The 68815-nt window shown below is 36.9% G+C and overlaps 11 protein-coding genes and 1 non-coding gene across 13 annotated transcripts in view; 5 read left to right on the top strand and 7 right to left on the bottom strand.

Moving 5' to 3' along the window:
- The first annotated feature begins 8116 nt into the window (after nucleotides 1-8116).
- On the top strand, nucleotides 8117-12550 carry LOC130712990 (probable polygalacturonase). The gene is made up of 5 exons (XM_057562799.1): nucleotides 8117-8816; nucleotides 9572-9692; nucleotides 10243-10417; nucleotides 11175-11245; nucleotides 11397-12550. The coding sequence occupies exons 1-5, from the start codon at nucleotides 8373-8375 to the stop codon at nucleotides 12029-12031; spliced, it is 1446 nt and encodes a 481-aa protein (XP_057418782.1). The 5' UTR covers nucleotides 8117-8372; the 3' UTR covers nucleotides 12032-12550.
- A 6532-nt stretch (nucleotides 12551-19082) lies between these two features.
- On the top strand, nucleotides 19083-24501 carry LOC130712983 (protein FAR-RED IMPAIRED RESPONSE 1-like). Its single transcript, XM_057562793.1, has 6 exons — nucleotides 19083-19402; nucleotides 19716-19786; nucleotides 20253-22471; nucleotides 22804-22874; nucleotides 23011-23134; nucleotides 24364-24501. The coding sequence occupies exon 3, from the start codon at nucleotides 20280-20282 to the stop codon at nucleotides 22320-22322; it is 2043 nt and encodes a 680-aa protein (XP_057418776.1). The 5' UTR covers nucleotides 19083-19402; nucleotides 19716-19786; nucleotides 20253-20279; the 3' UTR covers nucleotides 22323-22471; nucleotides 22804-22874; nucleotides 23011-23134; nucleotides 24364-24501.
- LOC130712998 (germin-like protein subfamily 3 member 4) lies at nucleotides 23157-25071 on the top strand. The gene has a single exon (XM_057562808.1). It carries the CDS (start codon nucleotides 24268-24270, stop codon nucleotides 24952-24954), a length of 687 nt encoding a protein of 228 aa, XP_057418791.1. The 5' UTR covers nucleotides 23157-24267; the 3' UTR covers nucleotides 24955-25071.
- A 2715-nt stretch (nucleotides 25072-27786) lies between these two features.
- Nucleotides 27787-27858, top strand: TRNAD-GUC (transfer RNA aspartic acid (anticodon GUC)). Its single transcript has one exon. It is a non-coding gene; the product is annotated as a tRNA-Asp (tRNA).
- Nucleotides 27859-32419: 4561 nt separating this feature from the next.
- On the bottom strand, nucleotides 32420-33410 carry LOC130746885 (transcription factor MYB52-like). The gene is made up of 2 exons (XM_057599664.1): nucleotides 33299-33410; nucleotides 32420-33153 (listed from the first exon to the last, which is right to left on the bottom strand). The coding sequence occupies exons 1-2, from the start codon at nucleotides 33408-33410 to the stop codon at nucleotides 32420-32422; spliced, it is 846 nt and encodes a 281-aa protein (XP_057455647.1).
- Nucleotides 33411-34707: 1297 nt separating this feature from the next.
- On the bottom strand, nucleotides 34708-36724 carry LOC130712954 (probable gamma-secretase subunit PEN-2). Its single transcript, XM_057562768.1, has 2 exons — nucleotides 36380-36724; nucleotides 34708-35124 (listed from the first exon to the last, which is right to left on the bottom strand). The coding sequence occupies exons 1-2, from the start codon at nucleotides 36627-36629 to the stop codon at nucleotides 34964-34966; spliced, it is 411 nt and encodes a 136-aa protein (XP_057418751.1). The 5' UTR covers nucleotides 36630-36724; the 3' UTR covers nucleotides 34708-34963.
- Nucleotides 36725-37762: 1038 nt separating this feature from the next.
- Nucleotides 37763-42436, bottom strand: LOC130712943 (GDP-mannose transporter GONST1). 2 transcript variants are annotated; one of them, XM_057562756.1, is made up of 8 exons: nucleotides 41781-42428; nucleotides 41552-41691; nucleotides 41022-41151; nucleotides 40318-40416; nucleotides 39393-39547; nucleotides 39023-39139; nucleotides 38514-38611; nucleotides 37763-38245 (listed from the first exon to the last, which is right to left on the bottom strand). In XM_057562756.1, exons 1-8 carry the CDS (start codon nucleotides 41973-41975, stop codon nucleotides 38187-38189), a joined length of 993 nt encoding a protein of 330 aa, XP_057418739.1. In that variant the 5' UTR covers nucleotides 41976-42428; the 3' UTR covers nucleotides 37763-38186. The 2 variants fall into 2 exon arrangements, with proteins under 2 accessions (XP_057418739.1, XP_057418745.1); XM_057562762.1 differs by lacking the exon at nucleotides 38514-38611 and having other exon boundaries at nucleotides 41781-42436.
- Nucleotides 42437-43548: 1112 nt separating this feature from the next.
- LOC130712928 (ABC transporter I family member 10) lies at nucleotides 43549-47106 on the bottom strand. The gene is made up of 6 exons (XM_057562742.1): nucleotides 46950-47106; nucleotides 46648-46819; nucleotides 46467-46553; nucleotides 44646-44771; nucleotides 44443-44565; nucleotides 43549-44047 (listed from the first exon to the last, which is right to left on the bottom strand). The coding sequence occupies exons 1-6, from the start codon at nucleotides 47027-47029 to the stop codon at nucleotides 43838-43840; spliced, it is 798 nt and encodes a 265-aa protein (XP_057418725.1). The 5' UTR covers nucleotides 47030-47106; the 3' UTR covers nucleotides 43549-43837.
- Nucleotides 47107-47411: 305 nt separating this feature from the next.
- Nucleotides 47412-49090, top strand: LOC130712934 (NAD(P)H-quinone oxidoreductase subunit O, chloroplastic). Its single transcript, XM_057562748.1, has 6 exons — nucleotides 47412-47715; nucleotides 47811-47866; nucleotides 47960-48025; nucleotides 48120-48161; nucleotides 48294-48353; nucleotides 48834-49090. The coding sequence occupies exons 1-6, from the start codon at nucleotides 47490-47492 to the stop codon at nucleotides 48861-48863; spliced, it is 480 nt and encodes a 159-aa protein (XP_057418731.1). The 5' UTR covers nucleotides 47412-47489; the 3' UTR covers nucleotides 48864-49090.
- A 156-nt stretch (nucleotides 49091-49246) lies between these two features.
- On the bottom strand, nucleotides 49247-52458 carry LOC130712920 (uncharacterized). Its single transcript, XM_057562735.1, has 3 exons — nucleotides 51951-52458; nucleotides 51620-51831; nucleotides 49247-50902 (listed from the first exon to the last, which is right to left on the bottom strand). Exons 1-3 carry the CDS (start codon nucleotides 52255-52257, stop codon nucleotides 49718-49720), a joined length of 1704 nt encoding a protein of 567 aa, XP_057418718.1. The 5' UTR covers nucleotides 52258-52458; the 3' UTR covers nucleotides 49247-49717.
- A 927-nt stretch (nucleotides 52459-53385) lies between these two features.
- LOC130712915 (mitogen-activated protein kinase kinase kinase 3-like) lies at nucleotides 53386-58509 on the bottom strand. Its single transcript, XM_057562730.1, has 11 exons — nucleotides 57924-58509; nucleotides 57070-57396; nucleotides 56736-56823; nucleotides 56480-56542; nucleotides 56189-56349; nucleotides 56036-56111; nucleotides 55501-55560; nucleotides 55239-55346; nucleotides 54893-55129; nucleotides 54236-54330; nucleotides 53386-54102 (listed from the first exon to the last, which is right to left on the bottom strand). The coding sequence occupies exons 1-11, from the start codon at nucleotides 58331-58333 to the stop codon at nucleotides 53856-53858; spliced, it is 1872 nt and encodes a 623-aa protein (XP_057418713.1). The 5' UTR covers nucleotides 58334-58509; the 3' UTR covers nucleotides 53386-53855.
- Nucleotides 58510-65973: 7464 nt separating this feature from the next.
- LOC130746875 (uncharacterized) overlaps nucleotides 65974-68815 on the bottom strand; it is a 4996-nt gene continuing 2154 nt past the window's right edge. The window contains exon 2 of the mRNA XM_057599653.1: nucleotides 65974-66305. Within this exon, the coding sequence (XP_057455636.1) occupies nucleotides 65974-66305 (332 nt within the window). The remainder of the gene's footprint in view (nucleotides 66306-68815) is intronic.

Raw genomic sequence — 68815 nt, 5'->3', positions numbered from 1 at the left:
TGACTTAAAACAATTGCTCATGGCGACAGCGCTTGATAACTAGAGCCTTGGACTAATTTTTTGATTTTCCTAACAGGTTCCTTCGATCCCACGAGTCCACAAGGTGGCTCGTGGCGACAACACTTGGATCCCTCGCCCCGCTCCAGCAGTGATCGTCGTGAACCATGATGGGTTGACGCGTGTAAGCCACATGTAATGCACTAAAATAACACAAAGTCCAACGAATCTATAAAATCTTAACTGCTATCTCCGATGTGTCCCTTCAAATCATAATAAAGCCTGTCAATTTGAATTTAAACCAATGAACTCCAACAGTTGCAACTTTTCACTTATTGTGTCATTCCCATTCCCCAAAAACCGCGCCACGTTCTCCCAGTGTAATCATTTCATCTTACCATGATGGGACACGATTTCCCAACCGCTACTCACCTTAACTTTAAAAATCCCCTTGCTCTATCATTCACCACTTCTGAAATCCTCATAACCTGCTAAAATTGACACCCTAGCACCCTATCCCATCTTCACTCCACCTTTTTCCCTTGGCAAGAATGACTTCCCCACGCCGTACTAAAAAATCTTCTCGATCCCGAAGCATGGCTCCTGTGCCTCCGCCTCCAGTTGACCTTCCTCCCTCCGGAGGACTTCTCCTTGGCGAGGGGGAAATCACCGCCTTCTGGCGCCGGGTGTTTGCCACCCATCCAGAGTCCGCGGATAAAACCTCCGTTCAAAAGGCCATTTGTCAAACCTCTGAATTGTCCTCCGATGAGTCTGTCACTGAGATGGCCCGCCAGGCTGGTGGGCTTTGTTACGGGAAATCTCTCGAAGACGTTCTTGTCACCGGGAGGTGCCCATCGATTCGCCGGCCCTGGCAGCACCGTGGGGTTGACCATGGTGTGGAGAGGCCCCACTTCCGTTATGTCTACGAATATTTATTCCTCGACTTGGGAATCAAACTGCCCTTCTCCCCCTTCCTTCGCCAAGTTATGAGGGAAATCAATGTGGCCCCCTGCCAACTCCATCAGAACGCCTGGGCCTTCATTCGTTGTTTTGAGATTCTCTGCGATGTCGTTGGCCTTGAACCAAAAACCGCCTACTTCTTTTACTTCTTCGCCGTGGAGCCGAAGTTTTTAAAAACCAAAACCCCAGGGTGGGTTTCCCTGAAATCACGCACAGGCCGCCAACGTCTTCACCCCTACAAGAGCAACGTCAAGATGGGGCCTGGGCGCCGGTACTTCCGCATAACCGTGCATCCCACTTACCCTGAAGCTTTCACCCTTCGGGACGGGACTGCCCTGTTTCCCTTCTACTGGACCAAGAGCCCCCGCGTTGTTCCGCTGCCATCAGACACGTTGCTGAGTGATGAAGATAAAATCGTCCTTAGCTTTCTTGTTGGGCTTCCGGTCCTTGAGTGCTCCCAATTGCTCGAGGCCGCTCGCAAGAACACCCTCGGTTCATTCCTGGGAGGAATGAATTTCACTAAAGTCGAACTGGAGCGTGCCATGGCTGCCAAAACTTTCGAGTTTCCTCCCGTCTTCAATACTAGCGGAAGTAAGAGAAAACGCACTGCTGTGAATGCTGACACCGAGACCACCGTCTATTCCCCAAAGAAACGGGTACGAGGGTCCACATCGAATGAGCCTGCGCCAGGATCCACAGTCAACACTGCCTCTCCTGAGGCCGGCAGGGCAACGCCACACATTGCAGCTCCTGGCTTACTCCCTCTTCAGATCGCACCATCTTCCTCTCTTCTTTCTTTAATACTGAACCTCTTGTTAATACTAGTTGTGCTTACCACTTTTTCATTTTTCAGAAGGAATGGAGTTCACCGAGGCTGAGGTGAAGAGCGCCCTTGCCGCCAACGTGATTAAATTCCCCCCATTTTCAATACTGACGAGGGTAAGAGAAGACGTGTCGCTGCTTCGGATGCAGCTGTTGAGACTGTCGCCCCTCCTCCAACAAAGCAAATCAAGAGGTCCAGAGTGTCAAGCACCACCAGCGAGGTCGTCCTTCCCGGGTATGGTGAGCCAGCGGCGAGTGCGGCCGATGAGGTTGTCCCTCCCCCCCCCCCCCGAAAGAAGAAACTCTGAAAGTCCAAAGGAATTGGCGAATCAACATTGGCTGGAGAGGACAGGCCCGTCGCCCCTTCGCCGAAAAAGAAAAGCACAAAACACAAAAAACCCAGATCTGGCGAGGCTACCGCTCCACCGTCCAATCTCGAGGAGTCCAATGCTCGCCAACCTTCGCCTGAGGGCATCACTACTGTCGCCCCCCCAGCCAGCCCCCATATCCGTCCCTTTGACCCAGCGAGTTGGGGTGAGCCCTCCTCGGACCTCCCCCGTCCGTTTGTCGACCTTCCATGATGAGGGTCAGGCTCCTACCACTCCACCGTCTCCCCTGTCCTCTCCTCGCCGCTCCTTCCCCGACTCCAAACACTTGGTCGATAGAGAAAAAGAAAATCCCTCAGTGGGCTGCAACTTTACCCCTGTCGACTTTATGTTGACCGATTCTTTCTTTGGGAATTTGAAGGAGGTCGAGGACCCTGATCTTGACAGCGTGGCCCAGGAAGCTGTTGTGAACCTCCTTCGCGCCGTTTGCTTGTTCACTAAGCTCTCCAAGGATACGACCAGCGCTGCTGAGGTCTAAGAGCTTTATCGGCAAGCGAAGGGGTATCTTACCGCCACGCTCCAAGCGTATGCGAGCGCGACAGGTTGTTAGCCCAGGTGGTGGACAAGAGGACCAGACTGAACAGATTAGGCATTGAAATGTACGAACGCGAATCTGACTTGTCCATCTGTGAAGGGAGGGTCGAGGAGTTGGAGGATGAGCTTGACGACGTGCAAAAAGAGTTGGATGCTCGGGCCCAAGCAATTGCTGCGGGCAGGGAAGCTTGCGCCGCCAAAGATAGGGAACTTGCGCTCTTGCGCGGCAAACTGGTATCGACGAGCGAGGCCCTCGCCACAGCAAGAGCCCAAATAGAGGCTAAGAACAAAGTCATTGCAGAGGTGGAGGCCCGGGCATCCTCTGATGCCAAAACCCTTGAAATGAAGCTGAAAATCGAAGCGACTATTGAGGCTGTGGAAGAGCGTGGTCGTGGCTTCTTTCTTGCGAAGGCCCAAATCTTGCACCTATACAAAGAGCTGGACCTTAGCGAGATGGGGGTCTTCAAGAAAGTCACCCCTGGTGGTTTGGTCGGCCCGAATGACCCCCCAGGCTTTGACGCGGAGTATTTCCTGGCTGCTGACAATGAAAAAGAAAAAAGAAGATATTAATTCAGGCTGACTACTTGTATTTACTTTCCCTTACCACTTTTGTAATTATGTTCGCCCGGTGAGGCTAGCTGTTAATAAAAATTTGTTGCAACTCTTTCTGTCTTCTTCTGCTTATCGCTTTGCCACGTCTTGCTTTTGTGTTTGTTTTACGATTTAAGTTTGAATTACGTTTGACAACTTTGAGTGTGTGCCAAGTTTTAACTAGGACTTTTGCTCAGTTTTGAACTGAGGCTTTGTTCACACGCTTTTCCCGTAAGATCAGGTGTGGCCTTGCCAGTTTTTTTCCTGGCGAGGACTTACGGTGGCTGGGGTCCCAATGACCATGTGGGTTGCTCGAGGCTTAGCCTAGTTAGGAGTGCTCTCCCATATTTCGGGGAGGCTTTTGGGATAAGAAGCTTATCCGCACACGTTGCCAACGGATAGCAGCGGTCGCGTCGGACTTTCCGGAGCGATCCCCAGACATCAAGGTCGTGTTGGGATCGCCACTTCAGGGAATTTTTCCCACCAGGCGACCATCATAATTCAGTTGTGAGTTAGGAGTATTGCTGAGAATATCCTTTTGTATTTGATTGTAAAAGAGATTTTTACATTTATTGAGGGATGCCTCATTAAAAAACTCCTGTGATGAAGAAAACGAGTACATCTTTATTTTTGTCTTTTACTTCATTCCTTCCCGTCATGCCATTGCTCTTGTTCCGCATCTGCTCCGCCCTCCCAGTAGTGATCCCTTCCGACTAGAGCACCATGCCAAGCACCTCATCTTTCAAACCTGATGTGCTCGCCTCCCACTCTTTACCTCTGTGAGGACGGTCTTCCCGCCTGGCCGTCCTATGGTAGAAAGGACTCTTGCCTAACTTGTTTCCTTGCTTGACGTGCCGAGCCGCCCTTGAAGGTTTAAAAATTGTAGTCTCTACTGGTTTCCAACACTCCACCTTCCCTTTTTCTTTGCTCCTGCGGTGACGCGCTTGGCTCCGCTTCCCTACCTTCTTCGGCTCGCCCCGGGGTTGCTCAACTTTTTCCCATTCACTTTGCTCGCCGCCGCCTTGCTGTGGATTTAGCTGAACCGCACCTTGTATCACTACCCCATTTTCTCCACTTCCCTCTTGTCGCATGCCCAAAAGAGTTGGCTTCCTGAACCTAGATAATCCCCAGAGTGCTGCGTCCTTTTGGCTCCAATTAAAGAGGTCAAAAATTTCCTCCACCAACTTCTCCAGGCGCCTTTCCTGACTAATTGTAAGTCTGGGCTCAATCGCCAGTACTCCCCTACTGAATTTGTACATTTCCAAGTCCGCAATTACGTTTGCCCAGCGCTCCTCCGCATGAGCATCAATAAATTGCCAATCTCTCCCTGTCATACCATCTGGCCTTTCCTGATTCCGGCTGCTCCTCGACCCCCCATACCTTTCACTAATTTGTCGTCCCTGTCTTCTCGCGCCGCTTTGACCCTGGCCCTGTATGCTCTGCTGACCTTGATCGTCTTCCAAGATCTCAATCTCGTGACATCTGTGCCCATCGCTAGCTCCATTCTTCCCATACAAACTAAGGCAGTTGTTGTAGCATTCTCTCACCCGTTGTTGATCTACCGCGATCTTTCCTACCTTACCGCAGATCAGCGGGTACTTCACCGCCAGGTGAGCTGTTGATATCACTGCGCAGAGGTGATTCAGCGTGTTCCGACCAATGATGACATTGCACGATGCCACTACCTGCAAAACCAAATACCTTACGTGCAAGAGCTTTGCGTTCTCATCAACACAAAAAACTGTGTCCAAATCTAAGTAGCCGCGCACCCATACCTGTTCCCCCGAAAAGCCTACCAAAGTCCCAGAGTATGGCATCAGGTCTTTATTTGTTAACCCCAACTGGTCAAATGCGTCGTCATAGATGATATCCACAGAACTACCCTGATCTAAGAGCACTCTTCGCACATTGAAACTATTGATCATCACCATTACTCTCCTGAATCATCTAGCTGCTTAAATCAAACCAGATTAATTGTTTGGTGCTCACATTATAATATTATATTGTATTAGCTTATTTATCAATCATCTCTTATACATTAAAATGATGGATTATTTAATCCACCCTCGACATGATGGATAAAACATGATAAGAGTGTGATGTATAAACTACTTGAATATATTTAATCAATCGCCACCACCACCACCACTGCTGCTACTACTACCACACCATAACCGCCGCCGCTGTCACCGCCACCACCACCACGCTCCACCACTGCCGCCATTGTTGATATTGTCATCATTATCACCACTACTACCACCACCATCGTCACCACCACCCTCTACCACCACCACCACCACCACCACCACCGTCACCGCCACCACCACCACTGTCACCATCGTTGATATCGTCATCATTATCGTCAATACCACTACCATTGTCGCCGCCACCACCATCCACCACCACTGCCACCATCATATCATCTTCCACTACCACCACCACCACCACTGTCGTCATCAAATTATATAGTGTATGACTAAACGTTGTATAGTATTAAAATTTTATCAGGCCTTATCCTATCAAAGCTAATATAATCATGTCTTATATTATCTAGTCTTATACTATACGGCATACCAAACGGGCCCTTAGTGTAAGAAAGCTCTGGTTTAGCCATTTCCTTTTGTGGTTATCTTCTTTCTTATTGTTAAAAAAAATGTCAAGAAACCAAAAAAATAAATATAACGGGCCGCACATGATTATGAGAAGTTTGACACACGGGACGGGACAGAACGTCAGACAAAAAGTATTTTTGTTTTCTGGGAGCGGACCCTTCATTTATTGCTGATATAATATACATTTGGTCCGTGTATCCATTTATTCGCGCATCTCCTCTTATAAAGTTTATTTCATGTATGTATTGAAAAAAAAAAGTTTATTTCATATCAATTTATTTTATTAATTTTATCTAATTAGTTTATAAATTTATCTATTGAATGATTTTATCTTTACAATTCTTAATGTATTTTAATATACGAGAATTTTAATACCACCAAATGTGTAATTCAACTTGCACGTGGTTATTTTAATTAAAGTAGATGTTTGTAGTTCAAACCACCCTAAATGCAACTTTTGTTAGTATTCATAAATTTTTAAAAACTTTTCAACATACTCATAAAAATTACTTATTGCACTAAATTGTGTAATTTAATTTTTAAATAATATTTCACTTGAATTTAATTTCTCAATATTTAAAGCATTATAAGTTTCTTTATCACTTTTATTTTAATTAAAATGTTATTTCTAATCATAAGACTTTTTTCACACAATTACTCTCATTAAGAAAACATATGAAGATGTTTAGTTAATATATTCGTTTTAAGATATTTTATGCAATCTTCTCCATTTATATTTAATAAAATATTAAGTAAAGTAGTGTGAAAAAATATTAACAATAATTTTGAAATTATAAAAATAAAATAATGCAAATGCAACTTCTAAACTAGACTGTTGTGCACGCTTGGGAGTGGTTATCAGGGCGAGCACAGTGAGTTGTTGGTTGCGACATCCTTCTCTGTTGGCTACCAACTAGACATTGAGACAATAGAGGCTTAATGTATGTGTTGGGCTCTTCATGTTGTGCCATGAGTTGGGTCACACAAAGGTAACTCCAAAGATTGATTTCCTACCGGTTTTTCATGCATAGCGCTCCTCATTTGCTGCAAATTCATACATTGTTGAGCTGATCAAGGACCGCAAGGTTCTTGGTACCTTGTTTAACTCTTTTCACCTTTCTCATATTGGTAGGAGTGGTAACAAGACGGTTAATTTTATGTTAAAACTAGCCTACATTCATAAGGATTGTGTGTTGGATTGAGGATGAACGGTTGACCTTGAGCCTTTATTGACCAATGACTTATGTAATGTTTCCTTTTCGAATCAATGAATGAAAGCGTGATTTTACCATAAAAAATTACAAAGAGTATATATGAATAAAATAATAAATATTTTTAAATCTACTAAAGGGTCTTATATAAAAAAAACAATAAATGTGTTTTTGAAGAGTTTTATAATTAAGGGCGAATGGAGTAAAAAGAAAGCTCTCAATTTTTTTTTTGTCATATTCAATTTTTTTCAAAAAGGTACATTATCTTAGATGTTCTCCCACTCAAAACTTTCCAACCAAACGTTCCAAATCTTCAAATTCCACCAACTTAAAATTATCTCAAGTTTTCTATTGAAACTTCAATAATTTTCTAATATTTTTTCTCTAAACTTTTAAAATCATTTCATATTTCAAATGGAAACATAAAGAGTGTGTTTGACCATGTATGATGTATTCCAATTAGCTTAAAAGTTTATTTTGCTTGCGGATAAGCTTGTTTGACTAAAATAGTAGTGTTTGATAAATAGCTTACTCAACTAGTGTTTGATAAATAGCTTACTCAACTAGCTTGTTGTTGTGTTTCAAAAGAAAGAAATTCAATTTGATAAAATAACATGTATGACTAATATCAAACATATAATCCAAACAAGAGAACTAGAACCACATTCCAACCCAATAATGTTACCTCAACAATCTATTTTCACTTTCACCTTAACTAAAGAAAGAAAAAAAAAAAAAAAGAGTAATATTATTCGTGATGGGACAGAAAATGCAGAAAAGAATATGAAAAAAAATGTGTCGAAATAAGATGAAATAGTAAATGAGGTATGTACGTATCATTACTCCATTAAAAAAACAAAGGTAAATATAATTTTTTGTAAGTATTATTTGAGTCCGATAGTTTTTCCTATTGAACGGGTCCCATACCCTCTTATATAATATTTTTATTTTTGTTTAAAAAAAACATATATTTCCTTTCCCCCAACACACTCGTATTTTCCTTTTTTAATTCCTCAAAATTTCTGTCATCGCAAACGGCCAAACGCGCTCTCATATGCAACAGTAGTGCGATCCGCACTTCGACTTTCACGTCTTTCTGCCTATCACAACACGCCAACACTAACACCGCAACCGCATCTTCCTCCACCACCACCACCACCCTTCTCCGTCACCACCACCACCACACACCTCAAAAACCCTTCATCTCCGTCGTTCATTCGTTTTATGCTGCATCATTCCATTTCTCCCTTCATGTTCCGATGGAATCTGACAAAGTAACCCTCGCTCCTCTCATCCTAGGAACCTGTACCAGACCCTCATGGGCGGTGCTCTTCCTCCTCTTCACCGTCGTCACCATCCTCTCCCTCCAGCTTTCCACGTGGTCCGTTTTACCGGTCTGGACGCTCTCCGGTTCGGTCGGACCGGAGCCATCCCCGCCGGATCAGACCACCTGCTCCGGTTTCTTCCACGACGTTCCACGGCGGAAGGTGGTCGCGTCGATCGAGGATTTCGGCGGCGTTGGCGACGGGAAGACCTCGAACACGGAGGCGTTTCGGAGGGCGATTCGGTTCATGCAGCGCTTCCGTGATCGAGGTGGGTCCCAGCTGAATATCCCCAACGGAAAGTGGCTCACCGGTAGTTTTAACCTCACCAGTGATTTCACGCTTTTTCTACAACAGGGTGCTGTTATTTTGGCTTCTCAGGTGCCTAATATCATTGTCCTTACATTCTTTTTGTTCTTATTTCTGTTTCACATTTTTTCTTATATGTTTGTTTTGAAAGAAGTTACTGCCAGTAACTTTTATAGAAGTGATTTTTTTTATTACAATAGAAGTGATTCTGACAAGTTAGAAGTAGATTGAAATATGCTACATGACTATTCTGAACCTGCAATTTTATCTGACAATAGGAGTATTTTTTTACTCTCGTAATATTTCGATCCGAGTGTAGTGAATGTTAAAAGTTTTCCTAAAAGTGTGTGCAACTTCTAAGAATCGAACACTCACCTAGGGTTCAAACAGTCACCATTTACATTATGTTATTTAGTTTGAGTAAAATTTACATTTACTGGCAAAATTAATAAAAACCTGTTTGGTTGAACAGCAACTTGGGTTTTCTTCTGCAGATGATTTTGGTTTTGACTTTTTTATGGAAAAAATTGTAATAAACAAGTCAATTGGAAAGTCTTTTTCATTTTTCAATAAAATTGCAGTGTTTTTGTTTTCCTCTCTTTGGAAAAGTAGTGAGATGTTGCTTTTTGACTTCTTTGGCGATATGTGGTACATAGTCCAGAAACAAAATGGAACCCACCAAATAATGATGTCTGTTTTATACCTTGCAAGTTTTATTTTCCTATTTATTTTTATTCTGTAAACACTTTTATGTTGATTAATTATACTTATGGCAATTTGATTTAAGTGTAATATTTTTTTTGCTAATTAGAAGTTTCAATTAACAGGACCCAGAAGAATGGCCTATAATTGAACCATTGCCATCTTATGGAAGAGGCAGAGAAAGGTTAGGTGGAAGACATATTAGCCTTATACATGGAAATGGAGTCCGCAATGTTATCATCACAGGTAAAATTTATGGACTTTTTCCTTCAATTCTCACTTATTAATTTGGGAAAGAGAAAGGGAGAGAGAGAAAAGTAAAAAAATATTCCTCCTTTTTGGCACAATGCTAGCAAAATAGGCCCCGTTTGGATAAACAGCTTAATTAAGCGCTTATGGTCATAAGCGCTTATGACATAAGCGCTTATTCATAAGCTATTTTTAAAAATTTATTGAAATAAATTAAAAATAAGTTGTGTATAAGCATAAGCTGTTTTTCATAAGCTATCCTGAGTAGCTTATGAAAATAAGCTGAAAATAGCTTATGGCAGACCATAAGCTGTTTGCATAAGCTCTCCCAAACACTGGCATAAGAGCTTATGCTGTCAGATAAGCTCAAATAAGCTCTTCCAAACTGGGCCATAGTCTCTGAAGACTGAAGGCGAAATTGGGTTACCTAGTCCATGAGGGCTCCAATGACTACTACTATGTTCAAAAGTTTCAACTTTCAACGCAGTGATTGATGCTAATTTAAGGGGAAAAAGCCAAAAAATAATTTAGTTATCTGGTTTTGTAGGACAAAATGGGACAGTTGATGGTCAAGGGAAGATGTGGTGGGAACTTTGGTGGAACAGAACATTGGAGCACACAAGGGGCCACCTCCTTGAACTAATGTACTCTGACAATGTTCTTGTCTCCAACCTCACCTTTCGAAATTCTCCATTTTGGACCATCCATCCTGTTTACTGCAGGTTTGATCTTCTTGGCTCTTTGTCTCTTGTGTTAGTCCTAAGGGGCGTTTGTTTCAAGGTTTGAGATCGCATTCCCGGGAATGCGGGAATGTTATTCTCAGGAATATGATTACCGGGTATGTTATTCCTGGGTAAATTTTATAAATGTGTTTGGTAAGTATTTTGTATTTCCGGGAACATTTTAAAATTTTCTTAATTTAAAAATTAAAAAAACTTAAAAATAAAGGTAAAAATGATAAATTGTGGGAGAAGTGGGAAGTTACATTCATCTTTTCCATGGGAATGTAAGATTCCCAACCTTTTTCATGGGAATCAATATGAAGGAAATCATGAGAATTGTGAAAGTTATTTTATTCCCGGGAATGATTGATACCCAGGAATCATAGTTTCCAATCTTGTAACAAACGCAGAAATGTTCATTCCCAACCTTCATATTCCCGGGAATCTCTTTCCAAATCTTGAAACAAACGCCTCCTAATTGGTACTATAATACCATAAAATGCAGCTAACAAATTTCTCAAATTATCAGGAGCATTTTCAAAACACACTCCTAATAGCTCTGAGTGATTTTTTGGGAAACTATTAAATCGTAATTTAGTTCAATTAAATGGATATCTTTTTACATTGTGCACATTGCAAAATCATACCCTGTCTGATCATACATGCTGAAAGAAATTCAGTTTAATTATGCTGATAGCTTTTGTAACTACAGAAACACTTGAAATTCAATAACAGCTTTTTCATATTGTTGTTTCAGTAATGTTGTGATCAAAGGAATGACAATCTTGGCTCCTCTCAATGCTCCAAACACTGATGGCATAGACCCAGGTTTGTCCTTTTTTACTATTTACCCTCTTTCCTGCATTCTTTTATCCTTGGCTTAGAGCTTCCTGTGCACAAATTCAAGTGGACAAGTGATAGACATAAATAACTTTACAGTCTCTTATCTTACCTGTTAATTTCCTTTATGATGATTCAGACTCAAGCACCAACGTATGCATTGAAGATAACTACATAGAAAGTGGAGATGATCTAGTAGCCATCAAGAGTGGTTGGGATCACTATGGAATCACCATGGCCCGTCCAAGCACCAACATCATAGTGCGGAGAGTTTCGGGCACCACCCCAACTTGTTCTGGAGTAGGAATAGGCAGCGAGATGTCTGGTGGAATTGCAAACATTACAATTGAGAATTTGCACGTGTGGGATTCTGCAGCTGGTGTTCGCATAAAATCTGATAAAGGCAGAGGGGGCTATATAACAAATGTTAGTATAAGTGATATAAGAATGGAGAGAGTGAAGATACCTATTAGGTTCAGTAGAGGTTCAAACGACCACCCTGATGATGGGTGGGATCCAAAAGCTGTTCCAAGATTCAAGGACATTTTAATCAGTAATATAATTTGTGTGAATTCAACAAAAGCCCCAGTTTTGGAAGGCGTAGAGGGCTCATCATTTGAAGGCTTGTGTTTCAGAAATATTTCTCTTATTGGTGTTGCCTCATCTTCAACATGGCATTGTGAACATGTCTCTGGTTTTGCCACTGATGTGTTACCTGTGCCATGTTCTGAGTTGAAGAACAATGCCAACTCATCTTGGTGTTCACCTTCCTGATTTATACCGTTCTAAAATCTGGAATGTTCCAAGTTCCAAAAATCAGGGTGTGCTGACCTTACTGCTTGATTAAGCAGCTCTTGGTCTTGCTTGGGCAGATTGATTTGATGCAAAAACAATGATGGAATGAATTAGGTTCATGTAACCTGAATTAACGTTACATATTCCATGTTTATGATTGGAACTGGCAGAATACCAATCTGGTTGATGTCATGCTCCCTCTTCTGCCATGATTTGTGGCTATAGAACAAGAAGTTGGAATTGGGGTTTAGGATTTGTAGCTGTATCAAATTTGGGTTTAGCTTGCTTAGCACCAGCAGTGAACCAATTATTCTTGTGCTTTACTTTACGAGATTTTTTCCTGTAAAATTATTTTTTGGTGTTGTATAGACAGTTTGAGAGCCTGACTTCAGAGAATTTTTTTTTTGAACTAGATTGTTGTGTAAGGTGGATGATGAATCAGGGGTGTTTATGATAAATTATTAATTATTTTTAGTTGGAGAAAACTATTGTAGATTATCATGGCTGTAAAATATTTATTGTAGACACTATTTTAAAATCTAAGGCAGTGGGATTAAACTTCAGAATAGCCACATACGTTACAGCTCGTCGGAATAGATTCACGTATTCTAAAATCTCATGGTTGATAATGATGGTCCAAAACTAGGTGGAATTAGTATTAAGAATTACAGAGTAAAAAAGTGTTCAGAAAAACATGTTCATACAAAAAAATACTACAGTATAACACCGCCATAAGAACATATTCATTGATAATTAGCAGGGAATGCAATTTTAAAAATAAAAAAGAAAATGGCACAATTTAAGTATTTCTTAGTGTAATTTACCCTATTTTTTATTCCATGCAATACAATAAATAACAATGAGTGTTTCATACTCAATATTTTCACTGCACAAATTTATGCTAATAATGTATGATGATTGTAAGTTTTCTATTTTTTCTTTTCAGCGTTTTATTTCTCATTGAGATGCAATTGGTGTTGACCTTTGTCTTTCCATGACTAGGATTATACCCGCGCGATGCACGGAGGTTTTATTTGTTTCACAATCTTCAGGGGGAAATGGGCTCGACGTGACTAATCTGGCTCGGGATACGGTAGTGATGTCCCTAGCCACAAATGTATTATTTTTTACCTCAGAGGGAATCGAACCTGGGCCAGAAGCCTAGGCGAAATCCCTTAAGGAAATGCACATTCACCACTTGTGCCACCTCTTGTGGTTTTTCTATTTCTATTCTAATACATAGTTAAAGTAATTTTTTAAATTAATTAAATTTTATATAGGATTTAGATACATAGTAATATTTAAAGTACATCTAAAATTATATTGGAGCTTTTCTAAGAATTATCATTACTTTTATATGATAACAAAATTAATTTTGTTAGATACTGCATAATGTTTTCTACAGCTGAAATCTTAAAGGTTTCATAAGAATTTATTATATAATTAATTTAATTTATATATGAAAATAGTTCCATTATTATTGATAATGTGACTTCAAAAGAACTTGCACTTATCTAAAACAAACATAATTATTAATTAATTGAATATAATAAAATATCATTTGTGGTCACAAGGATAATAGTATGTGTTCGTGCGACGCACGGAAGAGCGATTCTATGTTTTATGATTTTTTATTCTATAATTTTCTAAAATGAACAATTAATTTACATACCTTTAGTATTTTGTAATCTACACAATTATCTAAAATGAACAAACTTAATTGTTAACTTTGCTAAGATGACAAAAAACCGATAATTAACTTTAAGGTATATGGAACACATACGTGTGGAGTTTTTACAATTTTATCATAATTACTATACAATATTTGTTGATAATTCACAAATGATAAAATGATAAGTTAAGAGACATTTTAATGTACAACAAACACAATTAAACTGTTTATAGTTAATAACACAAATAACATTTTATCAATTATCCTACATATTGACACACCTTCAACCATATTATCCTTCAATACTAACTAAATAACGGTATAATATAACTATTTTGGAGAAGAAAAAGGTCACATCCATTTATCAATTGCGTAGAACGATTATAGAAAAAAATAGTCACAAAGTAGACTAATCGAATTCTCTTATAAAAAAAAATAGACATGGAGCAATCATGTAATTGCTCTCCACATTACACAACTTTCATAGTCACAACAAATTTAAGTTCCACATGTATCGACAATATTTGAAACATTTTTATCTCATCCATTCGAGATTTGGATTCACTGCAATCACTTGATTCAGCCTCTCTCCACCCTTTGGTTTATCTAAAAGCTCGAATAGTGCCAAGTCATATATTCCCCACTGAAGCACTATCGTTTACAAAACACATAATCGGTAAACTCACTTACCCAAATGTACAACATGGATCATATATTAGGACTTTAGCAATGAATTATGCAATGGAATGGAAACAGAAACGAAAGCCATGAGGAGAGCAAGTGAATATGTCCAAAAGATCAATTATTTCTTACTCATGGATTTGAATTATGTGCTTTATCATTTCTATCAATGTTTATTTCGATGGTTTCTTTCAATGTTTATGAGAACAAAAAAGAATCAGGTTCAGCTCCCACAACAATGAAAATTGCAAGTTCTGACATGTTTAGTCATTCGAAAGACACCGAAGAAACAATTCATGCACACCCTCAAATTAAAGTAAAATTAATTGTCCTTTTCTATGGAAAAGATCTGAAATACTTGACATCTAGCTCCGAAAGCCAGATAAGCGACACAATGGAGCAATCACATTAGAGAAATAACGTAAAATGAATGACGAAATCCCGTTGAAGTCCATCCCACTTCCATGAGACCCCAATTCTTCCCTAAAATTAAAGTAAAACTGATTTTAAAGCTAAAATGGAATGAAGTCTTACATATCAAAGAAGGATGACACCCTTGAATCAAGCAGCCCAAAATTCAAACAGGTAGTTGTAAAATAGAAATAAACTTTCATCGTTTCATTTTTATGATCATCGTTTGTTTCTCGAGTGAAAGGAGGTGTATAGTAAAACCTATAATAAAATCTGATTGGGGAAAAAAATAAGGTCAAAGCAGAAAATTAATTTCAGGTTAATTTGAACTTACCTTTTGATCACCTTGATAAAAAAAAAAACTGGGTAGAAACAATAGACTTGGAAGGCACAAATGGATTTGACCAACCCACTTAGCAGAGGAAGTCTTTCACCGATCTGAAAGAGACAAATGAGTGGACCAAAGTTGGAAGCAACAAAAAAAAAAGTGGACTTGAGAGCAAATGGAAGAGACCGAAAACTTGAAGCAACGAATTAAAAACTGGAGAAGGCCATGAAAACACGTTAGAGAACATATTAGTAGAGCATATGTAGCATTGAATCAGGTATATTTGACATTCCATTAAACAGGCATCACCTTACACTGCATAATTGAGATGCCAATTATCATTATAAAGCACATAATGATCGAGAGTTCCAGAAAGAAATTTATATTCAATTGAAAATATTTAATTCCATAGGACAATTAAGTATCAAACATCCATCAGATCAATTACAATTTGGCTTCAAATTTTCTCAACAAAGATGGAAATCAAACTTAAATAAAGGCTGATAAAAGAGTATATTATTTTTCCTTATTATTTTCCTTAAGCAGCTTTGGCATGCCAGTGCCTTGAACCTTTCCAATTGCTACGTGAGTCATCAACTTTGCCGGCGCTATATCATATTCTTGAAGATCTTCTCCAAGAGAAGCTGCTGTTCAAACTTTGTCCTCACTCCAAATAGGAAAGCATTTAAATGAAAAGTGTCTCAACCTAGTCCAAGTTCATGGATGCCACTCTCAACAGAAAAATGATTCAGCAGATCCTAAAATACAAATAGACCAAAGTAAGACTCATTAATAAATTTGGTTAATAAAGCACTCGCATATAGAAAACTGAGGATGATCGCTAGAAGCATTGAACAATGATATTTGCATTCAATTAAAAACATCCATAGTTCAACCAAATATGGCTGCATAATTTTTAAACGAAACTGGGAACAACAGTTAAATGAAAGTCTGATAAATGAGCCAACCAATGCTCCAGATTCAATTTAGTCTTCAAACTTGGCCCCTAGGGCTTGGGGTTGTTTTCTTTTGCTACTGAACATTCCTTTTTTAAAAGTACAAAAAAATTACTCATTTAACTCCATTCAAATTATACATAAATGCTAAATGTAACGACATCATAGTAATACCCAGGCCTATTTTAGAATCCCACATAAACTTATATTTTCTTGCAAACTATGCTGAAAAAGTTAATGTAAATAGCATTTCTTCAATTTTTAGTCTGCTGAGCTGGCTCATAAACTGCACAGGAACATTGGCCGTACAAGTGATGTGCAATTGTGAAACCTGTTGGCGTCTCATTAAAAAAGTGGTTGGAATTGTCTTTAATTGAAAGCAGTGGGATGCCCTGCTCATGCCTGAAAAAAATTTCAGGATTTATTCTGGTCTTTATCTTCACCAACCTATTGAAGTTATCCTTAAATGTGTTATGAGAGTATTTAAAAATTAAAATCAAAGGGTAAAAAATTAGGCAGCAATAACTGAATCCTAGAGGGGTCCTTATATAAATGTCTAAAGATATAGTACTAAATACCATCAATTGTTTATACCAAAGCAATAAAGTGTAATCTTAAATTTTAGTCTTACAATTTCCCATGTCATATTGTCATTAGAGCAAAATCGTACAGGCAAAGGAGAGACAATCACCCAACAGAGGCTATCCAAAAAAAAACCTTGTACCAACAGAGGAATAATTAAAAGATGAAAGCAAAATCAAGAAAAACCTAAATGATTGAAGAACATCAATAACAAACAGACATGAAAGAAGTCATGCTGCTTTGCCTTTTAAATTACAGTTTGCTGCTCTTAGTCAAGAGCATAACAAATGAAATTAATTTACAGAGTCTACAATTTCCATATTTCTTAGTAAATAGTCTATGCAGAATCACTATGACACAATAAATTACCTTATGATATCCCAGAAGATTGAAACTGCTTAATGTTAGGTGGCTGCAACTAGATTAGGAAAAAGAGAAGTACCGCATTTCACCGGACATGGGCTCAGTTAAGTCATCGATCAAAATCTCTTATAAAACAAAGGCTCAAATCTCAATCAAAGCATCAACCAAAATCCCCTCACTCAATAGAATTTCATATTCCTATGTAGAGAATCATGTAGCTGAAAAAATTTCATCGACCAAGATAGCCCGCCAACTCTACTAAACACAACACACAATTTATTCTTCTCTTGGCTTTTACGCTCACAATTTTTTTCCAGTTTTGTAACCTGCAATCTTAGCCTAAAGTGTATGGCAAAAGTATAACCAAAATCTCCTCTTGAAATCTTAGATAAAGAGGATGACAAAAGTATAAGGTCCGCATCAAGAATCAATTATTGAAGAAGGGAAAGTCCATCAAAGAAACTATGGGAAGAAAAAATCACTAACTCATCAAACTAATAGTCTAAATTTCATTGACTTGTATGGTCTGCCAATGATGATAAGGAAAAGTAAATTAGATATAAGAATAATGATATAACTTCCTATCCAAAATGAAATTTAAAGAGGCAAAATCATACCAGAATGATGAAACTACTTAATACATATCCATTCATCAAAAAAAATTCCAACTGCCAAGAAACACCATCAGCAAAAGTCAAATGTTAAGCAAGCAGTTGAAGAAGAATTTAAAAAACTTTGAAAAACTGTAGAGTGATCTAAAGCAAGGAGAATGGCTTACCTCAGTGTGGAAAATGATCCACCTTCCATGAATGAGCTAACACTCCTGAATCTGTGTATCCTAAAACGTCCGAGAAAAAAGAAACCAAAAGCACTGACACGAGAACTCATATCTCCCATTCAGAACAGGACAGTAGACTGAAATACACACAATACACACATTAGAGACAATAGACACAAATCAACAAAAATGAACTGATGAAAGTATGAACTGATCAAAGTATGAGCAGTTATATTTATAGACAGGAACTGCAAGCTGTGGCCAGCCAAATTACAACTGTAAATGACTACGAAAATGGATTATAGCTAATAGATGATAGCATATGGGGTAGAGAAGGACCAAACAGACTGTAAAGCAGCAAAGAAATCGAGAAGAAGATGATTGAAGGTGGAAAGTACCTTTGATTGTAGGAAAAACTGCCGGAGGATAGGCAGTAGATCACCTCCTTAGGGATCGGCCTTCGATGCAACAGTTGGCCGGTGGGACGTCGAAATAGGTACAGCGGAGTCTCGGTGAAGTAGGGTGACGAATGAGGATGGTAATCACGGGAAGATGCAAGGTTGGAGAGACTAGAGAGCTGCTAGCGACCCTCCTTGGTAACAAAAAAATAATGGCACTTTTGAACAGTAACAAACCTTGAAATTTAAGTTGGAAGATTTGTGTTGTGTGGGAGGACCGCGGCAACTTTGTCTTCAACGATGTTTCCTCCTATTGTGAGAGCATTCAAGCTCGACTCTCCATGTTGTCCTCAATGCAGCTCCATACTAGCCAGCACCAACAACTTTGATTGTTTGTAGTTCTTTGAGGAGTGGCGTCGATCTCGGGCGAACATTGTGTATTTCATTTCAATTTTAATGATTATGGAGACTTAGTCTCAACTTTTGATTACTTTGAGTTTTCTGATGTTCAACATTCTTAAAATTTTGTTACGGATTGTCTGACTAAGTTTATTTGGGTTGAAGAGGTTAGCCTCCTTTCGTTTGATTGTTAATGGTTTCTATGGCTCTCTAGGTGTCCTCTCGTTTTTACTAAGTATGATCTTTTCCAAAAAAAAATTGTAACTATGTAAGTGTGAATCTCTTTTGGCTATCTTTTTTATTTTGAAATGGTTTTAGTTTCACACTCACCAGTAGCTCCACCCCAATTGCACTCGGCCACGTAAGCAGTTTCCCGTCATTTGCTGACTCAGCGGTACACTTGGAGACCCTAATTTTCATTTCGCGGGCGATATTTCATGGAGAGTCAGGGTTACGAGGGAACACTCGTTTGAACCAAAATCCCCAAATCTCCAGAAACAAACAAACTAGGGCTCTCAACGATTTCGCCGGAAGAAACACAAATCACCGATCGTTGGCCGTCACACCCACCGTCTCCCCCCTCCGCCGCCGCGAACATCAGCCCCACCGTCGCAGCGAGCATTACCCTCACGCTAGTCCACTCAGCGGGGGAGGGTAGTGTCGAGAAGAAAGAAGAATCAGCCAGCATCACCGTCTTCCCCCCTCCGTCGTAGCAATCTTCACCCTCTGTCTGAGATTGAAGAGAAGCGGAAGACATTACGAACCCACCGTCTTCTGTAACTGTAAGTTCTCTCTTCCTTCCTCCTACTCTAATCAATGTATCTGTTCGGTTCGGGTTCGGGTGGGTCGAGGGATTGATTTCATACTTGATTGTATGTACAATTGTAGCTGAGAAATCAAATCTCATAGGGAATTATAGAATCTGCATTTTGATAACACTATGAGATTTTATAGGAAGGAATTCATGTGCACTCAATTTTGTAGTTTTCGTCGTCACATTTGTCCGATTTGGTTCTGCTTCTGTGCAATGTTATGTTCCTTCTATAATAATAATTTATTTATTTTTGACATTTTCCTTCCTTGCATAATTTTCAGCACTAGCAATTTCAGTTCAGAAGCATCTCAAGTTTGAATATCATCCCTCTACCAGCTGCGCCTATTGGATTGTGAGTTTCAACTTCAAATCCTCCCACTACTCATTGCTTTTTTCCAGTTTAATTCTTGCAAGCATTTCTTATAAAATCATATTTCATGCTTGCAGATGACATTTTGGCCCCATATCTCTATTTCGCATTCGTAGTTTATTTTTTGATATAACCTGTCCTGTCAATTCAATTGCTATAGGCAGCATTCTAACTTATGGCGATATTTCTTGATGCATTTTCACTTTGCTTAAAATTTTGATGAAGTATGACAAAATGAGATAATTGGGTTGATATTTGGAAACTTTGGTCGCTATGTGTTGTTATTTTCAATTTGAATAAGATATCAGCCATGGTCATCACGAAATGTTGGGCCCTGTTTCCTTTTTAAATTCTTGCATAATTTTGACCTATAGTAATATATTTACTATGTTTGTCGTTAATTAAATGCATACTTTTGACTTCATGTCTCTATTTTCTCCATGACCAGGATCATTACCTTGCCCTTTACTACATCATGGATCCATGTAGTGATTATCCTCATGCTGGTCCTTTGGTTGAGTTTGATGCAGTAGTTCATCGTAGTCAAACTGAGGAGGATACATTATCATTGCCGAAAGAGTCATTGTGTTCTCAAACACAAGAGCAGGAGATTAGTAAAGGCATGTCTTTTGAATCATTAGATGCTGTGAAATCATTCTATCGTGATTATGGTGTTAGAAAGGGGTTTGGATTCATGGTAAGAAACTCCAGAAAAGGACCTGATGGTAAAATAAACTACATCATACTTGCATGTTCAAGAGAAGGTAGTTATGTCTCACCAATCCCCACCGAGTTGAAGACCAATTCAACAATAAAGAACAATTGTCCTGCTAAGATATCAGCAAAGTTGAGTAAAGATGATGGAAGATGGTACATATACACAGTTGATCTTGACCATTGTCATGAGCTTAGCCCTGGGAAAGCAAGATTGTTTCATGCAAGGAGAAACATAAGTCCACCTATGAAAAGAACACTTGAGACAACTGATGAAGCTGGTGTAAGGGTGAACAAGAGTTTTCGTTCTCTTGTTCAAGGTTCAGGAGGATATGAAAACTTGGCTTTTGGTGAACAAGATGTCCACGACTTTGTGGGACAACAAAGGCGTGCTCTTGGGAAGGAAGGAGATGGAAAGGCATTGATAGCTTATTTTGCTCAAATGCAGCAAAAGAATAGTGACTTCTATTATGAAATTGACTTGGATGACAACTTTCATGTCAAAAATATATTCTGGGCTGATGCAAGGAGCAGGGCAATGTGTGAGTACTTCGGAGATGTGGTCTCCTTTGACACAACATACCTGGTCAATAAATATGACATGCCTCTTGCCCTGTTTGTGGGTGTCAATCATCATGGCCAATCAATTCTGTTGGGGTGTGGATTGCTATCTGTCGAAGACACCGACTCGTTTGTATGGTTGTTTGAGACATGGATGCGTTGTATGTATGGAAAGGCTCCTCAAGGCATTGTCACAGATCAGTGTATGGCCATGGAAAATGCAATACATTTGGTCTTCCCAAATGCTCGGCATAGGTGGTGCTTATGGCATATAATGAAAAAAATTCCTGAGAAATTCAAAGGTTATGGTCAATACAAGGAAATGAAGAATGACATGGAAGTTGTTGTGTATGATTCATTGGATGAGATTGAATTTGATAGCACATGGAACACATTCATCGACAAATATGGGTTGAGGGATAATGAATGGCTAACGAACCTATACTTGGAGCGATCAAGATGGGTCCCATGTTTGGTAAGGAAGTATTTTTGGGCAGGAATATCAACCACGCAAAGAAGTGAAAGTATGAATGTTTTTTTTGATGGATATGTAAACTCCAAAACATCAATACAACAGTTTGTCTTGCAATACGGTAATGCCATTCGGGACATGGCTGAAAAGGAGTGTAAGGCTGATTTTCAGTCATTTAACACAAAAGTCCCTTGCGCAACAAATTCTGACATTGAGAGGCAATTCCAACAGCAATACACTCATAAAAAGTTTAATGAGGTTCAAGCTGAATTTCGAGGAAAAATGAACTGTTGTGTGATTGGCATGTGTGAGGATGGTTCAATATGCCGCTATGAAGTCATGGAAGAGATGTGTATTGCGGGGCATACAAAGGAAGTCAATTTCCACGTTATCTTCAATCGTGACACTCATGATCTTAGTTGCACTTGTTTATTGTTTGAATTTAAAGGGATAATGTGCAGACATTCATTTATTATATTTGCAAAGGAAAGGGTGAAACAAATTCCCTCCAAGTATATTTTAGATAGATGGAGTAAAAATTTACGAAGGAACCACACTAGTGTCAAGTGTAGTTATGACTTGAAACATATGCAGCCACAAGTGGAAAGGTTTGATCAATTGTGCAAGGTTTTCCACAAGGTTGCTGAGATTGCATCTGTGTCTCCTCAAGCCACTGAGTTGCTAGCTGAAATTGTGCATGGTGCTGAAGAGAAGGTGAAGACAGCAGCTACTTCTAGCCAAAATCCGGGTCCACATACTAATGATATGTAAATTTTCGGGCATTTCCATTAACCATTTGAATGGTGTTGTCTGGATTCGAGACCTTTGGACAACTGTGAGATGCTTATTCACCTCAACAAGCTACTTCAGTTCACATTTGGAAATTCTCCTTTTTGGACCATACATCCTGTTTACTGCAGGTTTGACCTTTTTGGTGCTGTCTCTTCCATTAGTTCTAAGTAGCAGGCATTATAATACCATAAAATACTGCTAACAGTTTTCTCAAATTATCCGGAGCATTTTCAAAACAAACTCTTAATAGCTGTGAGTGATTGTTGGGAAACAACTAAACAGTAATTCAGTTCAATTTAGTGGATATCTTTTTACATTTTGGACAATCATATCCTGTCTAATTACAGGTGTTGGACTTGGAGACATGCTAAAAGAAATTCAGTTTAATTATAGATGTTAACTTTTGTAACTACAGAAACACTTGAAATTTAATAAAAGCTATTTCTTTTCACTGTTTCAGTAATGTTGTGATTAAAGTGATGACAATCTTGGCTCCTCTTTATGCCCTAAATACTGATGCCATAGACACAGGTTTGTCTTTTGTTACTATTTGCCCTCTTTCTTGCATTCTGTTATCCTGCTTCGCTCAGAGATTCTTGTGCACAAATTCAAGTGGTACACAAATAGCTTTATCTCTTACCAGTGAATTTCCTTTGTGATGATTCAGACTCAAAGCTCCAACGTATGTATTGAAGATAACTACATATAAAGTGGAGATGATCTTGTAGCCATCAAGAGTGGTTGGGAATGGGATCAGTATGGGATCACCAACTTCATAGTGCTACTATAAGGTGAAATTAAGTTTTCAGCACCCTTTTTATTTTTTGGTTAACAGTTTTCGACACCCTTATTATATAGACTTTGGAATCCCAAAATCGTAGTTTTATATTCCAAAATCTCATGGTTGATAATACTGGTTCAAAACTAGATGGAGATGGGGTTAAGAATTACAGAGAGAAACATGTTCTTAAAAAACTTGTATATACATAGTACAGTATAAGAACATGTTTTCTTATGATTAGAAGAGAATGTCATTTTTTAAATTAAAAAAGTGACATGATTTAAGTATTTCTTAGTGTAGCTTACCTATTTCTTTTATTCCAGTTCCAGACAATACAATATATAACCATCAGTGTTTCGCTTAGCTTTTTCATCACATACGTTCATGTGTTAGCTTGTTTTGGCGTTGATGAAAATGCAAAAGCTGATTTCACATATCACAAATAAAGAAGCCAGAATTTGACATATTGAGTTCAAAGTGAATTGGAGAAGTAAAATTATGTTACGTTAAGTTCAATGTGAATACATGTTGGATTGATGGAAACCAAATAGAGATGTTTAGAACATTTTTTTTTTGGTTATTGATGTTGAGAACATTTGATCAAAAAGGAAGAGAAATATAAAATAAAATAAAAAGAAATGGTGTGAAAAAGTGGCCGCTTTGAAATTAAAAGAAATGTAACCATATCACGATAAAACTGATAATTATCAGTCGTGGTTATTATCAATGGTGTAGTAGTGGCTGCGATGGGTTTGCACACCTTCTAAGTTTAAACATGACAATCTTATTGGCCACATGACAACTACGTACTCCATAATTAGAAATCTTCGATAGAAACATGGCCTAAAAATTGGCAGGTTCCTTTTTTTCAACGTTACCATTTAAAACAACAGAGCTAGATGAATCAATATTGGACAATGTTTCTTTAAAGCAATGCACTTGATACATCACCCTATTGCAAAGCCAGTAGTGAACTCCAAGAATGTAATAACTTGCATTTTTAGCAACCCCAAAATACTATTTACCTCAGGACCTTACTTATATAACCACACATGTTCACATATTACAATATGTCAGAGAGGAGTAATATGAATCCGGAACACAAGTAGCAAGCTAAGCACATTGACTAATCACAAAATCAAGATGAAGATGAAATCTCACTCTTCCAATTTCTTCACGTTCTTCCTTGTAGCCTTTACCATCATACATGTTTGCTTAGCAGATTGTGACAATCTACAGGACAGTTGCATTGCAGATTCACCCGGAAACCAATTCATCAATGGCCTCCCCTGCAAGAATCCAACTAACACAAGTGCTCATAATTTCAAATCCACAGAATTAAGCAAATCTGGTTCCAGAGACAAATTTGGCGCATCAATCAACATTGTAACTGCTTCCAATTTCCCTGGCCTTAACACTCTTGGCCTCTCAATTGGCAGAATTGACATTCAAGTGGATGGGATTGTGAACCTCCACAACCATCCAAGAGCTACTGAGATGATCTTTGTGAAGGAAGGTGTGGTTGCCGCGGCGTTTCTCGATACTCAGAACAAGCTCTTCCAGAAGCTTCTTAAGGCAGGGGATGTGTTTGTGGTCCCCAAGGGGTTGTTCCATTTTCTCCTGAACCGTGGTGTGGAGGTTGCTACTGTCGTGTCTGTGTTCAATGGCCAGAATCCTGGGTTTGAAACTCTCATGGGAACAACACCTTCTGATGATACCACGTTGGAATCAGTTGAGAAGGTGAAGAGGAAGCTCATTGCAGTTTCTGATTTAGAACTTCATGGTGTTAATGATTCAACTTTGGCAATGTTGGAGATCATTTATAGTTAGCCAGGACTGTGTCATAAATCATGGGGTTTCAAAGTAGAGTGCTACTCGTTACACTGTATTATTATTCATACAAAGGGTTCATAACTTCCTATATTAGTTGTGTGATCTTGTGGGTAATATACAATTGTATTACATGTTATGTTTTGATCAGTTTATTATTATTATTTTTAAATTATCAGAATGATTTCTCACATTCAGAAATTAATTATGGAAATGTTTTGTTCTCACACCAATTACACTTCCATCTTTTGAGATAGATATGAGTAGAAGAAAGGGAAATGATAAGTTATGTGATGAGAAGCGAAGAAATGTAAGAAAAGAAAGTGTTTGGAAATAGTACTCCTACTAATACTACAAATCATCCAAAAGAGATGTAATCTTAAATAAAAATTTAATTCATTTGATACTTTGGAAGTTGAAAAACCATTTAATTCTTGCTCCATTTAGTAAGTAGAAGGATTTATAGGTTGATGAAGTAGGAGGATATAACATTACTCGTGTGGAAATGAAGAGAAAGAGAGATGTGAATATAAAGGTCACTACTCCTGTTTAGAATGGAGAAAGTCAGTGTTTTCAAGCTAATACTACCATTTTTTATTTTTTTCAAATTCAAATGTAGTGGATTGGAGAATAGAGAAATGTTGTCCAGTCCTTTATTGTGACATATCCTATTTTCAAATTCGGAAATGTTTGGTCAACATCTAAAAATTGTAGGCACCTAGAGTGAAATAAGGTGTGAGAAATAAGTGATAGATGTGAATCATGTGATATATGATTAGATGTGATGATAAAAGAGAAATGGAGAAAAAATTGAGATATATGAAAGGTGTGTGTTGGTTGGTTTATGAATTACAATTGTTTCAAATTCCTGTATAACCTGAATCTCAGAGTGGAATTGGGTAGATTGACATCAAAAACAGGGTGCGTTTAATGGGCACCACTTGAGTAGGTGGTGTATCCATACACCACAAAAGTTAACCACAGGATATAATATTAAAAAAATTAACGGTAGAGATCAAAACTAGATAGGTGATTTAAATTACATTCATATCCTTTAATAATAATAAAATGGAAAAGATATGTCCAAACTCCTAGTGGCGGCCAGAAGCAGAGGGTTGCCATTGTTGGTGCTCTAGCAAAAGCTTGCAAAGTTCTATTTTTGGATGAGCTAACCACATTCTTAGACGAAACTGATCAGGTTGGGGTTATCAAAGTTGTTAGGAACACTTTGGACACCTCTGCATATGTCATAGCATTATGGGTCACCCATCGTTTGGAAGAACTAGAATATGCATAAGGAGTTTCATTGAAGCCAGACAATCCGCTTACATTACCCAAAATAATTCCTAAACAAGTCTCCAGAAATTGCTTCCCATTAGTTTTCAAATTTGTCCTCAATCAGTCTAAGAAAATGACTCAGAGGGAAGAACCCAGATTAGATTTCATAGTGGTGCTATCCATGCTGAGTTCTTCGAAAGTGATAGATTAAATTTCATGTGCGACACCAACCAGACAATGGTTTCAAACACAGTGAAGAGAAAGAAGAAAGAAAAGGCATGAGGAGAGAAAAGAAAAGAAAATGCATACATAAGAAGTAAACCCAAAGTAGTAAAACATAGCACCAGTGGATCAGGAAACAGCTCATCAGTAAACCCAAAGTTCTCATCTTTGTTTCCACTTCTCTTCTGTGTTCGGGTGAACCAATCTTTAACTTGCTAACCCCAAAGAAAAGTATTTGATAATTTTTCAATAGTTATCCTAACGTGACCGGTGTTGTAGATATTCAATTGCAACAAAGGATAAACATAAATTAACGGAAGGTACATGTTGGAGGAAGGGGAAGGCGGTGAGGTAGGATGACTGCTGTGTTACTCCAGGGCCAGCTGCTCCAGCTATAACTGCTGTGTTACTCTTGGAAGACTATGCCCTGCAAGGATCCAAGGGAGCACCACAGAGGCCTGAATTATTTGCATAACTGTCCGCTGAAGCTACACCGCTTCTAAATGTCGGAATTTGCCCTGTCAAAAAATTATTGGAAACAGAAAATGACTTAAGCCGCGAAAGCTGAGTTAATTCTTTAGGAATTTGACAAGTGAGTTGGTTTTTGTCAAGTCTGATGGTATTCAGATAGGTGCAGTTTGCAAGATACACAGGGATTGGCCCAGTGAAGCCATTTGAAGATAGATCAAGGGATGTCACAAAGGTGAGAAGGATAGATATATCTTTTGGAATGGTTTTAGAGAGCTTGTTATTTGACAAATCCAATCCTGTTAAGCTTGAGCAATTTCGAATGCCACGAGGGAACTGGCCCTTGAGTGCCATGTTGGACAGTTTGAGATTCAAGACCCTGTTCTCATGAGGATGCCAACATTCAACCCCAGTAAACTTGCAGATAAACCCTTCTGTCTTGTGGTCGAAATTCCAGGATTGCAAATAATTGTAAGGGTCTTCAAGTGAAGCCTTCACACTTTTCAAGCAGGAGATATCACTTTCAGTCCCATATGTCACACCACATGCAATCAGCAGAAAGAATGCAACAATAACACAAGGCCACACTGGCTGGCGGCGCTCATTATTGGCCACAAGTTTGAAGGTGAGAAGCGGTGAGAGCAATGGAGGCTGATTGGGTGGGGGCGAAGATGAGATTTGGTGCGACAGCGGGTGGGAGCGGTGGTGCAAAACTAGGGTTGGAAGGTAGAAGACAGGGACAACCTAGTAATTTCGCTCATAAATTTGATGGAGGACAGGTACACCACCTAATTAGGTGGTGTCCATTAAACGCACCCTCAAAAACATTGGAGTAATAATTGATGTAAAAAGTTGGACATCTGAGTCGTTGTAGTATAGTGGTAAGTATTTCCGCCTGTCACGCGGACGACCCGGGTTCGATCCCCGGCAACGGCGTCTTTTTTTAATTTTCATTTCTCTTTTTTTTTTGTTAAATCACGATTCCTTAACATTGTTCCAATAACTCGGTAATATCACGGCCTATTAACGAGAGCCCATTCTTTTGCGTGGGCTTATATCACGGCCCATTTTAAAACGAGTGATGAGATTGGAAATACTTACATATTTGCTGTGTTTTATTTAATCCATTTATTTGCTATCTTATATTTATCGACCAAAAAAAATAATGCTATTTTTTTATTTACTAAAACAGTAAATATTAAATATTTTCAAAATATAATATGGTGTTTTTTTTTTAATGGAACATGGTGTTAGATATATATTTGAAAAATAACTTTTTAATGGCACTGAATGTTCAAGTGGCAATGACGTTATTATTTTTTGGAAAAAAAAAATTATTTTTACAAACAAAACATTTAAGAGTTCGATTAAAGTATTTTACAGACCACATACCAAACGAGCCCATAATTCATGCTCCCTTCTTGTATTATCTTTGTTTATTTTTCTACAGTGACCGAAAGTTACGTCATGTATTAAGATTTTTATTAGTTTAATATAATTTTTAATGATAATATTATCATTAATATAATTAAATACAAAAAAATATTATAAAAAAATGATATATTATAATATAATAATTTAAACAATTATTTATAATAATAAAATTATAAAATATAATATTTTTCATGTTAATGGTCAACTTAACTATTAACTAACATGCGTTACAAAATTAATACTTTTGCACACCTCCAAAAGTCTTCTCTATAAATAAGAATATCAAAAGAATAGAACATCGAAATAAGGGTAAAAATGGTGAAACCACAGCTTATGGCAGGTGTGGATTTCATCAGTAATCTTCATGATTCTCTTCTGATTGCTATCATTTCTCTCCTTCCGAGCACCGAAGCTGCGAGAACAAGTGTTCTTTCCAAGCGATGGAAAACGATGTGGAAGGACTGTCCCCACATCAGCTTGGATCAAAGACAAATGTTGAAGCATTTGATCGAAAATTATCTGCAATATACAAACCCGCGCAAATGTCTTTGCAGAGCCCTAAGTCGTAAGGTACAATGATAAAGATATATTATAAATTAATTTTATTGACTTAATACATGTTCTTATGATAATCAGGGTATTGTATTCTAGTCTTGATTTTAACTGCGCAAACTCTAGTGAAAGAATTGGAATTTTAGATTAGGATAATTTTTTGGTGTTTATGTGGCTGGGATGAATCCTATTTTGGTTGATCTCGCTGTCATAGACCCCAATGTAGGCGTCTCTTGTGATTGTTTGATGTTTGTTTAGGGTATTTGGTTCTTGGGGTGTTTATTAGGGTTGTATTATCCATGCTAGTGGTTTTGTGAGTTTGAAGGATTTTATTTGGGTTTGGGTTGTTGGGTTTGAGTTTGTTTGCGGGAGTTTCTTGTAACCTATTTTTTTTAGATGGTTCTTTGTTTGGTCTTGTAACCTGATTTTTTTTGGATGAATTATCCTGATGCTTTAAGAAAAGTTAATCTGCAAACATAAAAATATTTCTATATTAAAGGAGGTGCTAGATATATAATATATATACATATATAATTGATGCGCCTTTTCTTTATAACAATTTTTTTTCTTCAAATGGGTCATGACAGAATCCTCGTCTGACAAAGGAAGAAGATATGGATGCAATTGCTGAAGCAGCCATGTTAATTAACTTGGCTGTGGATGCTTACTTTGGCTTGAAAAGTTGTAGGATTCGACATTTGCCAGAGAGCTGCATTTGTGGCGAAGTTGAGGGATGGATGAGGAAGCTTTTGGAGAAAGGGGTGAGAAAGATTTCAATGGAGCGAGAACCTGATTTTGTGATTTCTCAGCAACAACTAAGTGAATTTGAAATTTATATTAGGGGAACAATTGATTTACCATTTGATATTTTCTCAGGTTTTGAGGTTCTTGAGTTAAAGAACTATTATCTTAAAACTTCACCCTCGAGAAATCCTCCCCAAATTCTAAAAGCCCTAACCCTTAGTGACGTGAATGTGTCACCAGATTATTTTCAAAAGATTATTTCTCATTGTTTATCTCTTGAAAACTTAACCCTGGAGAAGTGTCATGTCGAGAATGTTATGATCAAGAGTCCAAGTCTCAAATTTCTTAAAATTTGTGACATGTTTCTATCAGAGCTTGTGGTTTTTGCAGTTAACATTGAGGTCATAGAGATTGATACGATTTTTTGCAATGCTAAGAAACTGGTTTTTAAGACTCCAAAACTTCAAGTTCTCTGTTCTTCCTATTATATGAAGAAGGAAGAAATTCATTTTTCTCCAATTCGAGACCATCTTTTGACTGCAAAGGAGATTCTAGAAATTTCAAGTGGCAATCTGGTGAGTGTATTACTCTTTATTTACTCCACATGATATTTTAGTAATGAAAATGTGTTGTATGTATATAGTTACATTAGTATTAATAGGGTTCTAGTCCAATAATTTAAATTACAATATCCTCAAGATTAATCTGATCCAATTACACCTTATATGAGTTAATCCCTATTTAGTTAAAATGTTGCTGATGCAATTCCTAATTTCAAACCTTAAGTTACACTAATTAATTTTAGAATTCTTGTGTAAACCTTAAACCTTTATTTCATCGAGAAAAAAAAATGTTCGATAAAAAAATTTCATAACTTTTAACACAATGAATTTAAATGTTTAGTGCTTGTTGATTATATTAATGAGTAGCACTGCTGAAACGTCTAAGAACAACCATTTTGAATGTATTTAAATTGTATAAAAGCTTTGACTATGATTTTTAGATTGGGTAGAATTACTATGTTTATTAATATTTTTTTTCCATTTATTTCATATATCGTTTTTTATCTCAGATCCCTCAAGGTTCAAAAATCCATAGTGTATTTGGGAATCTGGCAACTCTCAAGATCGATTTAGATTTGAAAAATATAAAAAATGCCACAGTTCTCTTATCGGCCCTTAAAACATGTTATAAGTTGAAGAATCTTGAAATTAATAGTCAGGTGAGATCATGATTACTTCATCCATATTCTTATTAAATTTCCATTTATAGTTAAATGCATTTCATTACACAGTTTCCCCTTTATATAGGTTGATGATGATTATGGTGAGGTGTATAATCAGAATGAAGATGATCGTCTACCTTTCCACAAACATTTCTTTTGGCAAAGGGAGTTCTCTCAAGGTATCTGTCACAATCTTAAGACCCTTAGCATAAAGGGATTTATGGGTAGAGATTTTGAAGTGGAATTCGTAAAATACATAATAACAAATGTAGAAACGATGGAGAAGATTACAATTTGGTGCGTTGATGGTAGCACATGGGCTGAAGCAACAACAACATTGTGTTTGCTAACATTTCCGAAAGCCTCTGCCAAATTATCCATTACTCTGAAACCTGGTGTGGAGTACATGACCAAATTTGGCAAGAGCTTTGAAAAGTGGGTCTCAACTCTAAAAGACTAGAAATTGTCGCTAACTGAGATAAATGTATTTGTTTTGAACTCTACAAACAAGTTTGTTTCTGATTTTTTATGCTGTAATCTTCATGAATTTTTTTTATATGTTTATGCATATTAATTATGCAAGTAATGAACTATTGCATAAAATTTTATACTGTAAGATAAACTCTTGCATGAATGTTTAGGTAACTAAAGACTATTTACAAAGTCCTCATAAACTCTTGCATAGACTTTTATACTATAAGATAAACTCAAATAAGATCTTCCACACGGGGCCTTAATATCTTTTCTAATTAGATACAATAGGTCGGCTCATAAATGGGAGAAGAATTAGTTGAATTGTACGTTTATTCGACAAAGTGAGAAATACATATTGGTACACTACCATATTTTATTTTCGGAAATCCTAATATATTAGTAAAGATGGAACAAACTAAGCGCAAGAATAGAACAAATGGGATAACAAAAACAAGAATCTCCAACCATACATAAGAATACACAACTCGTCCTATAAAGAAAAATCAACAATAGCTATTAGCTACCCTAACCCAAAAAGAAAAAGAAAAAACTCAAGGAAGCAAAGTTTGGATCTACCAAATCATGAATAGACTTGTACCATTTTTTTTTCATAAATGATATGACTAAAACATCAATCTAGTTTGATTTTTTGGACACCTTTAAAACAAGTAACTTGTAGTTTGATGCTGTTAATAATTCAAGGCTTGATGCTGGTAAATTGTTTAACAGTAGCATAAACTTAGATTATTATATAGGATATGCATTAATGTATCTATGCCGTTAAATAAGACTAACATGGATGTACAATATGGGAAACAGAAGAAATTGATCCTAGGAGACACACTACAATAAGCCTCAAAAGGCATTGATGGAATAAATACACGAACAAGGAAACATGAACAAAGAAAAGCTAAAAGTAAAGACATTACTACAATGGTGGCAGCACAATAAAAACAAAAGAAAAATGAAGTGTAAGTTATGAGCTAGAAGACCCAGTTGTAGTTATTTTCTCCTAAATATGGCACCAGCTATGTAATAATACTATGTGTATGTAAACTGCAAAGCATGTCATGGTCCCCTAATGCTGTCATCATGGGATGAAGAGCTTCCCACTCCAAGAAAGTCTATGAAGGAAACAACACCCTTTTGCTTGAGATTAAGATTAAGAGGTTCAGTTTGTTCTTGCTCATGATGCTTACCAGAGTTGCAGCATGTGATGGAGTCCTCAGTTCTGTTGCCATAATTAGTGTATGAGAATTTTGGAAGAGGATCAACCTTGCCAATACTAGGAAGGCTTGGTGCAGTGAAGCTTTTGTATGTGCCAAGAATCCAAGAACCTACAAATGCAGGACTAGCATTTGAAATTTTTTCCAAATCAAATGGTTTCACTTTCTCTCCAACACATGAAGAAACACTTGAGTCTTTGTCAGCCTTGCTTGATGTGATGGTTGTAGAACCTATAGTTAGAGTCCAAGGAGTTGTTGGTGTCTGTGAGTAATAAGACACACCAAAAATTTCAGTGTTTCTGAAGTTCTGTGAGTTGGAATTGATCCTTGAACTGTGGCCAAATTTGTCACCAAACAGTGTCCTTCTCTCTCTCTTCCTTCTTCTGGCCATTAACACATGGAAGTAATTCTTGAGTGCATTGTCAGTTCTTCCAGGGAAGTATCTGGCTATGGAAGCCCATTGGTTTCCCTTAACCTTGTGAAGTGATAGCAGCTTTTCTTCCTCCTCATCAGTGAAGGGCAATTTAATTATGTTTGGGTTTAGTTGATTGTACCACCTCAATCTGCAGCTTTTCCCTATGTATACACAAAACATAATGAAGAATTTCACCCAAACAAAAACAAATTGACATAGAAAAGGAAAAGACAAAAAAAAAAATGATAAAAAAATTAGCTGATCTTCCTTCAAGATGTTCAGAAATAAAATTCCAGTTCTGTGCACCATGTTGATTCACAAGTTGCCTTAGTTTCTCATCTTCAAGGGGTCTCCAGTGATCTCTGTAGCAACTTTGTTTCCTCTCATTGTTACTGCTGCTGCTTCTGGACCTTACCATGTTATAGATGTGGAAGTGGAACAATATGTAGAGAGGGGTATAGTATAGATGAAAAGAACGTTCTTTGTTCTTATAGGGTTATATAGATAGATGAAAAGTCCCTTTAGCTATGCCTACAAGATTTGATGTGAGTAATTTATTATGTAGTTTCTACTTGTAAAAACCTGAGCCCTCTATACTGTTTGGGTGTATAAATATAATTACTTGTGTATTGGGTAAAGTCTCACTTCAGCAAGCATGCTTAGTTTGTGATTGTTCAAGCTTGGAAGCATTTTTGTATCATGCAGTTTATTAAGGGTACAGATTAGGAAGTTCATTAATGCATGTTTAGAGTGATCAGGTAGCTCCTGCATGCTGTCAGAAATAGCAATTGGCAAGAGGTCACATTCATGCAATTGGGATTTTTTAGTAGCCTTACCAATCGTACAAGTGTAGTCATTATGCAAATTTGGGAAGAAACAGAGTTTTCGTTTTCCAATACTTCCATCATTGTGTTGGACTCATGCTTTTTGGACCAACTAAAATATGATCATAACAAGAAATCCTGAAATTAAACCAGCAAAGACAATTTTTATGCCATGAATTAGTAATATTCTAGGTTGTTTTAACAAGTGTGATTGTTCCCGTTCACTCCAAAGCTGTTTTTTACAACCAATTTAATATGTAGCATATGATCTCAAGATATTGGTTCGCAAGGTATCCGCATAATATGTGATTAAGTCAAACTTTGAGAACCGCTAGAAGATTAATGTGATAATCAATGGAAACAAATACTCCTCTTGTTAAAAGTTTGTCTACGATGTAAGCTATGCTGTTTTTTTTTTCTAGCTTTTATAAGTTTTAGTCCCTCATTTTGTAGTCGGATTTTGTTTTGGTCTGTACCTTCTAATTTTTATTATTTTAGTAGTGAATACTCATGACCAAGTTTCATCTTATTTTATAACAAATAGTGACCCATATATTTCAAGGACATAAATAAATACTTACTAAGTTACTATTGATCACTTATTTCTACGTAACTGGCATCCAGTTCAAAGAATCAAGATAGTGTAGTGTGGTTCTTCAACTGGTTGAGATTCTGCACTACACTATCAAAGCATTGGTAGTGTCCTAAGCCTGCTCCATTTTCCAATTTTAATTAAAACAACATTGCAACTACTTACCAGTCCACCATTGCAGTTAACATAAATACTTGGCTAGCCTATGGTGCTTTGCGTTTCATTGGTGAATAGTGATTTTATTCTTACTGAACATATCAAAGCAACACCTGGAAGTAATTATAATGAGATAATGAAAGTAGAAACTAATTACAAGTTGTGAATAATATATAGCACCCCACACCCTCTTTCAGGAAGATCCATCATTTTCAAAATATTGTTTTTATACATCAACAGTGCCTTCAAGATAAAATCCATTGCTAATTCATTGACATGATACAATAGTCAAATGTACCGGTAATACACATCCATTCTGAACCAGGAAAGAAGGCAAGGTGGCTAGTAAAAGATCATAACATTTCTTCTATAAGGGTCAAATCAGGAGGTGTCAAACATCTAGTTCCAGCTTGTTAATCCTAATCTATCAGCAAGATTGTACATAACCAGTTGATCCCAAACAGGGCCAAAGAGGCGTTCCCCTCCAATGGAAAATGTAAGAGCCCAAGAACAGAGAAGCGCCGTGAATACAGCAAACCCAACTGCAGATCCAACAATATCTGCACAAAGATGTAGAACAAATTTACGCAACATTTAGAAGAGCTTCTTTGAAGTTGAGTTGGGTCTTTCTTATAACATAAACACTAAAACACATGTTTGACTAAGCTTAAAAAAACATCTCATGAACTATTTATACTTTGTTTTGAGTTTATTCTAATAAGCTTCTTCATTAAACTCTAGAATAAGCTCTTATTGAATAAGGGTGTGTTTAGAATAACTTATTTAAGCATATCTTCCAGCATAAGTACTTATGTTGATACTCAGTTCAGCTTAGAAAAATAGTTTATTATGTACCTATAAGTTTTTTTTTAGCTTATTTTGATATGCTTATAAAATTAGCTATTGCATAAGCGCTTACATAAATATAAGCTGTTTTGAGGCTTTACTTCAATAATCTTCTCAAATAAGCATATGAATAAGCACTCATGAAATAAGTGTTCATTGACATAAGCGTTTAATTAAGATTTTTAGCCAAACACTCCCTAAATTCTTTTGACATGAGTTCACATGTAATAAGTGCTTATTAAATAAGTCAGATATTAAGTCGTTTACTCAAATGCATTCTAATAAACTGATGCGCCAAAATAAACAAACGAATCAATTGGGAAAAAATAAATGCAGCTATAACAATATTAAAGAAATTCATCATATTCTAACAACTAAACTACTTGAAACATTTCAAATTTTAAATAGTTATAACAATCCAACCCATAGACACCATCACACCAAGACTCAGACCACTTCAGACATGACATGAGTCTATGCAGCTTTATGAATTCATGTAATTGAAACCAACCATTATTATGAAAATTGAAAAGCACTAAGCCTGTAGTAACTCATCTTTTATCAATTTCAGAAATGAAAATTGGGGCATGAGTTCCCAATACTCAACACACAACAATTCTACCAATTTTTCTTGTTCTATACTCAACTCCCTCCCATTCCCCTTCTTATTTTAGGCAAACAGATAAACCAGACATTGAAAAACAGTGACACTAGAAGCAAGTAAGGAATGGAAAATTAGAGAATTCACTTAGTTCCTCCCTCTGCAATAAGAATTCAATAACCATTTTACACCAGAATTTCTGGCATTATCAGATATCTCAAATTATCAGAAATTCAACAACAATTCAACATGAAACCTTCTCACTGATCAATTTCCAATACCTAACTACTCAAAGAGGTGCATGATAACTGGAATTGAAATGAATTTGATGAAGAAAGGTAAAATTGATGATGATTAGAGATACATACAGGGGCGAATGCGAGGGAAAGAGTGAGCATGGCGAAGAACAGGCCAGAAGTAGAAGCAATTGAGGGCCCAAAGAAGAGGGAGAAGTAGGAAGCCGAAGTTGTAGAACCGCCGCGCGTGCTTCTCTGATTCTTCCTCCGACAGCCCGAGTTGGCCGTCGATCGTTGGCCACAGCGGCAGCGATGACGCGAACGGGTTCCGATTCGGATTCAGAGAGTTGCTGCTCTGTGACTGCGACTGTGACGCTTCCATCACCGCGATGCGATCTTCGCTAACCTGAAGCTTCTCGTGTGTGAGCTGAAAGCTTGTTGATTCCGATTGTGTGACGTGTCATTATTACATTACTTATTGTAAAACTGGATTCTGCATACTCTTATTCACTATTGAACTCTTACATCACCTAAAATTCTAAATGATATGGTGAACCTAGGTTGAGAGCTCGGCTGCTCGGGTCGAGAGTTCGATAACTAGGAGCAGCATCTTTAGAGAGACTTTTGATCTTCATCACATCCGGATCGAAATTACGAGAACAATTTAACACACTAAAAAAACAACGGGAACGGATTCTCTAGAGATTGACATTTGGAGGATCCATTCCGGTGCTACACAACTATCTACAAAAGAAAATAAAAATTACTAAGAAAAGATGAGCATCTTATGAAGTTAGGGTTAAAATTTAAAAGAAATAATCGTGAATGGAATTTTTTATGTAAGAAATGTGAAATCTGAATGGTTAATCATGTATTTAAGACCGTTGGTCGCTTGCAGGGGTACTTACAAATATATCTAACATTAATAGCGAAAATCAAATACACAATCTTTTGAGGGAAAATTGGCATTCCTTATCTTCTCTATCCATAAAGTTTTGAAAATGACTTTATATTTGTTAAATTTACTTAATATTTAAACATACTACCATGTGTTACTTGTGTTCTATTCAATTAACTCATATTATTGTATTTTTTGTTTGGTGTAAGACAGGTGTCCTCCTTCGGAAGCAATCATGTTCGAGTCGAGAACATCTACATCATGATGATTCTAACTCTTCCAACGAGGTTTTTTCCATCCACAAGACTCGAACACGAGACCTTGCTTAAGGGGAATCAAGCATGTACCACTTGAACCATTCACCCGTTGGTTATAGCATTGTATTTTAGTTAGTTAAATGTTCCTGTTTTTAATGTTTTGTATTGTATTGTATTTATTTTTGACATTTTCCTTCCTTGCATAATATTCAGCACTAGCAATTTCTCTTTTAATTGATTCAATGATTCATAGACATAACTCTAGTGCACATAATGGCTACATAATAGGTATCCAATGGATATTATCATGGGGGAAAAAAGAGAAAAATGCCAGAGTATGACAGTGTCCCAGAATGCAACTATGCAAGATCAACTTTTTTCTATTTCCATGAGAATTTTCATGTCAAACAAATCCTAGTGTGATACATGGGGGACAATGAAATCATAATATCATATGATACAGAATCCAACAGAAAAATGTCCGTGGCAAATTTTTCTTCCAATGTAATCCAAGCAGTTTGTCCCTGTGAAGCTCCAAATGAATATGGGGCAAAAAACTGACCCTTTTGACTGAAGTAATCATGAACCAACCCCAAGTAATAGTATTAGCTCCACCAAATTTCATATTTTAAAGGTTGGAGAGTTACTTTAGTTGATACCATCTCTTAAGATGACACCACACAGACTTGGATTTCAACCTTCAGCTGCAAATCAAATACCATAGATGGGAAGGGTTCCTTCCTTCTCGTGTCAAAGCTTCACAACATTTGGCATTCACTACTCTTCAAGATTGAGATCTCTCCCGGATTTTCGCTCTAGCGAAAAACACCCCTGCCAGAAGACCTACAAATTGCATGGGAAAACAAAATTCAATACAAGCTTGTGCTAATAATGCATTCTACAATGATAATAATAATAATAGTAGCAGTAGTTGTTGTAAGAAGACAATTTTCAGTTCAGCTAATGTAATGTATGTTTGGAAACTTAATAGATTTTCAAATTGCATAAAGAAGTGATTCTAGAAGAAGCTTCTCCAAGTAGCTTTTGTGGGGGAAATAAGCGATTCTGGAATGTATAGAAGCAAAACAAAACATGCTGGTAAAGAACTGACCAAACAATATGCTAGCAGAATTCTGCAAACTAGTAGGAACTTTAAACAGAAGGATGCCAGCAACCGAAAGTGGTATCTTGTTCAGCGAACCTACGAGACTGCAGATGATAAACCTAGGGTTAGATGTCTAAAAGTATTAAGATAACATCATGGTCTGATATAGAATGGCACTAAAGACTTTGAATATCACAAAAAACCAGGTACACAAGATTTTTTTTGCTTCAAATAAGACTTTACCTACACTAAGCCATAGGACTTGGTACCTATAAAGATGGTAATCTCTTAGCCAAACATACACACATGTAAAACTACTTTAGACCCTCATCCAACATTATTAGTGATATTGTTCATTCTGTAGAAGCCCAATATCAAAATATTCAGATAGGAAATTATAACTATAGTTGAATTTACTGCACTTAGGTATCTGAAATCATATGCGAATATGGATTATTCTCTCTCTCTCTCTCTCTCTCTCTCTAGGGGGAAACAATGGGTACTTCTGATCACACCTGTAAGTTGTAGCCCCTGTTTGATGAAGAAACCACATGGATGTGAAGCTGATTGCTAGTCCCAAAAATCCACTGAAGGTCATCACCAACCAAAAGCTAGGCAATCTCAAAAGTGGCCTGTCAATTGAAAACATAGTGGATAGCTTTTTACTTCATTCATCAATATAACCAAAATTTATGACATAAAAACACATTTCTGGAGAGTCTGGATCTGTGTATCAGTATGAAGAAAAACAAACAGAAAGTAAACGGTCAACTTAGGATGCTCTAGTGAAGATATATTTAAACCGATGGGATTGCATAGCCTGTTCAGAAGTCGTGCAAAACACTAAACATTGGCTTCACTGACAAAATGTGGGAGAAAACTCACGTTGTGAAGAGATAATCCACCTCATTGAAAACAACAACCAGGAAAATTCCCAAAGGCAAAGAAAGGATGTTGTTCAACAAGACCATCGAAAACTCATTTAAATTTCCGGACTTAGTAACTTGCTTTGCTGTATCCATGACTCTTCGTAGGGTCAGCTGCAGCAACAAAACAATTACAACCAATTAATCAGCAAAATTACCTAAAAGCTAAAAACTGGTGCTATCTACATATAAACATAATATATTATTGTTATAAAGAAATAAAGTGTGAAAGTAATCTAGTATTATAAATCTAGAACACCTCCGAAACGAGTAACATGTCAAACTGAAATGCACTGAATCTGTTCTGACCAGGAACAGGTGAAGAATAAGTAGAAAACTTTGATTGAAGCAATGGATCAATTTACTTCACCCACAATGAACTATATAAATTCCCATTATTTTCCTTCCTTCATTTTTACTATACACAGAGAGAGAGAGAGCCTAGGGTCTAGGTAGCCACTATAACCATAAAAACAACATACACAAGAAGAATATATATATATATATATATATATATATATATATATAGCATGTGCTCAGATCATAGTTGAACCAACCAGAGGTAGTAAATTACGCTGAAAGAGTATTAAGAACAATACAGTGATCATCAAAACACAGTAATGATAATAATCCAATTTGATATTGGATTAATATCGAACTATCAATATTTATGCTTCAACTACAACGTGTACATGTAAAACATCATCGCAAACAGAATATAAATGTCATAAACTTTTTGTAAAGTCGTATCTTGCAGCATTCTGTTGAAATTTCACTTAAAAAGCATCCAGGCAGTAATAGAAAGGTAAGGACAGTGGAATTACAAAAGAATGAAATCTCTATTATATTGGTTGACCTGAAAATCATAAAACATCAATACTCACAGAATATGATGCAGTTAAGAAGCAGTTTAGTGTCTGCCAAATATAGCCAGTTGCATTAAAGGAGAGATCAGTAATCCCTCCAGTAATTGCCGAAATAATCTGCAAGGGGAAAATAAACGTTTTCACGCTGTCATATTTAAAAACTGTGTTGTGCAGTAAAGCAAGGATCCACCTGATGCAGTTCCAAGACAATTATAACAGTAAACAGTTTCATGAGTCCAACAAAAAAACAAGTTTATAGTAAATATGAATTAAATCAGACAAGCCATCTAGTAACATATGAATAGGTGGCAGAAGGAGAAGGACGGATAACTTCAAAAAGTATCCCATAAATCAGTTGTCACAGTCCGGCAATAACCGTATACTGAATTCGGCTTCCAGAAATTTTAAGTAAGCCTTGTAACCATCCTAAATTCACCAACCACACTCCAGATTTTGTTCTTTCAAAAGAAGGACCTAATACCAACTAATCAGTAATGCATGAACATTTTTGTAATGATTAGACAAATAAAATCTTTTGCATACTGAATACACAATTAACAATTACATTAAAACAATATATTCACAACAGTAATGGCTGTAGGAGGTGTCAGCAAAACACAGCTGAAAATAGGTGAAAATATGAACTCATTATTCTTCACCAAATTACGCTCTAAGGCAGATGAAAACCAGGAATCAAAAGTGTTATATGCTCTTCAACATACCATTAGAAATAGAGCAGCCCAGACTCTGCTGTCGTGGTGCTTCTTAAACAAGTACATTTCACCAAGGGCGGTTATGACATTAGTAACATTCTTCAGGACTGTCACCATGGCTACATTAATGTATTTCAGACTGCACATAATACAAATGGATAAGCAAATATAATGCACGCAAGTAAAAGAGTAACAAGCTGTTCTATTGTAATTCACTCCATAAACTGACACTGGAATGGATAGTAGATGTCAACATCGCATGCTTGACAATAAAAAAATTAACATTTTCCAGAGTTTAGAACTTGGATGCTCTCTACATAAGCAAAAAATTTCCCTCTATATTAGCATAATGTTTCCATTTCATGATTACACCACATTACTCATAACCCGAATCTCTCAAAACATATTTTTTTCATTTAAAAATAAATCAACACAGTTTCATACTAGCATCAGATAAAAATTAGAAAAATGCACACATAAGAAGAGATTAGCATTTAGAGAGAACTAGCATTTAGTAGCCAGAGTTGAAGACTGAATACCTAAACATGCTTGTAATGAGCATTCCCACAAATATAACATTCACAGGAAACCAAACTTTAATCAATCTCCATGTTAGTGGCTCAGTTGAAACTAAACCCAGAAGACTCAAAATAGTAACAAGAATCACTGAAATGAAATTCTGCATCCATAATACCAAGTGTCAGAATCCACAAAGAGCAACTTTTACAAACTAGACAAGAGTGAAGAAGAAAACACACAATCAATTACCTGGTACACCATCAAGGATATCCCAGCATTAAAATCATAGCTGGAAAGTACAAACTTGTTAACCAAAATCATGCTACAAGAGGAAAGACAATATGCAAGTCCAGCCAACAAGGCTTGATTGGGAATTTTATTTGTTTTGCTTTTGACCAACTTGCCATCTTCCACATCATGTTCTTCATTTATAGAAGGCTTCATTTTTTATGTGATCCGGGTATAGCTTCAAACGCAATCAGTTCAATCCACAGAGAACAAGAAAAAGAAGCTTACAACAGAGTTCCACAGAGTTCAAAGCTATGGAACCCAGAATCGACAACTAGAGAGAAACGTGGAAAGGAAGAATCTTTCTCACAAACCCATCTTTGTTTGTGATCGATGAAGAAAACCCACCAAGGGTTTCGACTATAATCGCTCTGTTACCGAGATTCGGATGAAACTGGAGGTGGCAAAAATGGGACAAAAAAAACAATTTTTTTTGGAAATTTTCAGGGAATGAATGAACCCAGAAATGGTGATGCGCGGAAGGAGCAAAAGGGGTTCTGAATTTGAAAGTGGAAAGTTCTTTACATTCGAAGAAGCTACCAACTTTTTCTAGATATTTTATGCTTTGTTCTGTTCTGTCCCAATTTTCATGAACTGTTGTGTATGGTAAAGATCCACTGTTGCTGGGTACAGGATAGCTCTCAAAAAGTCATAAGCATTTTTTGTTGTTATTCAATTGAGTTCATACATGCCATGTTTTTTTTTTATAAGCTCATACATGCCATGTGATTTCTTACTACAAAAAGCCTCAAAGTAATGATACTTTAGGTGTAATTATGGTTAGCTTAAGAAAATGATTCCTTAAAGAAAATGATAAAGGAGTTTTGTTTTTGCAGAAAATGTAAATCTACTAACCACGATGTTTCACGGGTTCAATCATTGCCTATGAGAATGAAACACACTTTATGACAGCATTAGTTATTGTTGTTGGGTGAATATCTTGGTCTAAACCAAAAAAATTAAAAATCTAATAATCATAATTTTAATGCGTGTTTTACTCTTTAAATTAGGATTTAATAATAAAACCATTTTCAGGGATAATCATGGAACAAAAATATGGGAAACAAATGTTTTTTTATTCATAAGCAAGACATCAGGAAATTAGGCAACTTGTTGTATGGTTGTTCACTCATAGCACGTATGCAAAGTTTGGTTATGTATCAAATAATAGAAATGATTATGTACCAAATAAAATGGTAAGGTTTGTTGACATATGGGAATTGCAAGATGTATGACCCAAAAGATATCTAAATTGAAAATTAGAATTATCAGCAAGAATCCACTGGATGGCATTATCACGTCCAAATGCAACCCAATCTTTCAATTATTTTATGTCTGTGGACTTTTCTAATGTTTCAGTTACTCTTCAACTGGGGAAATAAAGTAAGCATGTTTTGGCTATAGTTGATATTAATATGGTCCCTTTCAACTGTGGCTGCTGGCATTTGCAATGAGCCTAAAATAATAACCAGAAATGTCGTTTAGTCAAAGCAAAAAATGCTGGACTAGGTGGGTCATGGCCATTAGGCCAGTTAGGAACTGATCAAATAAAAAACACTGACAGATTTGTCAACTTATTAACTTTGTTGGGTTGGTAGAAGTCAAGTTTATAGAACTAATTGTAATGCACTATCCTTCATCTTACTGATTATATACTCCGAAATATCCCCTTATTTCAATTTCTTCAAAAAAAAATCCAATAGATAAATTACAACGGATAACCATGAAATGCCAGGATAGTAAATCTCAAAAGCAACAAAAGAAAAAACACTCCTCCATCAGAAAATTTGGAGTTCCACATAATTTGCTGACAACAAGTTACAATGATTGTAATACACCGAGAAAGATTCGAGGTAACTCTTCAGCAACATATACAAGAAATAACCACCCCTTTTGTTTTCCAGGTGCTACACTTTTTTAACCTTATAAGGAGGGAAATAAATGGAGCTTGTGACCTTCCAATCTTGTTAGCTTCAATGTGTAATGGGAACCAATTTCTGAAAACTAAGAAGACTTGTTTAGGAATTAATCTGGTTTATATAAGCGGATTGCCTGGCTTCAATGAAACTCCTTATGCTTGTCGCATCTCCATGCTTGACCACTTTCCCATCCTCCATGTAGATGGCACCATCTGCATACTCTAGTTCTTCCAAACGATGGGTGACCCATAATGCTGTGACATCTGCAGAGGTGTCCAAAGTGTTCCTAACAGCTTTGATAACCCCAACCTTAAAAGAAGAGTGCAAACCATCTATGAGAAAGAGTTGGTCTTAACCAAAACTATATAGCATGTCTGGATCAGTTTCTCTTTCATCATAATCAATTCTGAAACCCAACAGCTATTCACATAAGTTTTTTTTTCAGAATTGATTCTCACTTCAGAATCAATAGTAAAAGGATTTCTAAGCATGCACTAATATTAACAGATTCAACTGTAGGCATGAAGAGTGAAGTCACATTTTCATGTTAGAAATACAAGGGCAGACTTATTGAGATGTAAGAAATCTAAAATAGACACTGCCCCGGTGGCATAATTTTCTGTCAATTTGCAGGTCAGATGCAGATAAAAGGTGTGTCAAAAGAAATGGTATAAAAGCATATAACATCACAATTTATAGATCACCTGGTCAGTTTCGTCTAAGAATGTGGTTAGCTCATCCAACAATAGAACTTTGCAAGCTTCTGCTAGAGCACCAGCAATGGCAACCCTCTGCTTCTGACCGCCACTCAGAGTTTGGACAGATCTCTGAACAATGCAGCAAAGGGAAAGTTCATTCACACATTTGTTTGGGTACTTGAGGCTGTAATCCATAATTTTGATAATACCTTCATGTAGTCAGACAGGCCAACAGCATGCAAAGCTCGTTGCACCTTAGATCTGACCTCATCATTGGGCAAGTTGAATTTACCAAGACCAAATGCAACATCAGCATCTACTGTGGGCATCACCACCTGCAACAAATGTAATGCTACACACTTGAGAGACTTACTATGTAGTATATACATCATACACGGACATGCAGGCTGTGTAGTTTTGGTGGATGTTTTTTCAGGTAAATTGAGAACAAACTCAAGTTTTAACATCTGAATTAAGCATAAAGATAATATTCAAATGGAGATCAGATTGGAGTATATTTTAGAAAGCATAAGTAATCAAATTATTCAAATTCATAAGCAAGCACCATTGCAAATTAAACTCATTATTGACTGGAGTGTAGAGAAAAAAGAAACTAAGCAAGTTGCCAGGCTTTGACATGAAGGAAATTTAGAAGGAAACTAATCGAGTGTAGATGACATTATACTAGCAGGACCTGATCCTGAGAGAATTCAAGAGGTGTGCAGACTTTATGCAAATTGAAGGTGTTAGGTGAACTCAAGTACTTCATTGGATTGGAAATAGGCAAAGGTTTTGGATTGAAGGTTTTTATTTTTATTTTTATCTCAGCACAAATGCATCGCGGTACTATTGGATGACACTGGTTTCATAGATGTGAAACTAGTTAAGCCGCCAATGGAAACTAGTCTTAAACTGACTTTAAATGATGGTGATCCGATAACTCATTCTTCCCAATATCGAAGATATGAAGACTCAGAAGCAGGTTGATGTATTTAACAATCTTCTGGCCATGTATTTTTTACACAGTACACAAACTTAGTCAATACACGATGCAGCCTTCTAGGCCTGTACATCTTCAAGCCATTCAGGAATTCATCATTTGTTGCAATATTTGAAGAAGTACCCGGTCAAGGGTTGTTTTTTCCAGCAAATTCTTGTATGCATCTAAGTCTAACAGCATATGCAGATCCCGGTTAGGACAGCCGCTTGGATACCTGACGCTCCACGCTGGCTCTTGCCATTTCCTAGGTGACGCCCCTGTTTCTTGGAAGTCTAAGAAACAATCCACGGTCTCTAAATCTCTGCAGAGGCTGAATAGTGAATACCACTCATGATCCTCTACTGTCAGTGAAATAATCTGGCAGCAACACCTTCTGCATGTTTTTGAGGTTTTAGCCTCCTCTACCAATCAGCAATTCAGCTAGCTTCCTATCCGGGACATCATAAATTCTCCAAGAACATGGATATAGACTACCATTTTATTCGGGAACTAGTCAATGCTAACTCCACCAAACTTGTACATGTCAAGAATAGCATCACTTAGCTGACATGTTCACTAAATCTTTGCCATCACCTCAGATTCAAGCATTAATCAGCAAGCTGGGAACTTTAGAGTTTAGACACATATTCCCCACCTTGATGGTGTAATGGTAGTTAAGTTATTTTGTTAGTTGACTAAGTTAGCTGTGGAAGTGAAGCTAGTTGTTTCAGCTGTTAATTAATTTATCAATGACTGGTTGACAATGTATCACTTGATGATGATGATGATGAGCATTGATAATATCAAATTGCATGCTTCCATCTCTTAATATTTAGAAATATCGACATGGCTCTCAATTTACTAAGGTTCACATTTCTGAATTTGAATTTTGAATAATCATATAGTAAATTTTTCCTTATATTTTCATTCACACACAAACAGATTTTCCTTTTGAAACCAAGACCCGAAAGATTTAACCTTTCTGTCAATGATCAAACACCCTATTTAAAGCTCAAGCTTAGCAGAAAAATGGCAATGAACCAAGTAGCACCTGATGATCTGGATTTTGGAAAACAAAACTTTTAGGCTCATTCACATACACTGTTCCTGAAGTTGGAGCCAAGAGACCAGCCAAAATCTGCACAAACATGATCTGGGTTACATTACCAAATTCTACTAAAAAAAGAACTATCAATTTCACACACAACACATAGCAGTAGCTTACATAGTACCTTCAAGAGGGTTGATTTTCCACACCCATTGGGTCCAAGAAGCATCCAAAACTGCCCAGAAGGAATGCGAAGTGAACAATCCCTGAGAACTCGCACATCATTTGTTTGCCTTGCCGTGAAGGAAAAATTCAGATTACGGCCAACAATTGCAACATTCTCCACGCTATTGCTCCTGGAAGGAAAAAATAACAAATAAACAAGCTTCTTCAATCGGTAAACACAACAAAGTTTAAGGCTTGTACACAAACTGTTCGAGAAAATGCCCAGCTGAAAAGTGAACGAAAAAACAAAAATTGGAGAACCTGATAGTGTTAGTGGGAAGTGTTGAGCAACGAGGAGCAAGAAGACGCTCAGGGAAGCGAATGAGAGAAGGGAGATTCATAGCATTCTCGTTTCCCTCTTCTTTCTCGTAGTTTTTCTATCAAAGCTCATATGAAAATAACAAATGGACACATAAGTCATTTTGGTCATGACGTGGCAGGCTATGATTTGCCAATCTGGCTTGCTTGGGTGGCACCAATATATTTTTGTGCGAGTGAATAGTTAAATTGGTTCCCAACCGTGATGGACGCTAGTCAAATCGTCCTTAGACGAAAGAAATATCTACGCGGTTACTGATTGAGTAAAATGGTGGTCAAGTTAGTCTATATGGTTACATAAAAATGTTGATTGATTGTAGGAGTAACCTCACCAACATTTTACATAATCATGCACCACATGTATATTTCCTCAAGGGAAATGGCTAGCCCAAGATCAATTTTATCACTCGTTTTTGTCCCAGGTGAAAAAGTGCCACCCTCTTATCTCTAGCAACATGTGGCACTGTGTGTTTCTTCTTGTTCATGGCGTTCTCTGTGTCTCTCTTCCACACCTCAATCCCTTCTCTTCTTAACTCACCACAAACGTTGAGAAGGAAACATGCCCATTTCCCATTGATTCGTGCAGTGCAAGCTGGTGAACCAGAAAACCCAAAAACCAAGAGTGAAAGTTCCTCTGCCTCTGGTGCAGGTGCAGCTCAGTCTTCGAATGCAGCTGCTCCTAAGATCCCCAAGAAACCTGTTTATTCCAGTGAGTTGAACAATCACTCAACTAATATTTCTTTGGATTTGAGAAACTTAAGTTTCCTCCTTTGATCATTGTATGCTGTTTTTGTTTGTGGGCAGTGAAGAAAGGTCAGATTGTGAGGGTGGACAAGGAGAAATATCTCACTAGCATCAATGTAAGAAGGACAATTAATTTGTACTTTTTCTCTCCCTCATTCTCATATTGATTTGAACTGTGAACACTGACATGTACAAGGTTAATGCTTCAGTATCTTTCTGTTGGGCATCCACCTTATTACAAAGGATTAGACTATATTTATGAAGACCGTGGTGAGGTAAATAGCAAGATATGTCAAATTAGTTCTGCATGATGCAGCTCTGTTCTGTGTAATGAATTTTTATCTAACTGAAACTGTTAAACGCTTCTAGGTCCTGGATATGCGTGTATTTGACACAGGAGAGCATGCACTTGTAAGTAATTTACATCTATCTCATCCAAAGCAAACTAATGGCATGACATATATGTACTTAACTCCAATGATGGAAAAATTGTGAAGCAGTACAGTTGTTTTATTCTGACCAAAATCGTTACTTAACTGATAGATTGCATGGGTAGGAATCCCTACTGCTCCAGCTTGGCTTCCTACATACATGCTTATCAAGGTACATTTAACTTGTTCCAACTGCTGCTATTATCTAATCGTATCAAATTAAAATCCCATTTGGATACGGACTAAAGAACACTTATCAGTGCTTATCCACTAGAAAAAAACACTAGATAAACTCCTATAAGTGCTTTTTGGTCCGCATCCAAACACACTTTAAGTATTGCTTAAGGTTTACTGACAAACAAAAAAATGTATACTTCGGACATCTGCTTAAGCAAAAGTATAATAAACCTGAACCATTATTTTGCTAAGATCTGCTTGTTTGATTAAGCTATAAGACTTGTGACTAATTTTGTATCAATAAAACAATTATAACGCCCTTCTGCTCAGTAGCAGTTGATTCCCTTCTGTGGTTTAATAGTAAATGAAATCTGAAGTAAATTGACCATCTTTCTCTGCAAATATAAGATTCATTTCTTTCATTTTAGCTGCTTTTAAAGTGATGAAGTTACCTCATCCTTATTTTTTATTGCAGTCTGAGAAGCTTGATTATGAGAGGATATGACTTCCAGTTGGGGAAATGAACTATGCGAAATAGATAAATGATATTGTTTTCTGATGCCATAAGAGAGTATGATTCAAGAAGCTTGGTTTCAAACACCATCTGAGATCATCTACCCTCTAGCAGCTTGATCACTTCAAATGACTCATGTAAATTATTTGGGACCAATCTGTACTGCACCCCATTAGAAGTTTTTGGTTATAATTATCATTGTATTTGTGCTGCACCAATCTAGATATTTATTAAGTCAAACCTCAGACCCACAGCAAGAGCAATCATCAGCAAATTAATGAGATATAAACACTCACTTTATTTACACATGTAGGTAAAATAAAGAAGTACAACAAATGTTTATGAAGTGCTGATTACAATTTACAACAATGAACTTAATTTCCATGTCAAAATAGGATGAATCTATTCACGGAAAGCAATCCAACAGTTAATCAAGAACAGAAATACAACAATGCTCAGGTTTAGGGCTAAGCACCACTTTTATGGCCACAGAAGCTTGCTGCTTCATTTCTAATGCTCCTTGTCAAGCCACAAACTTCCGTTTACATGTAATACTTTAGGACAAATGATCCAATTGCCATAATAATATAATATTCATGAGCTCACTTACATTCTAATTCCTGTGTACAACATCCTTTGATGCATCTCTTATTAAAAGAGAAAAGAACAATAATTGTATTGTAACAGATTGCTACACTTCCGCATTTCTGCTGCAAATTACTTGCTGTTACTTGTCAAGCACTCTTGCAACATAGATGGGTTGAACATAGAGCAAGGTGAAATAAATTCTTGAAAATTTTAAGAATCATAGATCAAAGTTCAAGAAAGCAAGCCTACTAATCAGTTCACCTCTTGAAACGTTTATTGGAATTTATAAGACTCACCAAGGAGGGAAGAGGTTGAGGCACAGGAATGTTCATTGACCTATACAACTTTCTGACACTTTCACTCAAGCCTGAGGATCTAGTATCTGAATAGGAGGCACTCTTATGAAATCTTGTGTCTTCCTGAACCTCGGATTGCTTATACTCCTTCACTAGATAAGAGTCTTCCTCTCTTTCCTGTGACCTCTCCCATTGATACTTCTTCACTGGATGTGAATCTTCCTTTCTTTCCAGTGACCTATCGCATTTCACTTCATCATTCTCCACATTATCCAAGAATTCTTGTGGTGCATCACTTGAAACTTCCTCCGAAAGGGCATTAACTGGCAAAATATTACTCCCTTGTGAAAAGGTAATATCCTGGAGACCGAGCCTTGCTCTTCCAAATAATGTGACAGGCAAGCGTTTGCCAGGTAGAGGCAATTCTTCCGGTGCTTTAGCCTCAGTGCAGTGTTTGACGGGTGATTTAGTTTGCACACAAGGCTGAGGGATCCCTTCAAGCACAGGAAAACAGCTTACAGATTTGACCAATGCCTCCACATTATCAGAAGTCTCCACAGTCATATCCAGAAGCTTCAATACAGAGTTATTGAGAGCTGCTTTAGACTTAAAGCAGTGTTTCTTAACATAGTTCAGCTCCATAGCCCTGCAGCTGGGGGTTGTTGAAACAACCCACCTTGGTGAAAGAAGTTGAAGCGCCCATTCCAATTCCTCCCTGGATGAGTGCATTGAGTAACACACATGCCAAACACCAAACTGATCCTTAACTGCTTCACTGGTCCTCTTTTTTTTAGCGTTTTCAATATCAGAGAACCCTTCTTCACAAGCATACCACTGTGCCGAAGGGCGGATAATGAGAGGTTCTGGTTGAAGAGTTGCCTTGGCCTCAACCAGCTTTGCTCTTGCTCTTTCATATAGTCCTGGAGATCCGTCAGACAAATGAAAACGAGAGGATGGATCTTCACAAAGGATTTCAGGCGCTATAAGTGCTAGGTTCTTGAAACATTCAGGATTTTTAGCTTTATCAACATATATCTTGCCTCCAAATATTTGACACACGTTAACAGGGATCTCTTCCTGTCCGAGAATGTCACAGATAAGATACACTCTTGTTGCATCAGGATGCTTCCATATACAATTAAGAACCTGCTCGGGAGTTCCATTAGCTGAATTGTGAGATAGATTTATTGTCATCCATAATAAATTAATGACAATGCAGAATGATGGATTCAATTCAAAGAAAGAAAGAAAGGAAAAAACTCAATAATATGCACCCTTACATTGAAAGTTTGGAACTGCTACAAAAAAGTATAAATGTAGCAGGTTGTGGTTTAAAAATCCCCCTCTCACAAAATAGAATAAGCTTCAATTTACATAAATAATGTGTTAGCAAGAGGAAAGACTTCAGGTTAGGTTGAATGTGTTTAATATGAAGCTGGGAATTGAATTATATTGTTGCCAAGTTATTGTGTACAAACTTAAAAATGCCTAAACCCATAAAATGAACATGCAAGTTGTTCAGAAATCATGTTCTTGAAATACAACATTGCAGTCACAAAAAGAATTCTAATCATACACATAATTCAACAAGTTCTGCTTCCAATTTTGTATGCAATCATATACCAAGAGCTTATCAGTTTATCCAGATTGAAGAGAGAATCTTTAGCTGCTGCTTTACACAAGTAACCGGCTTACCCCCAAGACAAAATAAACAACTTAACTATAACCAATTGGATACCTCTAAATCATATATTTCCTTCTATTGCAAATAAAATTAGCGAAAAAGTTAAGGGGTTCAACTCCGATCCTATGCTTTATGCAAATAAGTAAGTACTGAAATGATAATAGTAAAACTGAGGTGACCTGTTGAACAGCAGAAGGCTTAGTAGGCATGGCGCGAGAGAAATTTCCAAAAGTACAGTCTAAGAAGACACAATCAAGAGGACAACGCGGCTCCTTCCCCTTCTTGCCAACATACTTGTGAGGCAAGTTGAGGAGACACTCAGTGGTAAACCTGCAATCTCCTGTGTGCAGAATGTTACCAAATTTTCCTTCAAACAAGAACATCACAGCCCCTGAAGGAAAAAAAAAATGTGTAAACAATCTTAGTCATTCCTGATAAATAAATAAACCTAATTACATGAATCAATAATAATGATGATGATGATGATATTGATGATGTTGATAACAATACCAGGGCAGTGATTGGCGTCGAAAGCGGTAACCGTGAAGGCGCCAGAAGGATCGTCGATTATCAATGACTGGCCTACCTCAATGTCCAGAAACAAGGATGCATCTAGCTGGGGAAATTGTTGAAGGAGAAGGGTTTTGGTGAGAAGCGTGGAGTAAATTGGGGAAGAGGAAGAGGAGAAGTGGGAAGCTATGTTGGAGGAATGGTCTTTGTGAGCGTGTGTGAGGAAATGGTGGCGCTTCGACGATGAAGATGAACTACTCCATGTGTCGACGGAGAAAGGTAAACCTCTGGGCATTTCGATCGGCATCTTCTCTTCTTCTGTAACTACCAATCATCCATCAATTCTTCATCATCTGCTATGGATGAAGGAATCGATTATCGAAAACGGTTTCAGATTCAGATTCCTCTCGCCACAACCATCGTCGTCGAGAGTAGGTTTTGTGGTTTTGTGTCAGGCAGAAACATTTGGCTTCGTTCAAAATGGCGAGGCTTCCCGCGGAAGCTTGAGAATAAATTTGAGAAAATAATTTCAGGCAAGCATTAACGAATTTGGTAATACTAATATTTACAAAGGAAAATATTTCAATATAGTAAAAAATGAAATGTAATGGCTAACTAAGAAAATGATTAATTTTTCATTTCAGTGTAACCCTTTTTTTGTGGGGGGTTTTATTTAATGATTAATTTCTACATATTTTTATAACTTTTCAGTTTTAAAGAAACATATTATTCAAAGAAAATTAACAAAGATTTCATCATCACTATTAATTTCTATATATTTTTATAACTTTTCAGTCTTGAAATCACTCCTTTAAAAAATTCTACATCATCACTATTATGTTCATATCAAAATCAAACTAACAAAAAAATACACACACATGGCACAACCAAATATATTAGAACGAGTTTATTCAAAATTTATTTTACAGCATAAATAAGTGTTCAAGTGTTTAGTTAACCTTTTAAGAAAATTAGCTTATGATTTAACTATAAATTCTTTTGAGTTTATTTCAATAAATTTCTCAAATAAAATTATTAATAAGCACTTAAGTTATAAGAGGAGGGATCCATAAGTTTACACAAACCATAAAGGTTTCTTTTAGAAATAAAATAAAAAATCTACTTCCTTCAAGGATCACTTAATGTGTGATCTTGGAGCCTCAAGGGGATTAGTCTCATTATTGTCAGTTGTGGGATACCTTGGGAAAAAAAAATATTGAAAGTGACACATTGAGAAGGTTTCTTTGTTTTTGTTTTACTAATCACTATAAAACCATTCATTCAAAAGCAGGCTGGCCTTAAGTGCATTTGAATGAACTTCACAGATCATTCACCCAGTTTGCATTGCATCCAGACAGCACATAATATGCAGAACAGCAGAAGTAAAATTGAACTTAAATTATCAAACTCACATAAAGAAATAATGCGAGTATAATGGGCAGTAAGAATATGAAATTGCTTCCAAATATTGTGAACATTCAGGATAGTGTCACTGACACTGACTCTTTCAAGCCCAGTGCTCATTGTTCAGACTATCGTAGTAATGACTTGGTATAAAACCATACACTTTTCATTCTCAACAAAAAGAAAGAAAAAACAAAAAAGAGTGTGTATGAAAATTTACTCTTCCTTTTCTTCTGCCATGGACTAAACAATATACAACATAAACGTTCACTACAACAAACACAGTAAACACGTTGCATTTACAGTAATCAATAAATTGTTACAAGCACCATGGTCTCCCCAGTCCAATGCCTGCACTCTTGTACCGTCGTCTAGTTTCCTCATGTAAATAGAATCAATCAGAATCTTTTAGGTGGAAGCTTGCACTTTCAGTGATGAAGTTCAAACAAGGCATGCTGGGGAAACCATGGAAGATCTTGGGTGGTATTTACACTTGGCAGCTCAAATGAGTCTCCTTCGCGGGGATCCACCGGGTGTGTGGAGTTTGTACGCAGGTATTTCGTGCCAAGGATCAAGACTGAACGTGGCATTTGATCTCATTGGAGATGAAGGGAGGGTATGTTGTCCCATCATTGTGTAACTAGGATGAGGAGGAGAAAGGAAACAGCTTTTGTGTGCCGGCCCGTATTGTCGCAATGGACTTGAACAGGGAGACACTGGTAAAGATGTGATCGTTCTTGAGTTATCTCTGAACAAGGGCATTACAGTAGGAGTCAATACAAATATAAAAAATGATGATATATATATATATATATATATATATTATAGACATACAAAACCATGCTTTAACAGTAAACAACTAAAGGTGTAGGATATCTCACCTTGGACTCCTTAATCCTCGTGAAGCTGCAACAGCTGGCTTTGTTGCATAATCTGCATCCAGGGAAGTTGTTCTCTGGGAATGCTCTAAAACTGGCTGCAAAGTGATCAAAATAACGAAAAAGTTAAGCTCCAGCCCAACAATGGCCCCATAAATTGATTTGCAAAAACTGTGCAATTTTAAACTTCATACAGTGACATTTAGAGCGAGGATTATATATTAGAATTCTCTGGCAGTATTAAGTCCTCTATAAATCTATATACTCCTTTTTCACCCAAAACACAAAGCTATAATACTCACACAATTCACAACAATGATATACTATTACTAATATACTCAACTGATACATTCACACCTAGTTACTCAACTGATACATCCACAAACTAACCAACTGAACTCCTATCCTCCCTTTCTCTCCCAACTAGCTCTAATAATAGTGAGTTAGGTAATTGGCCCCACTTACCAGTTATTCCCTCCACTAACTAATTATCGCATGACCCAACTCTTAGTTAGACATCCTTTCTGCCACTTTTCTTACATTTCCTCTCATAAACTCTAGTCATAGGGGGTCGTAACCAATCTCAATGTGTGACAACTAGCTCGTAAGAAGCCAGAGCAACATAATTCACAAAGAATAAATAAGCATCAAAGACTATACCGGTGTCCGGCTTCCATCAAGCATGTAGGGAAAAGCATCCCTAGTTATTCTGACGTTTGTAGCTCTGGTTGCAGACTGATCTCGAAGAAAGGGGTGATCTAGTAACGCTTGGGCTTTTGGGCGGGCTAATGGATCTCTTTGTAAGCATAGCATAATAAAATTCTTTGCATCATTTGAGAGATGATCAGGAATTTCAGGCATATCTTTGCTGTTACCAATCTTAAATATTGCGGCCACCTGTTCAATCCAACATTTAAAAGACAGTGTTAACCAACCCTTCATACGTTTCAAACAGGATCACAAAAATATGTAAATAAATACTAGGTATAAATATCCAATATCGCACCCCTTCATAATGACTCCAAGGAGGTTTTGATGTTGCCATTTCTATAATTGTGCATCCCAAACTCCAAATATCAACAGGAAGACTATAGCCATTTGTATTCATTACAACCTAAGAAAGCAAATGTCAGGATACAGATACATTACTACTTACAGTGGGAGAGAGAGAGGGGGGGAGAGAGAAGAAGAAGAAGAAGAAGAAGAAGAAGAAAGTTCATGTTTCAAAATGAAATTTCAAGATCTTAAAAAAAGGGGGAAAACTTCACCTCAGGTGCCATCCAGTATGGACTTCCTTTGAAAGAAAGCATCGAGACAGTAGTACTTGTCTGGTTCAGAAAAAATAATAATTCAGAGATGATCTCCTTAGCAAATAAAATATCAACCAAATCAGAAAATTATACTTTTTGAAGCTCTCTAAATAAGAATCGCTTCCTACAAGTATACAACTATGCCCTCTATAGCTTTAAATAATAAAAGACAGAATAGGAATGAGAAAGTGCAATGCAACCAGATGCCTTCTAGCTTCCATTCTCTAGATGGGTGTGCACAATTGTGAGATCAAAAGCCTGTGAATTCAAAAGACTGAAGTGGCATGTCTCTACTCTACCACTAGGAATTCAGATAATAGTAGAATGGCAAATTTTAACCTATAGCAAAAGAAGCAGTTTTAAATATCTACTCTCCATAAATTCTACAATGTTATTGAATTTTTTTTTTTCGTAACAGAAAGAATAAGTATTCCTTTTCAAGCAATCAGGAACTGATTCATTCTTTAAAGCATATGTATGATGATAAACTTACAAGTTTAGCCATTCCAAAGTCTGCCAGCTTGATTTCACCATTAGGATCAACGAGTATGTTAGCCCCTTTGATATCCCTGTCAAAATAAAAACATGTTAGTAATTTAAAAGAGAGCCAATAAGCATAAATTTCATGTTACAATAACCAAATTACCTGTGCACTGTATTTCTCCCATGAAGATATGCAAGTCCAGAGACAATCTGCCTGGTATAATTTTGAATAACAGGCTCCTTAAAGGCCCCATATTCCTGAAGTAATTTATGAATAGAACCACCAGAGACATATTCCAAATGAACGGAAAGTGTTTCTTCTCCCTGCAAACATCACATACATGAATATATTAATTTGATAAATGGATCATATTCATAAATATTTTTAAGTTTCTTTCTGTATGTTCAATATAGACTATACAAGATTAAAAACTAAGAAATATTTTAGCCGTACCAAATTACTCCCATAGTATTGAACAATGTTTGGATGTGAAAGCTGACTAAGCAAATGTATCTCCTGCAACAGCATGTATAGATTTATAAACTATCAAATGATGATATGATCAGACATATTACAAAAAAACTCTGTTACGGTGCAAAGAACTGCAAAAGTTTTAGTGTGTTTAAAAATCATCAAGCATATATCAAGAACACACACGCCTTTTGGGGAAAGCATCAAACAAATATCTTCAGAAAAGCAATAGAATTACCTGATTAAGTTGTTTCAGGCACTCTCTTGATGTTTGATCTTCACAGGCAACACGGACTTCTTTTATTGCACACAACTGTCCACTCTCACTACCAAAGTTGCAATACAAGTATTTTAGAGAGGCAGAACAAACATACGAAGAACATCCGTATTTAAACAGACATTGTCATAATTTTATACCCTAGCCTAAAGATTTGCCAGATTGAGAAAACCAAAAATCCTGTCTTTAAGTGTTCAGGAAGTGAAAACTATACATGATATAGTTGTTGGAGGCTACACCAAAAGAGAATTGAAAGTAAATTCTCTATACTGGTTAAGAGAGAACAATCCTATACCTATTGAATCCCAGGTAAACATGTCCAAATGTTCCCCTTCCTAGAAGCTTTCCTCTCTTCCACTTGGAACAGTAGCTAGTGTTTTCTGGCAGACCATTTGCTCTCGTGTTCGAAAAAGTGTTGGAAAGAGAAGAAGGACTAGTCGGAGAGCCCGGTGGAAGAGGCAATGGATGACACTGACTCCTATCATCTTCTTGTCTTCCTGTTGGGGAGCCAAGACTCAACCCTTGCAACCTTGGATGAAGAGGTGATGTAGGACTAGTTGGCCCTCTTGACCCAGGACCTGGGCTTTTAGACCTCACATTGAACTTCATTTCATATTGTGCTCTAGCATAAACAAATGACATTGATCAGTTTATTATAGTATGTAGGAGAATGAGAAAAATGTAACCCCCTTATAACCAAACTGAACAAATCAACTTCTATGTGTTCCTTTCAAAGCACAAATTATACTATAAAGACCCTTCAAATCACAAATTATAAACTACTACTAATCTGAAGATTGTGAAAAAATTCTACCATAAGTACTTACAAAAGTTGCATTTAGATCATGTATGAAAAAGAGAGACAGAAGAATCATTAAAATCAAGGGAAAGTAAAGTTGAAAGAAGGAAAAGGAAAAGAGAAAAAGTGAACAATCATGTAACAAAGAAAAAATCAGGATGCAATAGAAGGAATCATCATAGCTAAAATTGAATCCCAAAATCAAATACCCAATGGAGAGAAAAGGGGTAAAAGTCACTTTTTTCTGATCAATGATTACGATGAGCTAAAAGGAACAACGATCAATCAATCCAAAAAACCCAGAACCTAAAACCGAATGGATCGAGGTTGAATCGAAAAGCATAACAAACCTTGAGGGATTAACCGGAGACTGAGAGTGACAGGGAGGTTGATCATCACACGAGCCAGATGAACTCACGCTAGAGCCAGAAAGCGATGCAGATCCGAACACGATGGCTTGATCGGTGCCGAAGCTCTGGGTAGACGAAACAGAAGGGCGAGGCAAGGGGACCCCTCTCTTCTCGCCGACGTCGGAGTTACAGCAGGCGGCGGCGGAAGAAGAGAGATCCCTGCTAGCTCTCGGCGAGATCCTAGCGGCGGCGGCGGCGGCATCGTCGAAGCTTTTTGGTCTTTCCCCTTTGAGCTGCTTCCTGATCGGAGACTTGATGAAGTTGAAGTGGAGCACGCCGGCGGCACGTGGCTCGTCCTCCGGCACTTGCTCCTTGGACTTGCTGGATTTTTTACCCCACCACGTGGGCATTATTCTAGATAGGTGGAATTGGTAAACGGAGAATTGGTTTGGTTTGAAAGAGGGAGAAGAAGAAGAAGAAGAGAGGTGAGACTTGGTTCAGTTGATATAAGAGGAAGAAGCGACGAAAGAGGGAGAGGAATAGGATGAGAACAAAATAGGGAACAGTGAACAACAGCTAAGAATGGAATGGGTGACATTGAAAGAGAAAGATAGAAAGAGAGAGAAAGAGGTTGGAGTTGGACGGGACGGCACACGGTGGTTGGATAACTGACGTGGCAATCCGCCGAGATACTTACAGATCGTTCACCAATACAATCATCACGTCAGCAAAGGTACTTACATATCGTCCATACACAACCTTTTGAAAGGAAGTAGAAGTAGTCTATCTCACTAACCGAGCCAACATGCATTGGTCGGATCTCTCCTTAAGTTAAAACAATAACTAGAGATACTTACAGATTACCCACTAACACAGCTCTCACATAGGCCGTTGGCAGCGCGAATCAAACACACAATCTTTGGAAATAAAGTAGAAGTAGCTTATCTTATTAACTGAGTCAATATGTGTTGGTCGGATCTCTGTTTAAGTTAGAACAATTTTGTGTTGGACTTGGTGGTGGTGACATGGCAATTTATGAGAAAGGGAAAGTTTTTTTTGTTTTTTGTTTTTGGGAGAGAGACAGGAGACACACACAGACACTTCAAGTCTGAATCTGTCTGCTCATACGTGCGTGTAAGTGTGTCTCACGTGTGGGTGGGAAAAAACGTAACTCTGTTAAAACGTGTAGGTTGGTGTGTGGAGAATTAGAGACTGAAAAGCCTGCAATCCTAAGTTTCTTCTTCTTCTACTAGCAGGTGCAGGGAGATGAAAACAAGAATCCACATGGGTGATTGTGCGATTGTTTTTTGTGCTTTACAGTGTACACACGCAAACCATTGGGTGTTTCAAACCAGCCCATAGAGGTCAATTTACACATGTCACATGTTTGGATCTGCAGAATCATTTCTCCTTCATTAGAAAAAATAGTGCATTTTTCCAAAATTAGGTTAATTCTAAATTTAAAATCAATTATGGAAAGAAATGTTAGTTCCCTAATGATTTGTTGATCTAGAATATCTTCAAATACCAACATGTTCAGGTTCGAACCCGGCATGCAAAGCCTAAATTCCAATTATGCGAAGAAATTTTTACTGCGTGTTAAAATCAATTTTAAGAAAAATTAAACTAATTCTATTAAACTATACTTGGTTTTACATCTCATAGAAATAAAATTGTGTATGTTATCCTACAAGTAAATTTTTTTCTCAATGCATACCCGACAAACATGAGACTAATCTTCTTGAGATTTAGAAATCACATAAAGTGGGTAGGTTTCTCCCAAATCCCAACAAATCATTTTTCATACGCACTGCCCAGAGATTTAGCCATGGACTAAATGCTTGACGAGCATAGTTATCTACAATTTGTGCTAGACATTGTTGGTACAAATAACAATTTGTTGCTTATTTTCACATGATTACATTTAATACTTGATTTTAGTTATATTTTCCTAAAGGCGTGTTTGGAAGTTTTTTTGGGAGGGAGTGAGAAGACTTTGAAGCGAAAGAGAGAAATGCATTTGTGATGCATGAGCGGATTTCTCGGAGTCATTCATGTGTTGTTCTGTATGTTTGATAAATATAATTCATCTAAAATTGAAATATGATTTCTCGTATATAACGGATTAGGATCTTTAAAAAATTCCTTATTTTTTCATGTTAAAATTTTGATGTACATATATCTATTTTCGTACATATTTAATGAATCATAACTTAGAAGGGTTTTGAGTGCCACTTCAGTTAGGCATTAGCGACAACTCAAACGTGTTTTCACGTATTTAGCACCCATGAAAAATTATAATGTGTCACGTTTAATTTAACATAAATTGGAGAAGTAGGACCTTAACATATTAGTTTTAACGTGAGCAAACGGTGCCTTGCAAACGTCGCGTAAAAGAAAGTTAATGTAAAGGTGACAAAATACGAAGCAACATTGTGTTTGTTGTAGTTTTCAGACACTTCTTTAACATGACGATGATTTATGAAAGTAGTTGTTATTTAATTTTGTTATCATTTCTCATTTGGAGAATTTTATTTAGTTTATCGATCTATTATTCGTACTCATAAACCTACAATATTAATTACTTTTATTATGTCTTTTTAACAAGGATTTTTTCTATATATATTTACTTTTATGCATTTTTAATTCATGAATGATTCTTTTAATAAAATACTCCATTTGATTACATATTAACGAGACAAAGTTGTGTTTGTGGGGATAGTTCAACTCTTTTTAGTCAAAAAATAGTGCTTAAGAAACATTAAAAAAATTCATTCTATTTAGGCTTAAAGTGGTCAAGCTTGTTTTAAAATGAGCAAGCATTACCTTGTAATTTTTTTTTTGGGTTAACTGCTTAAAAACCCTAAGGTCATGGGTGAAAGGTTGAGTATTAGAGAGTGCGTTTGAGAGGGTTTTTTCTCCAACAGTGGTTTAGAAAGAATTGTCTTTAGTCTTTTGGACTATGGTCTCACTTGGGAGAGGTTTCTTTCCAAGTTTTATCTATATATTACTATCTTCTACTTAAAAAAAGATTGGAGAAAGAAACAGTGAAGAACAACTCCTTATTTTGAGTATGCATGTGCTGCACAACTGGTGATACCTTGCGATCTCCTTGTGTTGTGCGGTTGTGATACTATGTGTAGGAGGAGAATTAATTTTGTTATATATTAAGGGTACGAAACCCTAATTCGATGATGAGATTTACCAATTTAAGTCATATAGAAGAGACTTTAATATTTAATTATCTGAAGCAAAACCATTTGACCCAAAAAGTCGGTTAACCCTCACAAAGTCTAACTCTTTAAATACATAGTCATATGAGAAATTTTCTTAAAAAGTCATCACTAAATTAAAACAAAATACATATTATAGAAAAAATTTGTATCACAAAAAATAATACTCCTTATTGAAAAGATAGAATATAATTATTGTAGGTTGGTGACCAAGAGTCATAGATCGATAAATAAGATTATGTAAGAGAGAAATGATGACAAAACAGAAAACAACTACTTTCAAAAAGAATTGTGATGCTACACTAAAAAAATGTCTAACAACTTCAACAAGCATAATGCTCCTACATCCTAACTTTCACCTTCACGCTAATTATCAACGCAATTTTTGCAAGGTAATGCTTGTTCATCTTAAAAACTTGTTTGGTCAAACAACATTGGAAAATAATTCCAAGATGAGTTTCACATATACGTTTGAGGTCACTTACATCACAAATCATGACATGTTTGAATGCCTAATCACTAGAAATGAGAGGTACACGATAAGTCAAAGCATCATACCATAAAGAGATCATTAGTATCAGGCAAAATAATAATGAGAAGATCCAGGGCCCTTCCTTGCAGTTTATTTTTGGCATCATGATATTGTGTCTTCAGAACCTTCTCAACTTGATCGGGTCGAGCTCTCTGCAATCATACATTTGATCCACAATGCTCGACCTGGTTATATAGCGTTCGACCTGATCAAGTCGAGAAGGTTCTAAAAACACAATACCATGATGCAAAAAATAAGCTACAAGGGAGGGAGCTGATCTTCTCATTGTTATTTTGCCCGATAATAACAAAACTCTCTATTTTATGATGCTTTGAATGATCTTTGTATCTTCCCTTTCTAATGATCAGGTATCCAAACATAAAATGATATATTTTTCAAGTGACGTCTAATGTATATGTGAGATTGATCATGGGCTTATTTTCCTATGGTTTTTTTACCAAACATGTTTTTAAGATGAACAAGCAGTACCTTACAAATGTTGCATTAATAATTACCGTGAGGTGAGAGGTAGGATGTAACAAGACAATTCTTTTTTAAAGTAGTTATTTTTTTTTTGTTTTGTCCTCATTTCTCTTTTACGTAATTTTATTTTATCGATATATGACTCTTGGTTACCAACCTACAATAATATTTTAATTATGTATTTTCTAATAAGGAGTAATTACATTTTGTGATATTAAAATTTTCTATAATTATATGTATTTAGTTCCATGTACATTTAATTCATTGATGATTTTTTAATAAAATTCTCCTTTAACTGCTTATTTATTGAGTTCGATTTTGTGTGGTTAATTTAGAGTTTATTGGTCAAATGGTGTTTTCTCAAAACATTAAAAAACTAAAGTCGTTTATTCGGGCTTAAATTTTTTAACCTCATCATTAAATTAGGGATAGAGAAAGTTGTTAAATTGACATTAAATTAAACACGAAAAATGTAAGAAACGATTGTGTTCAAGATTAATTTGAAGTTGGAAATATAAAAGTGTCAGGAAATTCACACGAAGACATAACTACTGAAAGCTTGAGAGAATGCAAACATACATGCAGCAAAAGCCATTGGCAAATAGAGTCAAAATTTCAGGTCATTGATAAAAGAAAAATTGGAAGAATTCAAAAAAGAAATAGGAATGAAGTATCATTTTTGAAATTGCAAACCCACGTAGAATGAGAGATCGAAAACACAAATCACTCACATACAACCAAAAAGAGTGGAGAATTACCGGAGAAAGTTGTTGGGGGCGGTTCTCTGTGAATTTTGAAGATCTGAATTATGCAAACATTTACCTCGTAATCTGCAACATGCAAATGGAAAAAGTGAGGAGAAATAAGTGAGATGAAAAAGGTAATAAAGCTAAAAGAAAAAAAAAAACTCATATAGATTGAGAGATCGAAAAAAAATACTCACATACAACCAAAAAGAGCGAAATTTAACCAAAGAAAGTTTTTGGGGGGCGGTTATTCGTGAACTTTCGAAGATCTAAATTATGCAAACATTCACCTGTTAACCTGCAACATGCACTATGATAAGGAGAGAAGAAATAAGTGATATGAAGGGGTAATAAAGTTAAAGAAAAAAAGACTCAAATCAACCTATACACACTGAAACAAAGCTTCCATGCAACCACCTGTAAGAAGAACAAGAGTGTATGTGTTGACCACCTGTAAGAATAACAACAGTGTATATGTGTGCACCGGACGGGTTCGGGAAGATTCAGGCCAGTGATGTCGGTTTCGGCGGGTGAAAATCACCCAACCACCAGGTCTGCCGTCGAACGCCAGTTACCATGGGTAAATCGAGTTCGATTTTGACGGTTTACGGTTTCAGCGGGTGGGTTCGTGCGGGTTCAAGATCCATAAAAAAAAATGAAAGATGAGGATTGGAACAAAAAAATACAGATATGGTGTTAATAAACAAATATTTAAAAAAATTGAAGAACCCTATGCAAGTGAAACAGATCTTGAGAATCATCATCTTCAACAGAGAAATTTGAGGCGCTTGTGCAGCGGCTGATGATGGCAACGTCATGAAGGTGCAGATCTAGTGTTGGAACGACGTACTTCGTGGATGGAGGAAGAAAGTTGGGGCTCTAATTCACCAAAAGAGGAAGAGATTGAACGGTGGCTGTGGCGACATTGGATCTTCATGTCCTGGTGGCGGCGCTGGACCTCAGAGAAGGAAAAAGTTGTGGCGTCGCTGGATCTCCATGGGTCAAGGTGACAACGCTGGACCGCTGAGAAGGAGAAGGAGGTGGTGGTGCGGTGGGTCTCAGAGTTTGCGATGGTGGATTTCAGAGAAGAAGGCTACGGTTGTTGAGTGGTGGGAGAAAGATAAGAGAAGTGTGTGACTGTGGCGTGGAGAAACTGCGGTGTGGAAGCTGGGTTCGAGAAAGAAAGGGCGGCGGCGTTGAGAGACAATGTTGTGGAGGCTGGCGACGTTGATAGAGATTGGAGAAGAGTGGTTAGGGTTTTCTAGATGAATCTCTTAAATAGGCCTAGGGATAAATCTGAGAGGCTTTTTTTGTTTTAGGTCTCCCTCATTAAGTTACTGGGTTGGGCCTTTTTCTTTTACATTGCTACTTCGGTCGGTTCGATCAGCGCCCAAACCGAAATCGACCGGTCAAACCCAATTAGACCCATAAAAATGAACCGACCAAACTGAATCGGTCAGTTTAGTAAAATACCACCGGTTAACTCGGGTCTGGTTCGATTCGAACCCTCTTGGACAACGCTACCTATAAAGAAGATAGTAGAAAAGGGGATAAGAGAAAAAGGGATGATGATGATCGATGTATGTATCAAGAACATTTTGTTGTTGGTCTGAACTGAGTTAGGATGTCTTTATATAGTTGAAAAAATGGTGAGAGAATAAGGGAACGTGAAATAAGATAAACATTGGTTTTTACCACCACATCAAATTGTCAAAATTGTTTTTCCCAAAAAGAAAAATATTAAAATAAATTTAGTGACATAAGAATGGAAAAATATTTATTATAAAATATAATATTAATACAAACCATAAAACATAGTTGAATGTTGTAAAAGCATTTACTATTAAAAAAATATTTGTCAAAAATATAATATCTTATGTTATTAATATAAAAAATATTTCAAATTTAATTTATTTTAAACAAAAATGTTGTCAATTTTGTTCAAGTATGTTCCAACCAACGTTCTAAAGCATTGACTGAAAATGAAAAAAAAAATATTATAAATATAATAATCAATGTGATCAAAATATAAACTTTTTAAATATAATACTTATAAATACATCATAAAGATAAGTATTTAACGTTCAAAAAACACCAATTAATTATTTAATATTATTAATATATTCAAATTTCCAAGTTAAATTTTTAATACACTAATATGTGATTGATTTAAGTAGTATATATTTTATTTTCTCTTAAACTAACTCTGATGTCCAATTCTATTGGATGAAAATAACACTGCATAACGAACTCCTTGTGTTGAGTCTGCCTCTATCGCATAGCACTTGCCTCTTTCTCATGACAAGTGATGCATAGCGGATGTGATATACTATTGTAGGATAGGAAGTATTTTTATTATATATGAATGACACAGGACCCTAATTCGATGATGACATTTACCAATTTAATCCAAAATAGAAGAGACTTAGTTTTTTTAATGTTCTTAGGTATCATCTTTTGAAAAAAAAAATCAAATTAAAACCACAAATTCTAACTTATTAAATAAGTAGCTAAATGATATTTTTCTTAAAAAAATTCCAATGAATTAAAAATACATATAATTATAGAAAATATTAATATTACGAAAAGTAATTACTCCTTATGAAAAATACATAGTAAGTTGATAATAAGGATTAACTATGTTTCAAGTTCTTGACATATAGGATTAAATCCAAATATGTCCCTAGAATCAAAACATATGAAGAAGTTTTGTTGTGAGTAATAGTGACAACTTCCAAAACTTATTATGATTTTTTTTCATCCAAGTTTTGGATTATGCCCCTAGGGGTGAGGGATGAAAATGTGAAAGAAGGAAGGGGTAATTTTGGAACTTAAAAAATAAAGGGTGAGAATTGGGGTGCTAAGGATGAGAATGCCAACCCTTATAAACTATAAATGCATATTTAGCATTTTCCATAAAAACAATAATCGTACTGATTGAAAAAGAAGAAAATTGTTTTTTTTTCTTAGATGAAACGAAACATATAATAAGAATTCAAAGAACCCAATACATCCGCCTGAATGAAAGAAACTAAACCCGGGGGAACATACTCCACTCAGTCAACATTGGGAAAATTATACGCTAATTTTGCTACAAAATCAGCCGCTTGATTCCCCGTTCTCGTAATGAAACTGAAAGTAAAAGACTCAAAAGACAAAGCAATAGACCTACAATCATCGAGAACAGAAGCAAAATAAGAAATCTCCTTAGTTTTTCCATTCCAAGCCTTGAAAAGCACTTGACAGTCGGATTCAAAAACAACGTTTGTGAACCCAAAAGCAAGAGCCTTGCAAAGTGCCCAGCGCAAACCAATAGTCTCTGTCAAGATAGGTGAAGAAGCAGGTGTTGTCGGTCCACAAGCTGCTGCCAGCAAGCTTCCCTCTCCATCTGTGAGACCCAAGTTTTTAAGTTTAGAATAAACTGAATAAAATACCTATTCACGATTAGGTTTGATGTATCGTGAAGGGAAACCTGAACAAGAGTTTATTGAATGGAATAAATTTATGAAGGAGAAAGTTCAGGAAAAGGCTAAGGATTGTATCAAAGTCGATAAAAGTTATAGCACGATTAGTATACGCTTAAACCTAGGGCAAGAGCGCTAGTGAATAGCTAATTTGCACTTAAAGACACGATGGAAACTAATTCCAAAAATCTTCAGAGAAATGTTATAACTTCTCTTGAACGTCTATAAACAAGCGTTTCGATGCGAAACCTTAGAATGTACGAACGTCCGATTCCAATCCTCGGAGGTTTGCCGAAACTAAAACCCTGATAGTTCAAGAAACCTAAAATCAACGGACGATGAAGACTTTTTCTATTCGGAGCTTCAAATGAAGATTCCACACGCTTACACCTATTTCTGTCGATGTTTTGAATCTTTCTTCAGAACGAAGTTTTCTCATCCGACATCAACTGCAAAAAGTAACTTTTCGGGTAAAATCGATTTACACCGACTTTGGATCGTTTGATTTAATTCCAAGAAACCTGTTTTGAGTTCTGGAATTCTGTCGCCATAACCTATCTTAGAATTCACGGAGGAATACGTAGGAAAAATCGGAATCGCGAAATTTTCATTTTTCCGCATTTTCCAAAACCTATAAATAGCTAGAAAATAAAAAAATTTCACAACATTCACCCCATTTTCTTCCCAAACCCGCGAGCAACCCAAGGAGAGGAGGAGGAAGTGATTTTCGCCGTTTCTTGCCCGATTGTTGCACCGTTCGTTGCTATTCGAAGACTTCGAGGTATAGATACTATCTCTCACTTCTGATCGTCAATTCTGTCGTCTTTCTCTATGTCTTTCTGTGCTCAAAGTTTTGAGCTTTTTGTAAAACTGTCCAAATAACTCGATTTCTCTGTCTAAACTTATTCCCTACATGCCCAAGAGCGTGTTTAGCGGATTACATTTTGCCGAATGTCGCCGAAATGCCGCCGGAATTCACTTCTGCTGGAAAACCCCATTTTGAGCCAAAGTCTCATCCTTTAAGCTGAAAACTCTCGACTTAGCTTAGCGCTAGTAGGATTAGTCGTCATAAATGTCGTTGGTAACGTCCCCATCCAATATTTTTTTCGAAATTCCAATTTTGAAATTCTGAGCTGAAAATATTGACTAAAATACCCCTGCGACAGTTTTCGATCCGAAAATTTTTCTGAGCTTAGGAACCAAGTTTGATCGAAGAAAAATCGACGCACACAATTGTGATGTGTGGCCGAGAGCTCCTCTTTAGGGGGAGAAAAATTTTGTTTTTCGAAAACTTGTCTTAACGCGTTAGATTACCATACTTCGGAGTTTATAATGCTTCGTGTAACCCTAGTACTTATTGTTTGCTGAGTTTCTGACTCATTGTGATTGAATTATGTGATTTTTCTCTAAGGTTCGTTTGAGGAATTCTGTGGAGCCGAGGAGGAAGATTGTGAAGGAAAGTTTGAGGATCAAGCTGGAAAACCTACAGGTGAGGGCTACTGACTGAATACTAGATAATGATTTAGGTGTCGACGAATTCGACTTGATTTACTGTTTATGCACTTGATTGTGTTTGACTGGGAAAAATGTTTTCTGAGGCTACGGCTGACAATTGATAATCATTTATCGCTTGAATTGTTTTTGAGATTGATTCACATGCTATATGCTAAATGGTTAATCTAGGATGTGTTGATATTGATTCACATGCTATGTGCTAAATGGTTAATCTAGGATGTGTTGATATATGTGCCATGACTGTTGGATTGTGTTACTTTGATTATGAGATTACACATATATCTGTTGTACGTCAGAGAGGATAAACGGGCAGTATGCCAGAATTTATCGTGAGATTTTGAGAAAGTTTGACGGGACGAACATAGATTTGGGCCTTCTTGATGTTTTGATGGATCGAGACCTTCTCTGGGAATCACTTGGGATTATGGGATCTTTTAAACTCATAAGATTAGAGACAAAACTAAATGGAAACTATTTTACAAGAAAAAATGCATAAGACACTAAACAACCTCTGAATCTTTAAATAATGATCACAATCGCAAATAAGAGCTTGAATATTAGTTTTGGAAAATGAGAAGTGTCGCCGAGTCCAAGTTTTGAGGAAACTAATGAGTTTCCGAGTATGTTGATACTCTTTGCTCGATGAGCAGTTTTGTTGTTTGACTATCTAAAAGATAAGTCGGGAAAATTAATAAGTTTCTGGGTATGTTGATGCTCTTTTGCTCGATGAGCAGTTTTGTTGTTGGACTATCTGAAAGATAAGCCGGGAAACGGGTAGTTTCCAAGTACATTGGTACTTTTTGCTCGCTGAGCAGTTTTTGACCATCGGATGGAGATGAGTCGGATGATTCGAGAAATCATCATGAGATACTTTTTATAATTAATTGTCTTTTGTCGCAGAATCGACATTTACCTTAGG

The sequence above is a fragment of the Lotus japonicus genome, chromosome 1, assembly GCF_012489685.1.
Source record: "Lotus japonicus ecotype B-129 chromosome 1, LjGifu_v1.2".
NCBI classification, from domain to species: domain Eukaryota; kingdom Viridiplantae; phylum Streptophyta; class Magnoliopsida; order Fabales; family Fabaceae; genus Lotus; species Lotus japonicus.
This window is presented reverse-complemented; position numbering and strand designations above follow the sequence as displayed.

Excerpts from the sequence above, each read along its gene's own strand:
- LOC130712990 (XM_057562799.1), top strand. The coding sequence starts at position 8,373 with ATGGAATCTGACAAAGTAACCCTCGCTCCTCTCATCCTAGGAACCTGT. Across the intron at positions 10,418-11,174 it reads ATCCATCCTGTTTACTGCAG|TAATGTTGTGATCAAAGGAA; the intron begins GTTTGATCTTCT and ends TTGTTGTTTCAG. Across the intron at positions 11,246-11,396 it reads CACTGATGGCATAGACCCAG|ACTCAAGCACCAACGTATGC; the intron begins GTTTGTCCTTTT and ends ATGATGATTCAG.
- LOC130712983 (XM_057562793.1), top strand. The coding sequence starts at position 20,280 with ATGGATCCATGTAGTGATTATCCTCATGCTGGTCCTTTGGTTGAGTTT.
- LOC130712998 (XM_057562808.1), top strand. The coding sequence starts at position 24,268 with ATGAAGATGAAATCTCACTCTTCCAATTTCTTCACGTTCTTCCTTGTA.
- LOC130746885 (XM_057599664.1), bottom strand. The coding sequence starts at position 33,410 with ATGGTAAGGTCCAGAAGCAGCAGCAGTAACAATGAGAGGAAACAAAGT. Across the intron at positions 33,154-33,298 it reads GCAACTTGTGAATCAACATG|GGAAAAGCTGCAGATTGAGG; the intron begins GTGCACAGAACT and ends GTGTATACATAG.
- LOC130712954 (XM_057562768.1), bottom strand. The coding sequence starts at position 36,629 with ATGGAAGCGTCACAGTCGCAGTCACAGAGCAGCAACTCTCTGAATCCG. Across the intron at positions 35,125-36,379 it reads TTTCCCTCGCATTCGCCCCT|ATATTGTTGGATCTGCAGTT; the intron begins GTATGTATCTCT and ends ATCTTTGTGCAG.
- LOC130712943 (XM_057562756.1), bottom strand. The coding sequence starts at position 41,975 with ATGAAGCCTTCTATAAATGAAGAACATGATGTGGAAGATGGCAAGTTG. Across the intron at positions 41,152-41,551 it reads CTCATTACAAGCATGTTTAG|TCTGAAATACATTAATGTAG; the intron begins GTATTCAGTCTT and ends TATTATGTGCAG. Across the intron at positions 40,417-41,021 it reads GGGCTGCTCTATTTCTAATG|ATTATTTCGGCAATTACTGG; the intron begins GTATGTTGAAGA and ends TTCCCCTTGCAG.
- LOC130712928 (XM_057562742.1), bottom strand. The coding sequence starts at position 47,029 with ATGAATCTCCCTTCTCTCATTCGCTTCCCTGAGCGTCTTCTTGCTCCT. Across the intron at positions 46,820-46,949 it reads CTTCCCACTAACACTATCAG|GAGCAATAGCGTGGAGAATG; the intron begins GTTCTCCAATTT and ends TTTTCCTTCCAG. Across the intron at positions 44,566-44,645 it reads GCCTGTCTGACTACATGAAG|AGATCTGTCCAAACTCTGAG; the intron begins GTATTATCAAAA and ends TGCATTGTTCAG.
- LOC130712934 (XM_057562748.1), top strand. The coding sequence starts at position 47,490 with ATGGCGTTCTCTGTGTCTCTCTTCCACACCTCAATCCCTTCTCTTCTT. Across the intron at positions 47,716-47,810 it reads CAAGAAACCTGTTTATTCCA|TGAAGAAAGGTCAGATTGTG; the intron begins GTGAGTTGAACA and ends GTTTGTGGGCAG. Across the intron at positions 48,026-48,119 it reads TTTATGAAGACCGTGGTGAG|GTCCTGGATATGCGTGTATT; the intron begins GTAAATAGCAAG and ends AAACGCTTCTAG.
- LOC130712920 (XM_057562735.1), bottom strand. The coding sequence starts at position 52,257 with ATGCCGATCGAAATGCCCAGAGGTTTACCTTTCTCCGTCGACACATGG. Across the intron at positions 51,832-51,950 it reads CGACGCCAATCACTGCCCTG|GGGCTGTGATGTTCTTGTTT; the intron begins GTATTGTTATCA and ends TTTTTCCTTCAG. Across the intron at positions 50,903-51,619 it reads AGCCTTCTGCTGTTCAACAG|GTTCTTAATTGTATATGGAA; the intron begins GTCACCTCAGTT and ends ACTCCCGAGCAG.
- LOC130712915 (XM_057562730.1), bottom strand. The coding sequence starts at position 58,333 with ATGCCCACGTGGTGGGGTAAAAAATCCAGCAAGTCCAAGGAGCAAGTG. Across the intron at positions 56,112-56,188 it reads GGGAGAAATACAGTGCACAG|GGATATCAAAGGGGCTAACA; the intron begins GTAATTTGGTTA and ends TTATTTTGACAG. Across the intron at positions 54,103-54,235 it reads CGAGGATTAAGGAGTCCAAG|AGATAACTCAAGAACGATCA; the intron begins GTGAGATATCCT and ends GCCCTTGTTCAG.